The sequence below is a fragment of the Microchirus variegatus genome (genome assembly GCF_963457635.1).
Source record: "Microchirus variegatus genome assembly, chromosome: 3".
Taxonomy (NCBI): domain Eukaryota; kingdom Metazoa; phylum Chordata; class Actinopteri; order Pleuronectiformes; family Soleidae; genus Microchirus; species Microchirus variegatus.
In genome coordinates this window covers 29695753-29767841 of record NC_139804.1, presented here as the reverse complement: position 1 = coordinate 29767841, position 72089 = coordinate 29695753, and the positions used below count along the sequence as shown (strand labels likewise).

General features: G+C 41.8%; 3 protein-coding genes across 4 annotated transcripts; 1 reads left to right on the top strand and 2 right to left on the bottom strand.

The window, feature by feature from the left end:
• Positions 1-4207: 4207 nt before the first annotated feature.
• Positions 4208-17878, bottom strand: egln2 (egl-9 family hypoxia-inducible factor 2). 2 transcript variants are annotated; one of them, XM_083886742.1, is made up of 7 exons: positions 17621-17878; positions 16132-16995; positions 15508-15987; positions 7947-8066; positions 7656-7792; positions 6227-6294; positions 4208-6147 (listed from the first exon to the last, which is right to left on the bottom strand). In XM_083886742.1, the coding sequence occupies exons 2-7, from the start codon at positions 16774-16776 to the stop codon at positions 6095-6097; spliced, it is 1503 nt and encodes a 500-aa protein (XP_083742868.1). In that variant the 5' UTR covers positions 16777-16995; positions 17621-17878; the 3' UTR covers positions 4208-6094. The 2 variants fall into 2 exon arrangements, with proteins under 2 accessions (XP_083742868.1, XP_083742867.1); XM_083886741.1 differs by having other exon boundaries at positions 4210-6147; positions 15508-16995; positions 17621-17876.
• A 9307-nt stretch (positions 17879-27185) lies between these two features.
• Positions 27186-31371, top strand: tmem160 (transmembrane protein 160). Its single transcript, XM_083886745.1, has 4 exons — positions 27186-27456; positions 28046-28070; positions 28310-28402; positions 29887-31371. The coding sequence occupies exons 1-4, from the start codon at positions 27232-27234 to the stop codon at positions 30171-30173; spliced, it is 630 nt and encodes a 209-aa protein (XP_083742871.1). The 5' UTR covers positions 27186-27231; the 3' UTR covers positions 30174-31371.
• A 6397-nt stretch (positions 31372-37768) lies between these two features.
• npas1 (neuronal PAS domain protein 1) lies at positions 37769-65082 on the bottom strand (the record flags this gene model as incomplete). The annotated part of the gene is made up of 11 exons (XM_083886739.1): positions 37769-38838; positions 40153-40265; positions 41555-41702; positions 41967-42073; positions 42165-42361; positions 43515-43630; positions 43774-43948; positions 50155-50244; positions 53118-53185; positions 63364-63602; positions 64988-65082. 11 exons carry the CDS (start codon positions 65080-65082, stop codon positions 37769-37771), a joined length of 2418 nt encoding a protein of 805 aa, XP_083742865.1.
• Positions 65083-72089: the final 7007 nt, after the last annotated feature.

Sequence of the window (72089 nt, the reverse complement as noted above, 5' to 3'; positions counted from 1 at the left end):
AAACATTGTTTTATTTATTTCAAAGTGGGTCACATTTTATGGGTCAAATAGGTTTTGCGGCTTCAGTGAAATTGAGAATAAGTCACTCTTTCTTCTGTATTGTCCCTCATTATGATGGAAAAAATACTTTAGTGAATGAAATGTCCTTTCAAAATGTGTTGTAGACACTGACTCTCTTTGCAGTAAATGTATGAGCGAACTCTTCTCGTCACCAGAGGGCAGCGTCGTACCACTGACCTCAGAGTCGTTTGAAAGACAATACAGAACTCAAATGAGCTTTGGGTTTTGGCTGCTTGTTGTTGGTGTTCTGTGTAAAATGTAAAATATATCGTTTAAGTACTGGCACCAAAACTCTGCTGCTGTATTTCCTTTTAATGGTTTTTACTCCAATTGGTTTCTACTATACTCAACAAATATATAAACGCACAAACTTGAAATGGTGAACAAATATAGAATAGTCATGACATTTGCTCAGATTCTTGATGCATTTGTTTAAGGAACGATTTGTTTTGTTCAAACTCAGTAGTCCAGTGTCACTTGGCCACTCCTATTGACTACAATCTCAGATTGAGTATTTCAACTCACCAGAGTCATGGAGCATGGCAGAGTGGTGGTCAATATGTGTGACCAGTACACAGACACTCCTTATGGTCTGGTCAATAAAAGGGCACACCAAAATGTGGACTTTTGTCACTTGTTAATATGCCACAGATGTCACATATCATGCTGTGGCAACACAACTGAATGTGCATCATTCCACAATCATTCCAGGCCACGATCGACAATCAGGTGAATTGGAATCGTCCAGTTTATTAAGGTTTATCTCAGTGAGTGACATTTGTGACCTTTGACCCCATGTTGACTGATACATTATGTGTTCACATATGTGATTTTGTCAGCACTTGAATTTGTAAGAGTTTGCCTTTAATTAAAAACAATAAATGCAAGATTTGTGTCCTTTTTGCACGACACAAGAAATAAGCCCAACCTTGTTAAAAAAGGAACTTTAACTTGAGTACATTATTCGATCGGTACTTTTACTTGTACTTAAGTAGAATGTGATAAAAAAAAAAAATAGTGGTACTTTTACTTGAGTATAATATTTCAGTAATATTTCCACCTCTGCTCCATGATATTACACTTGATTTTACCACTATTCACCAAACTTCACTGTAGAACTAAAATGATTAATCAGTCAATGTCAAATTGATAATATAATGTACGTTGATGAATTAATTTAGCTCCTGAAAGAATTAGAGAGTAAACTTTAATCTTTGGTTTAATGGAGTAACTTATTAGACAAGGTCAAATATAACGTTATTGTAAGGTTTGGCCTTGCTGTGTAAAATGACAAGTTCAGATCATGCAAATACAATTTGAAACAGGGCACATCATTCTCTGGCATAAACACTGGTCCTCCTTACAGGACCATTAGTCCTTGTGGAAACAAAAAACCTGGTCCTAATGAGGCAGAACCTCATTTATGAGGGACTGCTTAAGTTAAAGGTTAAGGTTAGGGATAAGGCTTTGTTGAGGCCGTCCAAATCTGCAGTCAGTGCAGTGTCCTCTGTGTGCGCGTGTGTGTGTGTTAAGGATGACAATGATGGATGATCGTGCTCCGATGAGGGATTTTACTAACAACATGGGTTGTCTGTGTGTGTGTGTGTGTGTGTGTGTGTGTGTGTGTGTGTAGCATGTGTGTGAACATGCTAATGAACACCATCTGTGTTTCAGCACCTGCGTCTGTGTGTTGTATGGAGTTGGTTTGTGTTGGAGGAGTGTGCGTTGTGTTGTGCGGAGCTGGGGGAGTGTGTCGTGTCGTCATGAGGGCGACCGCAGCGAGGGTCAGGCTGACACGTGCTTGGATCTTCTCCGTCGTGCGTGTGACTGTGTTTGTATTAAACAAAGTGATTTTTTTTTATGTCGTCGTCGTCTGTGACGCACTGGGCCCAAGATTCCGTTTATCCACCGTTTCAGTTCTTATTTGTGTGAAAAGTGGTGACATGCAGTGTGTGTGTGTGTGTGTGTGTGAAGAGAGAGGCAATGAAGGGAAAATGTCAAGGGTGCATTTGTGTTAGGTTAATATGACCTTTGTGTTTTCATTTCTGTCTCTAGTGCAGGTCCTTCTCTATAGCATTTCTTATCCAAACAACATTGATTTGAAAAGTACCAATGTTCCGTGAGATTTTTAGGGTCAGGTGGGGAATAACCCACAAAATACCCAGGAATCACTTTGTCACTTTGTTTAAACAGGAGATCTATGGGCTCTTTGAGCTCCTCTTTAGTGTGATTTGATCGCGTTATTGTAGCTTGTCCTTTAAAATCACTAGAACCTCCAGTATAGTTGATTTGGATGGCGCTGAAATGCTGGTCTACAGGAAAAAAAAAGGGCTTATATTTCCTCTATTTTAAAAATTTCCACCTGACCTTCATCCAACTAAATCATATAAATATGGAGAATTTGTCATCTACTCACTCCCCCAAAACAATAGGCTGGTTAACCAGCAGCCATAGCTTCGCATTAAAAAGTGTTAAAACTCTTTAATATCCTGATATTTTAACCAATATAATATCTATATATGCTCCATCAGCTATGATCTGTAATTTGGATAGCCTTGAGATGCTGGTCGACAGGAAAAAAAAGGGCTTATATTTCCCCTATTTTTACAATTTCCACCTGACCTACATCCAACAAAATCATGTAAATATGGAAAATTCCCTGTCATTTACCCACTGGTGTGTGTTTTTCTCCCCAAAACAATCTGCTGGTTAACCAGCAGCCATAGCTTCGCATTAAAAAAAAGTGTTAAAACTCTTAATATCCTGATATTTTAACCAATATAATGGCTATATATGCTCCGTCAGCTATGATCTGTCATTTGAACAGGCCTTAAATGCTGGTCTACAGGAAACGGGTTACAGGAAATTTTCCACCTGACCTTCATCCGATTAAATCACATGAATATGGAACATTTGACTCACTGGTGTGTGTTTTTCCCCCCAACAAAACAATCTGCTGGTGAACCAGCAGCCATAAACACCCATGCACTTGAATAAAAAGTGTGTTAAAACACTTAATACCCTGATATTTAAACCAATGCTATTAATGTGAGTGAAGTTATACTATTGACATGTTTGTAATATTATCAGTGTTGTAATGAAACAAAGTACAAATACTTTGTTGTTGTACTTAAGTACAAAACTCACGTGTCTGTTATTTATATTTCAAGCCACTTTTACTCCACTACATTTCCTCTTACTATCTTTGTTACTCGTTACTACCAAATAAAATCAGAAGAAGAAGAGTTGGTATTATGGTCTGTATTTATAAAGAGCTTTTCTAGTCTTTAGAAAAGAAGCTTTACTCTACAATTCTTACCTATTCACACACTGCAACATTGTTTAGTGTCTTGCGAACACATGCGGAAATCGAACCCACCATCTTCCAGTTGAATGACAACCTGTCATTCCACTGAGCCACCATGACTCAATCCTAACTTTATTTAAATTATTTACTTCTAAAACGTAGGGACATTTTATACCAGAAAATGACTTTTGACACTGAAGTACAGTAAATGTCATGTACTTTAAGACTTTTACTTGAGTAAATATTATAGAAAAGGGACTTCAACTTCTACCAAAGTCATTCTCTGGTAACATACTTGTACTTTTACTCACGTATCCCCTTTTAGGTACTTTATACAAGACTGATTATACATCATTTCTTAAGAAAGCAATAATCCTGATTATTATACTGCACCACGTAACAGTAATTGTAGATTAATATCCACCAAGAAGGTGACTCTTCCTCACTAGACTCCAATATTTACCAACACAGTCTGACGACGCGTCTGAACCCAGAGGTGGAAAAAGTACTAAAATATTGTACTCAAGTAAAAGTACCAATACTTTGATGAAATGTTACTCAAGTAGAAGTAAAAGTAGTCATCTGAAAATGTACTCAAGTAGAAGTAAAAAGTAGTTAATTTGAAATGTACTTTAAGTAGAAGTTACTTAGTTACTTTTAAATTGTACTTAAAAAATACAAAATACACAAAAAAGTATTCAATACAGTAACTTGAGTAAATGTATTTCCTTACTTTCCACCTCTGTCTAAACCCCTGAATACAACATCACCACAACATCTGCTGCTCATCTTTCACGCTCACTCAAATAAACAGACCGACTTGGTTACTCACTTTTGAGTCCTTGTGCAACAAGCGACTGACGTTGATCTTTATTTTGAACCCGTGTCTGTGGCTAAATAAATCTGGGACTCTTGTTTCCCAGTGAAGTCAATTACACTTGGTGTGCAAAAACAAATGAGCTTCAATTAAATCCTCCTAATATTTTCTCTTTTAAAGCATTTACTATATCACGTTCTTCTCGTTTCTACTGCATTTGAATGAACATATTACGCACAGCATAAAAGGCATCGATCTACACTTTTAATATCATTCACACATGGTACCAATGCAAACAATAAAGTGCTTCATAAACTTCTGGAAGAGACGACACCTGTCGTGTGAACCCCTCGTCAAAGACGGCAGAATATGTTGCATACATGGAAATGTGCACATGCACATTTTCACACAACGTGAGCCAGTAACTGTTCACGAACAGTGTTTGCTTTACTCTGTGCTTACAGGTCGACCGAGGGCATTCGTCCGCTCTCGTGCCTCTAATCTTTGATATAATATCCTCTTTTATAAATAGTTTGTTCTTTCAGGCGATCTGCCGAAGCTCAAACTGAGCAGCAGAATTGGGAAAAAAGGTGATTGAAGTGACTTTTGAACGTGGTTACGGTTGTTGACACCAGACAAAGCTGGTCGTAGGTCAGAGGACGTGGGAGACTGTTTTTTTGAAATGATAGAAAAGCAAACTCAAATAACAACCCGAGATATTAAGACCTTGAAGAAGAGCAGAAGAACACACACACTGGGTGCCACTCCTGTCACTTTATCAGGTGAACTGTGTGTACCTAATAAAGTGGCCGGTGAGAGTGTACCATTCCCATTATGTTAACAAATGGACAGTCAAACTGAAGCTCCATACAGACATAAGAGGCGCACACACACACAAACACACAAAAAACACTCATCAAACCCTGTTTTGCCTCTCGTCTCAAGTGTGAGTCGAGTTTGTGTAAAACAGAAATTGCTAGAAAAGCTTTGTGTATTACAAAAAGTTTAGTCTCGACAGTCTCACACTCACAGACACACACACACTGCCTCGAAGGAAAAAAACTTAAACTCTCATGCTTTATTCTAAGGATTTCTGTGGCACGAACATTGTTGAGGCAGTAGTTTTTCTTTTTTGCAGATATCGTAATAAAGTCCTGGTACTATACTTCAGTGTGCTATAAGGACTAAAACCTAAGTGTGGAGTTCTCCTCATGCAGATTATTTAGAAATTGTAATTACATCAGTGTGATCTTTAGGATTAGAGTTCAAGCCAGGATTGACCAAATGAGAGGCACGGGGCAACTTTCGGGAGAATTATTTGTGGGCTTTGTCTTCTCCGTGTCCCTGTCTATTCATCGACACTCACACACAAACACTATGAGATAAAGAAAACATATCACAGTCAAAAGGAATTGTGGAATTTCAGAGGCATTGATTCCCTCTACTCTCACCCACCGTGTCCACTGATTTATCATTTGTGTATGAAGTCAAACTAGGATTTCTAAACACGTCACATCACTGATAAGTGAAACAGGCAAAACCACAACAAAATAATATTCAGGAGTCCGTGATGATTTATTTTTTTTCTCATAGTTCTTCATTCATGTTTGTGTTGTTTTGTGTGTTTTTTTGCCACGAAGGGTCATCTTGATCTCACCTTTGTCACACAATCCAGTCCCCGTTGTGCTCTATATTTGCCACGTCGTTAATCGGCAGGTCGGTCACGTGGGCTGGAAAACATTGCGTCGCTTCCGCTGTGACGAGACTTTTAACAGCTGACAATAAACGCGTGACACGGCGCTGCAGAGATGAAGAGATTTACAGCGTCTCCCTTTATGACCATGACGTCCACTCGCAGTTCAAAGAAGGCACATAACATTTTTTTAGAGTGCTCTGCGCTGATTCTACGTTTATGTCTTGCCGTTTTGACTGACAGGCACTTGAACACCTTTCTGTCCTGCTGCTGCAAGCGAGAGACAAAGAACATATTAGGCACATATGACATTGAGTTGACATGATGGTACAGGTGTAATGAAGCTTACCCAGCTGGTACTTCTCTTTAGCCTCTGTTCTCTCTTTAGCATCAAAGTACCAGACTGTGATGGCAAAGCTGAATGACGCAAAAAAGCAGGAAACAAACAAAGAACATTGTCCAGGGTCAAATATTGACTTGCAAAGTCCAAAAGGAACTAGCAACTGTGGGGATTCAGACACACAACATGCACTTTGAAACCAACAATGACTAATCAATTTTCCATCAATCCATTTTTATTCTGCGGAAATGACGCTTGAATGATACGGGGGTGAGTAATTATCATCAGGCAGAGAAGACAGATTACAGCCTGCATGCGTACACATGAACAACACAGTGTAGTCAGTGTCTCCTGTGGGGGCTGCGTTTTGTTTATTCCCGTCTCTGTCGTCTATGCTTCTCCAGCACGAGTCGTGCTATCGAACCCCCCCCCCCCACCCCCCAGGAAACACATATTTCCTTCCTCCGGCCACACCTCACCCCCAGCAGTCATAGTGCAGATAGTGTTGTGTGCGCAGGTGTCTCTTTATGTACAGACCAGGGTCGTTTCATATGAGCATCAAAGAAACATTTATTAAAAAAATAAAGGAAGGAGGAAAAAGGCAGAGAGAGCTTTTTAACCAAGACATTTCAAGGCCGCACTCCTGTATCTTCCGTCATGTCTAAGCAATCAAAACCTGGCAGCTACTGAGATGACCAGGCACGCTGAATAAAATCAACACATTAAAGCTGAGGTGTGTAATGTTTAAATATTAATGTTACATTCAAACCACCATGAGTTCAATCGGTGCGTATTAAGATGACTCTCTCGGTTTCTCATCATAGTAGAGCGGTTGGAAGCTTTTTTCATGATTAAAACCAGATTTCTGATTGTTTCAGCTTCTTAAATGTGAATATTTTCTTAGTTTTTTGCTCCACATAACAAAGAAATCATTAAAACTGAATCATTTTGGTTTGTGGACAAAACAAGATTCAAGAACATCGTCACAATTAATCGAGAAAACAATCGATAACGAAAATAATCGTTAGTTGCAGCTCTACATCATAGCGCTGTTTTGTTTTCTGGCTAGCGACAGAAATTATACATTCAGACAGAGACGATCATTTATGAGCACAGCATTTCCCTTACAGCAGCGTCACTACATGCGTCTGTGAACATCCTCTCTCTTTACCAGACGGATTGAGGAGCTTTGTTGGAACGATGGAGGGTAAGAGTTTATTTCAGAGTGGACAAAGACCAGTTTGACCTACTTATTTGACGCGAGTAACAAAAGATGCACAGATTGCAGCCACATCACTCTGATGTCCGTTCCATAGAAAGTCAAAAGTCAACATTCGTGCCATTGCTTTGTTAAAATAAACAAAAAGCGACTTTTGTGACACTACTGTTACTACTTAATTTTTTAGGTTTGTATTTTTCATCATGTTTCTTGACTTACCGAGTGGAGTAGGCCGGCTTGACTTCATGCGGATTCCTGCGGTCAGACCAGAAGATCAGCAGTCGGTCAAACAGAGGTTCGATGTTGGCGACCACATTTCTGCCCTCAGGGAAAATCTGCAACAACCCTCCTTGTTTCTACAAATTTAAACAACACAGTCTTTATAATGGAGCGTAATACAGTCAGTGAGGCACACAATTGCATACTTTTTTGGGGTTTTTCTTTTAAGACGACACCACACAGTTTTGGTCAGCATGATTCAGATTTAGAAACGGTAGATCATAAATGTACCTCGACGTCCCAGTTCTTGTTGAGATAGTAGATGCATGTGATGCAGCGTCCATCACCATTAGGATTGTCAACATGGCGGACATATCCTGCCCCGTTACCTGGGTAACAAGCAACCATGGCCTAAAAAAAACCAACAGAATAAAACAGGATCATTTATTGTGTGAACAATGAGTTTTGTTGTGGATGATTTGACAAACAGATGAACCCACTACAACTCAAAGGCAACAGTTCAACGAACTAGAGGGAATAAATCAATTATTAGTGGGATGAGCCAAAGGAAACCAATCAGCATTCAGACCAGGTCTACATTTCATTGTTTGTTATGCTGTCTCTTATCATTTGGTTTCCACATTGCCTCACAGTGAACTTTCTGTATGGGTAGAACACCTTCATATTTAGCAGAAGAGGAGAGTCATATAATATATTTTTCACAGCTGCAAAACAACCTGCAGGTACAGTAGTATCCATGTTCAAACAATGGCCCCCACACTGGTATTTCCCCTGCATGACATCTGTGTGTTGGGGGATGTGAAGCATTAGAAGTGGAGTCTGAATCACAGGAAGATGCTCAGGTTTCAGGCTGCATTATTTAACTGCCTTCACTGGCTACGCTGTTCAGACCTGGTATTAACATCTGTCCTGAGTGAGTGATCTGATTACAGTTAACTGTTCACACCTGACATTACAACATGCAATGTTTTTGAATGGGATCTGAAGAGGCATTCAGGACACAGTGGGTTAAGAACACGTCTGAATGGGACCTTTCAGGTGTCGTCTTTTTTTGTAGAGCAAGAAAAACCTACAGAGGTTTCACGTACTGACAGACACCAGATGCTGCTGACATATACAGATTCTAGGTAGTGATAGAAGGAAGGGAGTACTAGACTGAAGAAGGAAGATACTGTCACTCTTTTTGACTTATAATGCAGTGCACGGGAAGCAAAAGTTACAATATCAGTGAGTGCATCACTTCAGATCAGTTCCGGGACACTCGTTCATGACTAACAGGCTCTGCACTGCTGCAGCATCGATTTAAGTTGCCTGACACTATCATTTACACTCTCATACGACACTGTGAGCCTTAACGCTGTGGAAATCAAAAGAGTGCTCGCATAGATTTCCAAGACGCATGCGTGCGTCATTGTGTTGTTTATGATGCCTTCGATAAAAGTGAACATTTGTTTGCCCTGTATTTGTCTCCTCACTCACAGCCAAGTGAGTAAGTAAGGGTGTGGGTGTGTGTGTGTGTGTGTGTGTGTGTGTGTGTGTGTGTGTGTGTGTGTGTGTGTGTGTGTGTGTGTGTGTGTGTGTGTGTGTGTGTGTGTGTGTGCGCGACTGACCAACACTTTCAGTCAGAGTTCATTAAGCACTGGACCTTTTGCTCTGGCTGCCAAGTGACGCGACAAACAGACAAGCTACATCATAATGAGCGCATCTAACGCAACAAAAACACTATGACCGACCGCACACACGTCATTATTTCATCACTTCATGGGTGTTTGGTAAAAGTACTTTATATTACAGCAACAATGTTTTTAAAGGTTTACATCGTAGTTGGTCATGCATGTAGACCGTGACGCCACAAGATTTTCCTGCTGCTCGTGTCGTCACATTATTCGCAGATATGTGCTCCAAAAAGGAAACGGAGGAGATTTGTATGAAGAAATGTATAAAAGGCTGCTGGTAAATTTTACTGGTGATTGAATGGACTTGACCTTGGCATGTTTGATCTCTATGGTCTACACAGAATGGTCCAAAGAAGAGAAAATATGTCGTCTGCAGCAGTTCTCAGTGCGAAAAATACCTTGTTGATGCCATAGGTCAGAGGAGAATTACCCGACTGGTTTGAGATGATAAAAAGGCACCCTTGAAGCATCAGAAGACCACAAGGCGATACGTCTGCCACTTTATTAGGTGTTCTGTGTGCCTAATAAAGTGTTGTATACCCACTCTCTTATAGGGACTGCTGCTGCCATGGTGATTTATCACCATAATATTAGACAATGTGAAATATGTGGACAGTTATTTATTTGACTGTTGACGCTCCTGTGTGTTACTGTTGTCACCATAACACGGCTGCTTCTACCTATGCTGCTTCAGTCATGACATGCAGTCCTGTGCAAAGGTCTTAGTGCGTCACCAGCTTTGTTTTCATGCATGTGAAATTCTGTGACATTTGCATTTGAATTGCAATGATGCGACTGAAGGTTGGTCTTGTATATTAGCAAAGTGATGCTCAAGCATGTCTTCATCCTGGTATAATGGACCCTTTTCAGTGCAGATAGTTCTCGACATGAAATAGTACACAAGGTTTAGCAATAACATGAATTCAAGTTCCACTAGAGTCAAAGCCAGAGTCCTGCAATTGTAATAAAAAAGTATAAGGGTAGGTCACACTAAAGCCCGCATTGTACTTCTACACCTGCGTAATGCATTTTCAAATTGCGTAACCACGGAGACCTCGAGCCCTCATAGTTCTCACGGTGTCGGATACGCACTGCAATTTCCCGCCCGATCAGTAGGGGTCGCTACGCAAGGTTGTTGTTGCTTCTGGCTACAGTGAGCAAGGGCGTCTGAGAGAGAAAGACTGTTGTTGCTGCAGCTGAATAACATTGAAACACAGATACTTTTGATACAAAAATGGAGACGTGAAAGACTGAGGAGACGCATCCGGAGGTGGTATGTACGTCCACTAAATGTACCGAGACTGATGGCAGGCGAATATAACAGTCTTATAGGACCGATGAGGGACATGGACGAAGAAACCCACTTCAGGAACTTCCGAATGCTGGCTGGCAAATGTGATGAACTTCTATGCCGTGTGCTACCTCATATTAATCATCAGGGCACCCACCGCATGCCCGTTGATGCCGCCCGGAGACTAGCGGAGGACCAATCGCAGCCCTTGTCATCTCCGTTGTCCTTTAATGGCGTGACGGACACTTAAAAAATATTCCATGCAGTCAGAGACGATGGAGAGGCTCTCTGACAGGCTCTCCGGCGACATAGATGGCTCTCCGTAACCGACGTAGAGCACTTCACACAGGAGTATAAATTGGGCTACTTGACGCTTTAACCTTTTGGATGGCAAACAAACAAATTACTGTCAGAATTTACTGAATTATAACAACTCTCATGAAAAGATGAAGCTCCTATACTATATAATGAACGATGGTGCTATACTATACTATGGTGTAGTGTGGTCTTCTGTAGTGAGTATATCGTCAAGTGTGATGGTCAGTGTTGATTCAGTTGCCACTTACTGATCAATTTTTGGGAAACTCAGGAAATGGTCAGTGACTTTGGTTTGGTGGCACTGTGGAGCCCTGACACCATGTTTTCTGTATTTTCTGGGTGTGATGCAATAAAGTGAAATCATGACATCATTATAGCGGTGGCATAAGAATTATAAAACACATCACCCTCTGCGCAATGCTGGAAAGTACCCAGGTGACCGAAAAACAAAACACTGATAGTGAGAAACAGAAAAAGACGTGTGGAGCCAAAAGCAGCACTGTCGACTTATTTCACAACAGTTTGAATGCCATTAAGTACAGCTTTAATGAGAAGGGATATATATAACACAAGTATTTTCCCAGCAAACAGCTTCTTCTCTCAAACCAGTAACAGCATCAATAAACGCAAAGTAACAACAATTTGCTTGTATTACACCACAAAAGACAGCTCAATCCCAGCCTGCAGCATAAACCCCACACAAACAGAGCGTGACACAGCATGTCGATACTATCTGTCATTTCTGCCCATCTCTCTCCTTCATCTACCCTGAGATCTGTGCCCACAGTCGGGTAAATTGGCACCAAACTCCGGCAATGGCATCAACGCCTTAATGGCAGCACTGGGCAGATACCTGGGCTGTCAAGGTGATGGCCGCTCATTTTGGGTATGAGGGGTGTGCGTCTCTGAGAAGATGAATGTGTGGTGAAGAGATGAGGGCGGAAAACGCTAAACAAATACTGGCATTAGGAGGAGTGAGGAGCAAATGAATGAATGTGTGTGTGTGTGTGTGCGGGAAGCAGCAGGTATTAAAACACAGATGGGGATGATGCTGTATTGGGCTGGGGCAATATGGCCAAAAAGGTTATCACAATAAAAAAAAATTCAATCAGCCAACGAGACCACAGCTGAGTCATCGTAAGCACAATAAATATCAGGTGAACATTTTGGATGCAGAATAACAGTTCCTTTGTGCTGTGAAGTGAGTCATAATGTTTCTGTATTCTGTAGCCAAAAGGATCAACCTCATGAGGGCGAGGCTATAGAGGATCAATATAAACGTGAACGGTGTCCTCGCCGTTATGTGGTGGAATCAGTTTTACGTCGTCTATTTCATTTCAGCTTCAAATGTATTCCAACACGACTGATGTTTGCCTTCCGCGGGGGTTGGGAGACAGTTAACTCACTAACTGTCAAGCAGCTCTGCCGTCTTACTCCATTTCCACAGCTGATTACTCAGCAGCAGCCTGGATGACACAGGGTGCGTTATACATCAGGATCAGTCATTAAGTGAAGGAGACTAAAGCCTGAATTATTATACAATGCATCGTCACCGCTGTCCTTTCCTGGCCTTCTTGTCATCGGCCATCATTTGGCTGGATTTACCTCGAGTTTACTGCTTCTCAGTGATGGTTTTCTGGATTTAAGACTGAATCTGACAATCTGCATTGTCCATAGTTTCATTATGCGGTAAATCTGATAGTCATTAGTATGCGAGTATACACATAAAGGGTTATGGACGTTATAATTATAGTCTGGTTTTTTGTAGATCTTGACATGAATGCTTATTATGATACAGAAACAGGAAATGTGTTATTACCCATTATTACCAAAAAGACGATGAGGTAGTTAGGGCCATACCATCCAGTAATTTCAGCATCACATAAATTAAAAGCAATACAGAAATAACAGCACTTCTGTTTTCTCATTTTATTGTCTTTTATTGTCTGTCAATCTATGCAGTTCCTGCAGAGCCGGAGCTCTGCTGTATCGTCTGTGCTACTACATGACGTCTGCCTGCTGCCTGCATGGTGGCACTGCTGCGCTCTATGCGGGCCATGTGAGGACACGCTGCTGCGGCACACATTCTCTTCATGAAAAAGCTGCTGCTGCTGCTGCTGCATCGGCCTTTCTCATGCTTACTCAACACAGTCCTCCCACTCTTTGCTCCCTATCCCTGATTTCCGTTAAACTCCTACACTCTTTTGCTTCTCTTCTTAAACAAGACTTTCCCCATAAAACACCTTGCACCATATTGACAGAATAACAATGCGTCTTGTTAATCTATAATCCATATATGCTCCATCCTGTAATGTCTCAAATGCTGCTGACTAACGGGAGCCAGAGAGCAGAAATATTAACCACCGTTGGTACAGCATTATTTTTGGGTACTGCCAGCCTCTCCTGTCGTTCTCCACCTCTCTTAAACACAATACACAGCTCGACACTGTATGGGCCTGTTACCAAGGCAACTGCTGGGAAATATTTTGTCCAAGTAGTTAAAAAGGGGGTTGATAAGACAAAGGAAAAAAGACCGCAAGGAAAAGGAGATTGGCATAAATGTTTGGAAGAAAATGAAAGAATACGGCAAAGACAAAAGGTTTGGGGGATAATCGTCACGAAACGGAAAAGTCACAGTGACCTATCAAGCGTCACACACCTCAGTGCTATATCTATCATTAAGCCGCCTCCTACCCTCCCTCCTCCTCCTCAGGAACATCCAGCCAGAACATTTTGTACTGTGCAACCCTGAACTTTACTTAAATGTGCCAAGAGCAAATCAAGTGATCTGCCAAGGCAACGGTCACCATGTGGTCATCTAACATTTTTACCCGAGGACCCATCGGTTAGTCATTGCAAGGTCAAATATGAGACAATGATTTACGACGCAGGCTACAGCGAGTTATCTAAATTATCTATAAACTCACTTCCTTCCTGGATTTCTATTTATATGCATTTCTCTTCACTCATACTCACTCCCCAGTGAAAACAATACTAGAATATTATTTAAAATTCACTTCATTATAGTCATTTATAATGAAGGGTTTAGCTGCAATGAAATTAAATCAATAGATTTACCTTGGGAGACATTTTTGTTTTGTGCACAGCGAAATTTAAAAGACAGAGGTTCCTTCTACACTACATTTTTAAAAGAAAATGAGCTATATTGTGAAAATATAAAAAATGAGAAATTATTAGATTCACCAGGACATAAGTCACGTAATTTCCTCGACTGTTTTTCAGTTTGTTTAGGCTTTGGCACGACTTTGACCAAACAGCAGCGTTGGCAGCTTGTGCCCAAGATAGCAAAGTCAGACTCAGCTAGCCCCTGTTTAAACACTGCCTAAAGCTTATGTAAAGGAAGAGACTGATAAAGAGGGCAAAGTGCTATGAGTGCTGTTACCCAGACGGGGTGAACAAGGCTATGGGGTAAATACATTACAAAAAAAAACGAGGGTTTTATCAAGGAGAAACACGCATATAGGGAAATATCTAAGAAAATCCTGACGTGTGTTCATTTAAGAGAATATAAATAGGCCACCCTCTGCCATCCTCATTTAGACTGCAATAATAAAAGTGCTGGTAACATCTTTCACCATTATTCTTATTTTATTTTTTAAGCTTTTTTTCGGGAAATTTGCACTTTGGTCCTGACAAATGTTTTCAAACCATCCTAATCTTAAAATCCTGACAGAACGAGGCATCTGTGGAAAAACTGCAGACTTTGCCTGTAATGGTTCAAATCGATTGTAACGGCAGACTATCGATGTACATATCTGTGTTGATAGAATAATATTTGAAACAAAACTAACGTCTCATCACATGGATTTCTGAGGGACTACTTTCTCAGCACTATACTTCCGGCAGTGGAATCACTCCGCCGCTGCCGGAAGTATGACACGCTGCTGCTGAGACATAAATCCTCCAAATTGCAAGGTTGGTTTTATTTCAAACATTCTATCAACACAGATATGTACATCGATAGTCTGCCGTTACAATCGATATATATTTTATAATATTATATATTTCTTTTACTGGTGGGTATGAAGTGGTATGACAGCTGGCACAGAGGTGCAAATTGTGGCAGGCCCAGACACATGGTCAGGGTCAGAAGCAAGGTTCAGCACAAGGCCAATTCTTAGAGAACTTGTGTGTGCCAGAAACAGACCAGACCTTATCGTGACATCCTAACCTTGATACTCTATTGATGAGGTGTGTGTGTGTGTATTTGCTAGCTTACATGTTGGCAGTAGCAAAGCAAAAATGGAGCAGACCATACATATTATACATTATATTATCCCAATAAATAATTTCAAAAAAGTTCAATATCAATAACGGTCCTGATAAATGTCACAAAGATTTTTTTCGTAAAACATGTTTTGAATGTGTTGAACAAACACATATATATATATATATATATATATATATATATATATATATATATATATATATATATATATATATATATATATGTTATGTTATTTTTTTATTATCTTTCTTTTCATGCTTTCTCTCTTTTTTCTGGCTGTGCCTCCTCTTACTGTACCTTGGTGCGTCCATTGATGACCCTGTTGCCCAGCTGTCCGTTGGCAGCACTGTGCATGATGGCCTCGTCGATGTGAGACATCAGATCCCTGATGCCCTCGCAGCCAGGCTCGTGTCCCTCCACCCAGGCGATCTGGTCACCGCGGATGCTGTTCGAGGGAATGTTCTTCTGGTTCACCAGCTGCCCGCACCGAAATTTCCCACTGCGGCTCAGAATCTCCACCTCCCCCAGGATCTTGTCCCCCAGCTGAGGGCCCATGAAGTTGTCCTTCACGCAGATGCCATAGTGTTTCATGCATGGGATGATGTACTGCTGAGATAAACTCTCTGCTGACCAGCCGATCCCTACAGGACATGGTGCACTAGGGATGATGTTAGCCTCCACAGGAGGACCCTGGCTGGATGCAGCTGACGTGTCTGAGGAGACCACCTTAGGTCCGTTGTGCTGGTTAGTGCGAGGGACCGGTGGGGTAAAGGGAGACTGGGGAGTGACACAGGGCACATGATTGGTAGTCTTTTGTTTGCAGCTGGAACTGATGCTGCTGCTGCAGGTGACAGTGGTTGAGAGTGGGGTAACCACTCCTGCCCCATTAGGGGCCTCTGAGGATTTTTGAGGTACACTAACCTGTGTCAACTTTCTCCTCTTTGAGTGAGAGTCTGTAGAAACAAAAGCCGGGTTCACAGAACCTCCTAATGCTGGTGACCCTGTGTTTAGCCTAGTCTCGGTCACCCAGTTCTCTCCACCTCTCCGTTTCTGCTGTTGCACTTGCCTGCCCTTCAAGTCGCCATTGACCCTCCTCGTCACTGAAGGGCACTTCTCAGGACATTTCCTGTCCCCCGCACAGACTCTGCTAATGACGGGGTACGTGGCGTCACCGGTTACACACGCAGCACCCTTCATCTGCGCCGGGTCACCGTTCGGTGTGTGAGCCAGCGCACCCGCGTGACAGCCCTCCACCGTGGCTGATGGTGACACCACGCCTCCGCTGAAGAGCGGCACGCCGGTTTTGGACATCTTCGTCCGGGTCGTGATTCCTGGCGAGTCGGTCTGAGAGGCCAGACCCGCGAGTAACTCCGCGGCCGTTGGACTCCCGACCGGCGCCGCGCACACGCCGTTAAGCCCCATGCCCGCCCGGTACGTGTGCTGAATCTCTGCCGGTAGACAGGTGAGCCGCTGACCGCTCGTCCCTCCTTCTTGTGAAGCTGAAGCAGCGACGGATTGCAGGGAAGAGCTTGGGTTTAAAGTGTCAGTGCGTCCCAAGCTCTCCATTTCATCTCGTCGTGTGCTGGATGCGCACGTAGCTCACGTCCTCGCTTCATTTTCTGGCTTTCTCAGAAACGGCAGAGCGCTTCCACTTGCACACACAGCAGAGAAGTTTCATGTCCTAAATTCCGCGTCTGACTTCACGCCACCACCGTCATTCAACACTCTCAGGCTGCGTGTTCACTTGTACCACTTTAATGGACATTTTGACGTTGCGTAAAATATCTGTGGAGAGTAAAACGATACACTTTAGTCCTATTAATAAACACAGAGGAGGACAAATAAAAGCAGTTTAAACAAGTCTTTGTTGTTGTTCTTAAAGTCTACGCTGGATTTATGTTTATACTATGACCTGAAAACATTCATTTTCTTTCCTAAGTAAAAGAAAACAATGTCCATGTACTATAACATATTCAACCATTATAGTTATCAAAAGCTATTGGACTACAATTTAATTTAAAATCAAGTTCATCTTTTTAATATTTATTGCAGCTAAATATTTGATTTGTATTCCCTTATAATAAAGGAAGATACTTAGGAAGCAAACTCGCACTTACTGACCGGCTTATTCAAACTAAACAGAGATACCATATTTATTTTAAAATAGCACTTGTATGCAATTTAAAGATATTCTTGACTGTAAAAGAAACGACAATTAAATTACTTATAGAGGTCAGTTATTCAACTTAGCAGCCTCAGGATACTGTTTGGGTCATACAAATACGCGAATGTATAAATGTATTTGAAGCCAACGCTTTGACGCGGTTAAATACATTGATAACGTTCCAAACGAGTGTGAAAAGCAGAGTAAAAACGTCCCTCGAAAGCCCCAGCGTGGTACAATGCTCACCTACATCCCACAGCAAAGCAGATCCTCGGTGAGCGTACGTGACAGGCGGAGAGTACGCATGTTATTTCCGGGTATGTCTTGCCCGTGGCGCGTGTGTGTAACAGAGAATATTCTGGTCGGTTATAAATAATAATGATGATGATATTGTCCACGGGGGTGACGACGACCCGGCGTCAACCCGACACTACAGGGCAGACGGAGAGCCTGAGAGCCATACGAGGTCTCCTCAGTCACCGAGAAACAAACTCTTTCATCGCTATGTCGAACGAGCAGAGAGCCTCCTTTCTCCCACTCTCTACCCGCTACTCCTCCTCCTCCTCCTCCCTCTCTCGAGCTCATACCACGTGATCAGTACTACGCCCGACCCTACACACATTTACATACACAAGTACTATGGACTGGTTTGAAGCAGGTGTGGGAAAACACGTTGTAGTTTATTTATTTAATTTCATTCACTTATTTAAAAATGTTTAACAACACAAAATTGTCCAAGTCTCGTGTGAACGAGAGCAGAAAGAATAATAATAATCGTATTTACTCTGCCCCTTTATTCCAATTAAAGGGGAAATAAGTAGTTTATAGTGCCATCTAGAGGAGAGGCTGAAATTTACAACAAAGACCTGCTGCTCTGCTCACCCCCTCCCTTCCCTGAGCGCTACGGTATCCGCAGCTGGTCAAATGTCGTCCTCGTCGTCTTTCTCCGTGTCAGCAGATGAGGTTCGTGAGGTGAGGGAGAGGGCGAGCTACCGCGGCCGTAGAAGACGAAGCGGAGAGAGAGGAGGCGGGACTTCTGCTACAATTAAAGAGACGCTTGTTTTGTTCTCTCGCGTTTGTCCTTACAGGCTCCGGTAGAAACATGGCGTCTCGCTGCTAACAGTGGCTATGCAACCGCGGTCATGTTATTTAACATGACTTTTTGAAACACTACGAAAATTAAACAAAAACTATTATACAGCGACTAGACAATGCAGGAGCACATAATATGTATAAAAAGTGGATTTTGGGTTATATAAATCCATAAATACTACATATTGTACCTTTAATCAATTTACATAGTATATAAAATAATTACAATATATTGTATATAAATATATATCCATCAATCCATTATCTACCGCTTTATCCTCCACAGGAGGGACGCGGGGTACACCCTGGTCAGTCCATCACAGGGCCACATATAGAGACAAACAACCATTCACTCACACTCTCACACCTTCGGTCAATTTAGAGTGAATAATTGACCTAATCCCCATGTTGCATGTTTTTGTACTGTGGGAGGAAGCTGGAGAACCTGGAGAGAACCCACGCACACACAGGGAGAACATGCAAACTCCTTGCAGAAAGACCCTTGTTCCAACCCGGGCTCCAACCCAGGGAACCCAGGTCTTCTTTCTGCAAAGGCGAGAATGCTAACCACTACTTCACACATACTGGCAACAAATGAATGTAATGTTTTATGTTTCTTTGTTCAGATTGTTCAATAAACATTCCATCAGTTTAGTCCTGTATGTTTTTTTGTTTGTTTGTTTTTAAAGATCTCTGTTCCTTTTAAGTTACTAGTGCAGTGCCCATGCAAAATATCATACTGTTGTTTGTTTTTAGTAATTGTTGGTTTACAATTACACAGCAAAAGTTCAGCAACATTTTTATGTATGGTAGGAAGCAAATACTGATACTGCCACATTCGTCATCCGAGTACCAGGTACTATCGCTAATGGAAAAACAAAAATCGGTATGAATAGATTTCTGTCTAACCAAATACGCATATGTCCTCTGTTGTCCATTGTGTTGTGACCACTGTGTTTTGTCGTTGCACCGGTACAACGTCACACTATGTATCTCGCTATGTATACCATCAGACAGCACACACGCCTACAAAGTGAAGGCACTGTTCTCAGTCGGAACGCAAGCCTGACCGAGGGCTTTACTTTCTAAACTGTACCGTACCAAACTGAAACATGGCTTAAAAGGTTCTAGCTAATAAATTTTAGCGTGTCCGCCGCAAATCATAGTGTAACAGTCCTCAATTTTGCGCATCAGTGCGCATCTTGTTGCAAAGTGTCAAGTTCTTGGCTACTGTTCGATCTCATCATGCCAGCATCGTACAGTGGAAATGACAACAAACGCACCTGTAGTATCACTCACGCTCACCGTACTTCATTCATACAGTCGTCTTGAATTAGCAACCTATCAGCCAATCAGAACATTGCATTTCTTGTTGCTGGGTAAAGTCTGAAAATGGGTTTCCGCTGCAAGAAGTCATTCCACGAGGGCGTATGAATGCTGTGAATGCGTGCACAGGTTTCCAGTGAAAGTGCACAGTCAAGTAATCCCTTCAATGATGTCACTTCATTTATTATAATAGCTACTAATTAAAGTGTAAGTTTGAAGTGTAAAGGTCAAACTTAACGGTCAAACTTAACGTTTGACTGTTTTCTTTCCCCAAGGCACCAAAATCTGCTACAAACACAACACACAAGCTAAATAATAAGCTAAAATGCAAGTGTATGCACACACAGACAATGACCAATGCCTTTTAGTATTGTGAACCTATGTTTTGTTAGCAAAAGGAAGTAAAGTAATGCCAGGGGATAGGATATAGGATTAGTGCCTCACCCAGAGGGATTAGGAACAGAAGGTGATGACAAAAGCCTGGCATATCGTATCCATTCTCTGCTTCCACCGCAGCTGTATCTCAACCTATAGATGGACCTGGGCAGTGCTGAAGCACTCGCATATGAGCCACTGTGTATGGAAGTATGCCATTAATGGAATTACAGATAGGAACACAATGACAGGCACGTTTATAAAGTCGTTAACCTCAATACGTTTTAGTGCACAGTCAAAATGGCAGCACAGTGGCCCACTGGTGGATTGTTGAGGTATTGCATGTGGGTCTCAAGCAAGGGATGTCAAATTCGCCCATTTACCAAATTCACTGAAACATATACTCGTGTTAAACTTTATTGCAAATCTAAATGACTGTTACACTCAAAAAAAAAATCAGTTCACACAATGTAGATTAAGCATCACACGACACGCTGCACACAGGAAGTGATTTTTTGTTTTCTGTCAAGACAGAGGCAATGGCACTGTTAGTGAGATGACTGTAAACAGGTTGGAGCACGAGTGAAAACACAAAGGAATAGTGAATTCCACTGCTCAAAAAACGGTTTCACAAGTTTGACGGAATAAATACTTCTTGCCCCTATGACGTATCATAACTCACAAACACTCCCTCAGTCTGATCTGACACTTGTGCTTTACAGAGCACACAACTACTGTGATATTGTTTTTGTTCATGAAGACCAAACACAAATATGTACAATCACAACTATTTTAATCAGTATTGAGATTGTAATTATGTATTGATTACTGGGACAAATAAAATGTTTTCTTCAATGCTTTAATGCAGTGTTCTCACTAATGTAAACATCTTTTTAGGGACCTCAACTTTTGGAGAAGTTAACCTCTTGCATGATAACCTTAAAGGAATATTTCCACATTTGTATTGGATGATATTTTTGTTGCCACTCTATTAAGGTCTCGTAATCATTGAGAAAGACTGTTTTTTTTTACATTAATCTATCGAGATATAATTAATTTCTCAGTAAACGAGCTTCCTAATGTCGTTTCAACCATATTTGCTGAACTTTAACCAACTGCCTTTCAATTTTAACAGTTGACTTCTCAGCCAAATCACAGTGAGTAAGCAAATTAACAGTTCTATCAGAACTTTGAACAAGTCCTTTAATCATTCTCAAAGATAATAGTAGTGTTAGTGAAGCTGCAACTGGTATTGATTGTTTCATATACCATTATTGAGTGATTGAACTCAGTTGCCATGGTCAAATTTTAAAATATAGGCCTAAATTCACATTGTAGGAAGTTTGCATGTCTTTAGCTGGAAAGATCATTGTTGATGTCATACACCTTTGAGTAAATTAATCATTTCTTCATGAAGATTGAATTTGATTACAGAGTTACCCAGACTAAAGAAGAGCTTATGAAATATGTAACACAACAAAAATATATTGTTTGGCCTCAACGAATAAGGAACTGAGGTATAGAGACCTCGTCTCTGTAATCAGGACACTGGCCACTTAAAGACAATGGATAAGGCTGCAATCATCACCATACTCTTCTGCCAGTGGGAGACTCAAAGGTCATTTTATAACCAGTGTATTGATAATCTAATCTAAAACAAGCAGATCAAAGATCTACGGTGCTCATTCCGCGTTTTATTGTTGCCGACATTGAGATGTGACACGTATTTATTGATGCTAGAGTGGAAGAGCAAGACGTGGCCAGGAAGTTTGGTTTCACCCTGAGAGAGCTTTTCCACCAGCACACAGTTGGCCAAAGGTTGACCTTGCTCAGGAGTAGTGTGTTAAGAAGGACAAAGGAAATTCTTGACACTAAATGTTTGCACGGGTTCATTTTCAAGTCATGCGGCCTACATGGTGTTGGGCAAAGAAGACCAGAAATAGCAGTCCCTTCCGAGTTCTGCCACTGCCAAACAACCGTAAGTCCGACCTAATCCTGTTACAATGATACCATTGTTTTCGTGATTGTGAGAGATGAAGGATGATTCATTACAAGAAATATGCACCAAGTTCCCGCATTGCCTGAGGTACGGTCAAAATATTAAAGGTTTGGCACAGAACTTAACACTAACTTAATTACTTATAAACACACACATGTTGAAACCATTAGCTTCAACAATATTAAAAACAAATCACCTCAAAAATAAATCAAGGCTTCCATTTACCAGGAGATCAAAAGGAAAGCCATTTCTTAATTAAAGGAAAATAACCTTGGAACTACACATTCAAACACCTGCTGAATTCAATAACACCGGCAGCTTCGTATCCTGTAGTGTTGGTACATCATAATAATTCCCGTCAAGAAAACTTTAGAATTACATGGGAAATTTAAAAACAGCACTTCATTTTGATGCATTTCATTTTTGCATTCTTGTGCATTTGTTTAACTTCTTTGAATGACTTATTTGACTTCTCTATATATTAATGTCAGCACATCATTGATTTGTTACCCAGTTGACACTTGTATACATGTGTTTGTCCCAATGACTGAAAAACAATGACTAGGGCTCCCAATGCAGCTGACTGAAATCCCTTAGACTGCAACCAGTGCAGCTCTGCACGTACACATCTCCTCCTTCTCCCTGTCTGTCTCTCTCTTTAGATCCTTTCCACTGACACCACAGGAGTCAAGCAAGGGGAACAACAAAGAGTCAACAGCTCGTGGAGGCCTTAAGTAGCCTTTTGCTGACAAACGAAACAAAAAATGGCAACATTAATGTTTCCATGTATACATTTGATTCTTAAAATGTGAATGAAATCTGTGCAATAAAAACAGACAACATGAGATACAACTGTTTATATCAAAACAGCTTGCCTATGACCTGCATGGTCATGTCTCCCTTTTGTAAACAAAAGGCATTTACATTTTTCAAAAAGGGGTGGGCTTCATTATACAGACTTGCACAATGAGCGATAAGTTACAAAGTAAGGAGTAAGAGAGTTTGCTAGGTGCACCTGAAGCTGGGGACACAGTCAGCACCAGTCAGCACTAGTTGGGGCAGTAGGCATGGCTAGTAAGTGTGTGAGAGACAGTCAAAAGGACAAGGAGTGATAGAGGTGACACTGGAAATGTATGGGAATTTGGAAATGAACTGTACCAATAGCCTTCCTTAATACAGTGCCAAAAATATAATGGGAATTTCTGTCTTCAGAAACCCTTTTCTGCTTTAGTTTGGTATAATATTGGCTGTGGATAGCACTTACCTTTGTGTTTGTGTGTGTTAGTATACAGTACAAACAGTCTACCATTGTTATTGTGGATAGTAGCGTGAGAGCGACCTGCGCATCACTTCAAAGACCTCACTGATGCACACAGACACCGACCCCTGCGAAGCTTTCCGTACTTCTGCACTAAATCAGGTGACAGGCGTGGTCTTATAACCAAAAAGCAGCGCCTGTCACCTGATTTAGTGCGAGATAAAGAAGACAAAGGGACCCTCAGGAAGAGGACGTCCACTCACCCTCACTGAGGAGACATGGGAGCACAGAGCTCTCCCTCATAAACACACATCTGTGCCAAGGCAGAGTATGCATCACTCATTCCATTGAAACTGCAGGTCAGGAAGTTTTGGGAGGGGATTTCTCATCTTCACAAGAGTTAGAAAACAGTAGCTGAGCAGGTGTGATGTTCAGCTGTTTTGGTCCCCACTAAAGTTGTAGCGTGCACACCCTTGGTGCCCAAATTGACAAGTATCATACGCACACTAGCCAGACTGAACAGCGCACTGCACGTTTAAACATAAACATGATTTGCAGTCTGCAAAATATTTTGTCTGTACTGTTGGTGAGTTCAGTTTGTTATATGAACATTATTCCTGAGTCTCAGTGACATATTAGGAGGATTTTATGGCCAGTTGCTTTAGATTTATTACACAATGCACCTTTAATAATGAAAAAAGCTTCAAACCGATTATCGATTTTTAAAATAGTTGCCGATTAATTTCGATTTATCGATTCAGCTCTAACTGTTTCTAAAGGAGTGACTCCAGCAAAGGTGGAATCCACGATTTAACCAACACCATTCTAGCATGACTACATGTTAGCTTTTCGTGCTAAGCTGAAGCTACTGCCAACTCATACTAACCACATTAACTGCTGATTTGGGGCGACACAATGACTGAACTCGAAATCTCTTGCCAACACTGGTGTGGAAATATCTTGCGTAACTCACAGGGACAATAAAACACAAACGCAAATCATAAACACAATCGTTTGTGTTTTTTGATTAGCGTTTGTGTTTTGCACCTCAAGGCCACCGTAATAAAGACCCAACTACAAAAACAACTCCGTCAACACAGGCAAATCTTCATTTGGAGCAAAAAAAATCAACTCATGCTAACTAGGGGGGTCATACTACTGTATAACATGGTCATGTTGTGAAAGTGTTATCAAATCAATCTTTATTGTAATTATCTTATTGCACACAGTATGTTGATACAGTAGGCGGCTTCAGATTACGAAATACTAAAAAATAAAAAAATCAACAACAACAAGGCAGTGGCTCGGTGTAACTCCCATAAACATCCACAATGAACAACCAACTAAATACAAAATACATACGTTTAAAACTACAAAACACACACACTAGCGCACGCACGCACGTACACACACAAACTGAAATTACCTGCAGTTCCAGAGTACACCGCTGGGGAATGACGTCTCCTCTCCTCATCCCAAAAAAAAGCTTCAGTCCGCTTGTGTTTAAACGGAATTTTGTTGAACATTAAACGATTTCCGCGACACATAAACATACATTTGTCTTCTATCGACGCCACGACACGCCGCATGGAGACAAAAGCCTACAAAAACGCCGCGGTCACCTGCCTACAGGTGTTCCACATCATTTGATTACACTGTGCTACCTCAACACCAACCCGGTCGCCCCCACTCCCCGCAGCACTTGCGTCCCACTTGGGTACAATACCCATTCATTTTTTTTTACTGGTCAACGTTTCATTATATGGCTGATTATGTACAAAATGTCTCTTTTCTTTAAGCTAAGTGACAGTGACAATTACCTATTATCGCATAGTTCTGTGTCCACATTTGAAATTGTAATGATAACATTATATGATGAAATAACCCAAGACATCCTGTTGAAAAAGTTACATGATGTTTGCCATACTGAGTCATGGAGGAAGCCAAATAACTTTAAGAGGACCTTCAGAGAAAAGTAGTTAAGATGTTTTCTTATTATCATTATTATTATTATTATTATTATTATTATTAATATAATGTTTAGGGTCTAAAAATTCAAATCAGTACTTTTTGTCTGTGAAATCTGATTAAGAAGTGGAAAATTGGTCAGGGTGAGAAAAAACAACAACAAAAAGCAATGTTAGCTTAAGTGCAGGCCTCTCTCTGTTGTTGTTGTTTTGCAGAAAACATTCTTGAACACTTGTCCAGTTGCCAGAAAAAAATACACCAGCAGCCATTTACGTTTACAGCACACTCAACAGCGGCGAGATAAGACCCAGAATTTGTGGAATAATGCAACACGTTCTCTAATGAGATCATAACTGAACCATATGATCATAACCATAAACACCATGAGTCAGTGTGGAGGTGAATCTCTGATGTTTTGGACATGTTGAGTCAAAAAATACTGGAAAACAATTTGTATTAATCAGCCCAGAAGCTGCATGTGGGACACACACACACGCACGCACACACAAGTGATCCAAAACATGAGGTCAGCCAAGTCGACCGTTTACTGGTTACCGCAGACACTCCCTACCTTTAATGTTCAAATGAAAACTTTCCTCTTCAATAAAACATACAATACAATACAATAAAACATAATCACCTAGGGCTGGTTCAAGTGAACTCTGAACCATCGCTTAGTTATGCTGTCAGGAGTGGACTCACACTTTATCATCAAAATAACTTTGTTTTCTCTCCCTCCCACTAGTTGTCTCTTCTATTCCCATTTCTCTCATGTTTACAGGTGTCCCTGATTCCAGAGCTTCAACATCATCATCCCTCCATCCATCTACCCCTTCATCCTCCACATGACGGCCGCAGGGAGTGCTGGTGCCATAAAAACAAACAACAAACAACCATCCATTTCGTGTCCAATTTGCCAAATGAGCATGTTTTTTTTGTTTTTTTTAAACTAGCGAACCCAGAGAAAACACACACACACACACACACACACACACAACAGACACATTTTTTAGACAAACCTTGTGGCCCGGCTTCAACACCACAGCTCACATATTATAACGTTTACAATATATTATATTGCTACTCATTACTGCTAAGGTTAATATTATACTCAGCTGTCCTTCATCAATGGCTTGTCCTTCTCTGAGGGTCACCAACCCCAGATGTTGTCGGGAAAAGAAGTATGAAGACGGTAGTCATGATGATAACTGTCATTGGTGTTATTAATTTTCTAAATGCTCCTGGTTTTATATATATACATATATATATATGTATATATACATACTCTCCTTTCTTTGTAAATGTGATGTTTTGTTTGTAATTTGCTGAAATTGTTTCTGTTATGTATCAATAAAATGGACTTGGCTTGACTCAAATGTGCAGCTCATACAGATTAACAATACTTAATACTTAATATTATAATCTTATTTACTTAATATCAATGCATTACTACACCGCACTAACACCATTTACAATACAAATGTGAAGGTGCTTTAAATATTTGCACTACTTTGGCGCCATCGTGTGGCGTTCGTCTGTAATTACAATGTATCGTTTGATGCGGAAGTGAATTGACAATAAACGCAAACGTCCAACAACACACACACAAAAATATAAATAACGATCAACTGCGGTTCGCAATTCAAACTAATACATATTTGACTGTCACGCAACCGTGTCTGGTTGTCCTAATTCGCATGGTGGCGCTGTTTTTACTTGTGCCTAATACAACAACCCTTCACGCTGTTTCCGGGTTGTCGTTGACTAGTGTGAGAGTTCACAGGTCACGCCGAGGTCGTGTTGTGTTGTGTTTTTTTTTTAGCCTGGATCAGTGATGTGATGGCTTTCCTGACGCTGTTCATGAGGAGGCAGTTGCCGCAGTCCGCGTCCTACTTCGCCCGCATAGTAGTGGGGCTGGTCCGGCAACCCGGAGCCCCGGCGCGGAGGCTGCACGGCACGGCTCGGCTGCGGCAAGGCGAGAAGGGACCGTGGGGGAAGAGCCGGGTCCCGGAGCTGCAGCAGCACCAGCACCACTTCACAGACCTGGATAAAGCGGACGCTTTGGTAGAAAAGACATCTATTTTTAAACAAAACATTGAATGTGACATTTTGCTTTTACTTTCGTTTAGAAGAACTAAACATGTTGTACATTATGAACGGAAAAGATCAGTGTGTTTGAGTCGTAATCTACAGTAATATCCGCTTAAAGCAGGGGTCTCACAGTCAAATGACCTGGGGGCCAATGCGCATCTATTGTGGTCAAGAGGGGAAAACAACTGTTCACAACATTGGATCATGATATCACACTATACTTAATAATACTATTTATGTTGTGTAAAATTAATGTATTAATATCAAAAACAGACATTTATTTTAAATTACATAAATAATAGTGTGGACAACTGTAATTCAAATTCGTACCAGGAGCCATTTCGGGGGCCACTGCCTCGGGCATGGCTCGGGCCCAAGTGTATTTATATATGTAATTGAATGTTGTATATGATGCATTTAATAATGGGATAATTATGACCAAATGCGTCTTATTATTACTGTTATGTGCCTCAGCTACACACTGTGTTTAAAACACGCTGAGGCCCCAGGCTGCCAGTTTGTGACCCATGACTTAAAGGCTTTTGCTGTGATTGTTTTGCAGATGCTGAGAAAGTCACATGAAACAGGTAACGTGGACATTTTCACTGTACTTAAATGTGGCCTAAAGCAACAAGTAGACAAATTCTATCTATCTATCTATCTATCTATCTATCTATCTATCTATCTATCTATCTATCTATCTATCTATCTATCTATCTAAGTACTTGTAAACTGTGATTCATGTTGGTTCTCTGCACAGAATGTCAAACATTTGAAGCTTTACTGTGTCCGCTGTTCATTTCTGGCTTCTCTGAACATGTTGCAGGATTCCTCTCGTGGTTCAGGAATGGTCTGCTGGCAACCGGGGTGGGAGTCATCGCCTTTGTCCAGAGCGAAGTCGGCCGAGAAGCCGCATACGGTAACAGATTTTCCACTCGAGGAAAAATACATTGTAATAATAATAATTATGATGATATTTCACATAATTTCACAATAAAAGTGTCTGTTTTGATATGGAATGATACAACGTTCACATTATAAATGTAATCATGATGCAAATTGAATATAGTCATTAAGAAATGACTCATAATTTGACATTAAGTGGAGGGCCACATGAAATTGACTTGGGGGCTGCATGTGGATCGATGATCTTCACTCCTGAGGACTTGTGGATGTGCAACACAAGTTAAATAACAACATTTCTTAAAACTAGAGCGCACGTGTCAAACTCAAGGCCCGGGGGCCAGATGTGGCCCCGCCATGTCATTTTATGTGACCCGCGAGTGATTAAGTGGTCTTAAAAATCTGTGTTAAAATAGGTCTATGCTGCTTTAAGGCGTGCGTTGACCATAAACTACATTTACCGCCACTAGTTCGCAGTGTATCATTGTATACGCATCATGCGACGAGTGAAATTGAGATTGAGACTGTGATCGCAGCAGAATGTGTTCACAAAAGCCACAACCAAAAACGACGTGGCAGTGAAAGCTAGTTTTATTGTGGCTGAAGAAATGGTTCAAAGTCTTTTTCTGAGGGTGTGTTTTTGAAGCAGTGCATGCTGAAGGTGTGTGAGCAGGTCTGACTTTTAACACTGTTAGTTTGTCAAGAAACGCCATCGTGGACCAGGTTACATCTGTAATGCATCATATTTGTATTTGAGTTATTTAGCAATATGTTACGGAGTAGTTACCTTTAGTTTACATTATATTTGGTTACGTTTATTCTGTATGACAGTTGCATCTGGCCCTTTGAGAGTAACCATTATGCTGATGTGGCCCTCAGTGAAAATGAGTTTGACACCCCTGAAGTAGAGCATCAAATTAGTCTGTATTTTGGTCTGAAAAGTTCCCACAAGACATAATATTTCTTGATTTATGAGCATGTTGTCCTGTTGAGTAATGTCCTCATGAGTTAGTTCACAGGTTTGGACACAGGTATGTCACATTTAGAAACATCAGAAAACTAAAAACTATATGGTTTTACTTTACTTCCGATTTGTCTTTGTTCAAACCTGCTATAGCGGAGGGGAACAGTCTCTTCCTAGTTAAAAAAGGAAGTGATAACCTTAATATCTAGTCATGTCAGTGTGAAATGCCAGTTTGGAAGGTCCAATTCTTCATTAGATCACTTAGAATTAATATCTATTGCCTTTGATTTCACGTGGAGAGACCGTAAAACTGTAAAAACAGCAGCTTTCATTGATCATGTATTTCTAAGGCAACAAATCTAAATGCTGTTCGACTCGTGCACAGCCCTGTATGTTCTCTCCGTATTGTGTCATTGTCACAGCTTTCATAAACATTTATATTTCCTAATTGTTTCTCTCTATCTTTTAATTACGCCTACACAAATAAACGCCGGTGGAAAACTAATTGGATCCGTCTCTCCTCTTTGTTTCCACAGCCTTCTTCCTCCTGGGAGGCGTGTGCGTGTCATTCGGCGGCGCCTCGTACCTCGCCAGCCTCTTTGCCCTGCGGAGGATCATGATGATGTCTGTGCCGGTGCTGCTGCTGCACGGCGCCGTGGTGAGCAGCGTCGCCCTCTTCTGGCTCTGCGCAGTATCTCTGTACATTGGCCGCCTGGAGGTGGAGATCATCCACGAGGAGGACGAGGAGGAGGAGGAGTGCAGGGAGTGTCGAGAGAGGCGCGAGGACGGCGGCGGCGGCGGCGGCAAGGGCGCCAAGAAGTAGTGATGATGAAGAAAGACTTTTGGATCCTTTGTACAACTGATCTGAGAAAATTCTGATGATTTGATAACTTCTGATGAAATGATGCTGTTTTTTTGTATAGACATTCTAATCATATATATATAGAGAGAGATATTCAGAGCTGCTTCACTTGAGTCCTCAGTCTGTCTCTCCAAATATTCAGCGTCGTCACATTCACAGGCAGAAAGACTCACTGTGAACATCATATTTTTGTTTACTCGCTTTTCTCAGGCCACAGTTTTGTCAGAATTAACTGCCATACTTGAAGTTTCCATAAAGTCTTGGACTAAAAAGGAGCTTCCTGTGTGAGGTGGAGGTAAACGCAGATGCTGTAATGCATGTTGTTTTTTATTGCAAATTAACAAAGGGCTTAGAATGAACTTGAACAGAGGTTTTTCCAAAAAAAAACAAAAAAAAAAACCCTGTGAAGTATTTTTCCAAAAAAAAAAAAAAAAAAAAGAAATTGTGAAGACAATAGCACTTTTGTCATGTTTGTGTGTTTGTTATTACAGTAACTTTCCCCACATTACTTCCGAGTCTTACTGTATTTGCTCGGTATTGTTATTCTAAATAACTACAGTACATACACTTCTGTTCAAAAGTTTGCGGTCACTTATAGAATTTTTGTGTGTTTTCCATTAAAAGTCACACTTTTATTCATCAAAAGAGTTGCAAAATGAATAGAAAATATAGTTTAGATGTTGACAAGATGATAAATAATGATTGAATAACAATCATGATGGACCCAGCAAAAGTGTTTTCAGCTGTGCTAACATCATTGCACAAAGGTTTTCAAGGGTTTTCTAATCATCCAATAACCTTCTAACACGATTAGCAAACACAATGTACCATTAGAACACTGGAAATGGGCCTTTATACACTTATGTACATGTTCTATTAAAAAAGTGTTTGCAGCTAGAATAGTCGTTTACCACATTAACAATGTATAGGGTGTATTTCTGATTCATTTAATGTTATATTCATTGAAAAAAGTGCTTTTCCTTCAAAAATAAGGACATTTCTTAAGTGAGCCCAAACTTTTGAACGGTAGTGTACATGCAGACACTTTTCTGATCTGTTATTGCTGTTTTAATGACTTTAAAGAATACTTGATGTGATGGAAAATTGGTTTTGTGTGTGGAAACAGAGATCACTATCATTTACTTTTGTCTCTTATACTTTAGCGTATGTACAGTTAATAAAAGCCAATCTGTGCTGACTGGAAACTTCAGCTCACTTGTTTTCTTTCTAACTAAACTAACAGGGGGAAAGAAAGACAAAATCACATTCAGTAATTCACATCTACGTTTACACTTCATGGATAAATGAGAGTCTCAAATTAAGCTCACCCAGATCACAAAGGAAGAGACGAGGAACTCCTTCTGTAATCTGATAATCTCTGTGAGCCTGATCAATGTGCTGTGCTCCCAAAATCTAGATGTGAAAAATCTGCGTTTTGGCGACCCTAAAACATATTTTTTCACACTTTGGTTAGATTTCATATCAGGGATGGGAATCGGTATCGCTCCGATACTGGTCAAAACACTGGATCAGATATCTGACAGATAAAAATGTAGAATCTCATACAGAGCTCGTAATCGATTAATCTGTCGATTATTTTCTCGTTTGCTCCATAAAAGGTCAGAAAACGTTAAAAAAACATTGATCAGTGTTTGTCAAACCTGGAAATAACGATGTTCTCGAATGTCTTGTTTTTGTCCACAAACCAAAATGATTCAGTTTTAATGATTTCTTTGTTATGTGGAGCAAAGAAACAAAGAAAATATTCACATTTAAGAAGCTAAAACAATCAGAAATCTTGTTTTAATCATGAAAAAAAGCTTCAAACCGATGAATCGATTATCAAAATAGTTAGCGATTAATTAATGGTTTCAGCTCTAATCTGATACAATCCAAAAAACCCTACATCACATTGCTTCACTATGTAAATTCTAATCAGCAAAACACATTTCAGCTGAGTCATGTTTGTGCCATGTGTTACTTCTTTTTTGGGGAGAATAATTATTTGTGACTCTTTGAAATGACTCGGCACAAAAACGTGTCGTCAACAAGCTTCATACGTTCATTAATGCTCTAAAACGAGTCGTTGATATCGGTATGGTCTCGTTCCCTAATTTGTATTATTGTTTTATGTCAGTTATTAGTTTGCTTGTAAAGCACTTTTTAACTTTGTATTGTATATCGGGTAACACTTTAGATTAGGGAACACATATTCACCATTAACTAGGTGCTTACTAACATGCATATAAGTCGCATACTAGCCCTTTATTAGTAAATATTAAGCACGTATTAACACCTTATGTAGAAAACTCTTAATTCATGTCGTCATAGAGGTAGAATAGTTATGTAGAATAAGGTGTTAATATGTGCTTAATGATTACTAATAAAGGGCTAGTACGCGACTTATATATATTAATAAGCACCTAGTTAAAGGTGCATTATGTAATAAATCTAAAGCAACAGGCCATAAAATCCTCCTAATATGTCACAGAGACTCAGGAATAATGTTCATATAACAAACTGAACTCACCAACAACAACAGTACAGCCTAAATATTTGCATTAAATAATATATTTTGCAGACTGAAAATCATGTTTATGTTTCGAAATCACGTTTTGGCATGTGGCGCCACCTACCGCCGTCTACCAATCATTGCAGTCAGTAGAGTCTCAGCTGCCGAGCAACCACGGGTTGCCAGTTACGTCAGAAAACGAAACCTAAAAGACCTCTGTATTTTGAATTTGAATGTAGTAACTGTTTTTGGCCACATTCTCACATATGGCACCTTTAATAGTGAATATGTGTTCCTTGATCTCAAGTTTTCATATATATCATGTATTCAGAAATACTGTTTTATATATTTTTATTTGAACTATACTGCTTAAAGCTTACAACAGTTAAAGTCAGTCACCACATGAAGATTTTAAATGAATTGACTCAAGTGTCTTCACGTTTATCCTTCAAGAACAGACGAGATTTGACGTCACTCACCGCGAGGAACGCAGACTCTTTCCTGGACCTGGAATATAAAGACATAAAAAAAGAAGAGAAATCAGTTTATAGTTTATTTTTTTTACAGTTTCATTTATAGAGAGCAGAGGCCTCTCCACCTGGAACCCGACGCCTCATATAAGATGTCATATATATATATATATATATTTTTTTTTTAAGGGTTATGCAAACAAGGCCCAGCATAGTGCAGAAACGCTGTCAGAGTCAGTGGTCGTTTCCTCCGCTGCAGGAGTCAAAGGATGTACAAACTGCTCACGCACACATGCTGTACATGCATAATTTTTATAATGAGCTGCTTATCTGCAAGTATGTGAATATGTGGAAGTGAACAGAGCAGCGTGGGGTTGTGTGTGTGTGTGTGTGTGTGTGTGTGTGTGTGTGTGTGTGTGTGTGTGTGTGTGTGTGTGTGTGTGTGTTGGTGATGGAGGGAGGGGGGGGGGGCTTTGTCTGTGATAACTATCAGTGACTGGGTTAGGGCGAAGGTCTGTGATATCTCACAGCCATCGACACACCGTGTTGCTGTTGAGACTCACCTCAGAGTCATCCTCCTCCTCCTCCTCCTCCTCCTCCTCCTCCTCCTCCTCGTCGTCTTGGCTGATTCCCGGGGTGTTTCAGTGCACTTTGTGTTTCACATGCAGGGTGTGTCTGAACGGCTGCTGCAGTGTGACCAGCAACCCCACCTCCTCCCCTCGGACCCCCCCCCCCTCTCCCTCTCCCTCTCTCTCTCTCAGATCCTCTTCTAGCCTTTTTCGCCCTCGAATCTTTCTGGACTCCTCCTCACGTCCACTCCTCCTCCTCCTCCCCGGCTGCATTTGACTGCACAGGTCTGCTTGGCATGCAGGAGGCTCCTGAGGCCTGGCGCGTCTAAAGGGCAGGGCGCCCAGAGGCAGGAGACGCACCCTCACTGACAAACACCATCTACCCCCCCCCACCACCACCCCCACCACCAGACCCCTGCAGCTCCTGGAATCATAACACCAGCACACAGACTCCCATAGTCCAGGTCTAACCTCATACATCTCCCAAACCTCATCTTCACTCCTCGTACACTCTCAGCCCTGAAAGTAGGAGCCGTAACCTCTGCTTATTTTTGAGCACAGATTGCTCATCTGCTCTCAGGTGTTAAATGCCACGTGTATGGATCAAAGGATCTGCTTTGAGAAGTGCATTAAGTTTGCTTTGGCCTTCTCTGGTTCTGACAGAAGGGGGAGAGAGGAGATTTAGGAAACGGTGACAAAGACCAAAATATCTATAGCTGTTGATGCCAGGTGGAAGCTGTCTGGAGTGTCTTTCCTCCATCCCTCACTCTATTATTCCAATTTTTTTTTTCTCACTCTTTCAAATGCATTTACATGTGCTACGATATTTCCCCCGGGAGCGCGGCGCCAATGCAGAGGCTAAGATAAGCCATCAAAGTCAGTGACAGAGAGGGCGCCACGGGTGACTCACTGACAGCCTGAGTGGAAGACAGAGTCAGTCCACGAAAGCACACCATCACACGTCGGTTATCGGTGCAAATTGTACCAGATATTTTCCGATACTTCCTACTACTTTGCCGTGTGCGTGGACAAATAAGGCGACGGGGGGGGAAGGAAAAGCAGCAGTGATTGTGCAGCTCGCACCGATACAGTACACGCAGGCTGCTTTTTTTTTTTTTGCACGTACAATGGCGTTTTCTCCCCGACAACTGCTCTTGTTTAGTATGCGCTTCCTTTGGTCTTGAGGAGGAATGATCCTCACTCTAATGAACTAGGGCCTGCCACTTGAATGTAAAACAGGATTTAACCCGTCTTCAATGTCAGAGCCCCTCCCTGGGGCTGCTTCAGACAACACACACACAAATTCATGGACAAGCGCACACACACACCGTGATGTAGCCTGCATATAGTTTTTCATAAGTAAGTACACACTCTGTGCATCTCTGTGTTCATTTCAGTCCAATTTACGGCGTCGTCTTTGAAATCCGACACGCTCTCATCTCACCTGCTGCACACTTTTCATTAAGGATTAATAAGAACTGTGTGTGTGTGTGTGTGTGTGTGTGTGTGTGTGTGTGTGTGTGTGTACGTGTGATAATGCGTAACGTCTGCCACTGCCCGTTTGTTTGTTGCCTCTTGGCTGTTTTTGTGCGTTTTTTGCCATTCACATCTGTTAAAATGCCTGAAATATCGAGCTCACACGTGTTAAACTCAAACACTGTCATAACTAAATAAATAAATAAATAAGATAAATGAATTTGCAACAAGAAGAAGAAGCAGAAGAAGAAACAACAAAGCTGTGAGTTGTGCTCCTCTATTGGAATATTTTTAATGTTATCATCATCATCTGTATCACTGTTTTTTCTCTTTTTTTTTTTTTTTTTTACATGTGTTGGTTTTATTCGATGAGCAGGCGGAATATTCACAATGATGGGAGTATAACATTAGATTCACAGTGATGGCCAACGGGTTAGCTATTAAAACAAACAAAAACACACACACACTCTCTCCCTCACACACACACACACACACACACTCATTTATACTCTATAGCATTAAAACACCCGAGAATGTGTGCGCTCACACGTGTTTGTGTGTGGCAGCGACGGTTGAGGGTGTGCAGTGCATGTTGGGAGCTGAAGAAATGTATTTTTATTTATTTTTTATTATTCTTTTATTTCCCGTGAAACATCTGAGCCCTCAGATCAAACAGTCAATCCTAACTTCTTCTCTTTTTTTGGACAGATTATATAAATTCAAGTGTATTTGAAGGATTTCATTCAAAGTGCTACAGGATGATGTGACTTTTATTTAGTCTTTATATCAGATTTTTTTTTCTTCCTCCCCCATAATTCTTAGTAAGTCTTAATTTTGGTAAAAAGGGGGTCACATTTCTTTTTCTTTTTCTTTTAATGTGAAATATTGCATTGTGAAAATAAAATGGAGTAGAATGGGAGGTGAAATATTCTGAGCACTAATTTATTGACTTTATCTTTTCCTATAAAAGTGTTACAGTCCTGAGATGATGAATCGATCAGCAAAAAAAACATGAAATTTAAAGTGTTTATATTTCCACTTTTTTCAAATTATTATTATCATTTGACTGAATAAATGAAATCAATAGCATAATTCTGGTAATTTTTATTGACCTCTGATGGTCATCTTTTTTAATGACCACATGTGGTCTGCTATTATTACTATTATTATTATTATTATTATTTGACCTGCCTTTTTAAATGAGTGTTTTCCCCTCTAAGATATTATTAGTGACCACTCTTGCATTGTTTTTCTGTTTTAACAGGATCACACAGTGAGCGTTAAGTGATGAAGTGCTTCGAGTTCACACCAGAACAAATTCTGGTAAGTGCTCAGGGAAAAAAACGCAGAGGTTTTAAATGACAATAAAACACTTTTTGTCCAGCACCGTCCCCCGTCCCTCCCTCCTAAACATTTTACACAGATAACTTTTAGACAATAACAACAAAAAAACAAACAAAAAAATATATGACATTGTGCATCCAGTAAAACTATGTTATTTTGTCTGTCTAGACACATTTTTCACACTGCTCATCCATCGGTTTTATCTGGTTCCAAAACAAAAAAGGAAAAATCAATAAAAAACGAAAGAGAAAATATGGCTTTCATACACAAACACAATCGTATCATCATACAGAGTATACTATATTTAATATTTAGTTCAACAAATGAGCTTCCTGTAATCAAACGACAGAAATAGCGTCTGGTCTGCATTGCATTTTCTTCCTTTACATACTGTATATAATGGAATGTTTGGGACGACATTATTCCTATTTTTGTCCCAAAGGTGTGCTTTAAGTATGGCTGACTGATGAATACTTGTTTTTTTTTATTATCATTATTATTATTATTATTATTATTGTTCATATTTTGACTCTTAATACAAAAACAAACAAACCAAAAAAAACACTCGAGGGCTTTTCTCAATCTATTTTATGGTAAAACCCTACGATCAAATTCTCACCTGGATCTCAGTGTAAGAGACGATGTGTGTGTGATACTGCGATAATCAAAAGTTTTAATTCAAAAAAAGTCACTTTCATTCCTACAGACGTGTGTCCATATAATCTGTCTACTGTCCTCAGAGTTAATTGGGTTAATTAGTGTGTGAGTGTGAGCTGAGGGTCTTTATGGTTTTTGTCTCTATATACAATTATGGCTTCTCTGAGTGGAAGAGACACAAAAATCAACACGGTCATCTAGAGAAATAACACGGAGCAGAGTTCATTATTGTTGGAAAGAAGCAGAGTCTTCAGGGACGACCAGTCAAAAGTTTCCATGTCCCATTTTTCATTGCAAATCACTGTCACTCGTCCACAGTGGACAGACACATAATAACTCCCTGTGGCAGCAACTTGTCACACACTTTAGATCTCAGTTATTCAACTCATTGTCCAATTAGTAACGTCCTCAGAGGCCTAAATATCCTGCCACTTCTGTCCGTCTTGGCCTTTTCAACGTCTCTCTCTTTCTGTTCTGTCACCCCCCCCCCCCAGCTCCATCCTTCATATTCATCTTCCCCTCACACCCTCAGTCCTCCTCAGAGCCCGCAGCCCCCCTCAGTCCGTTCATACAGAAGGGCAGGCTGGAGGAGAACGGGCTGTCAGACGGGGAGAAACCACTGAAAGGTGGCAGGCCGGCCAGCCGCTGCAGGTGGGGAAAGAAGGCGGGCGGGGGTCCCTTGTGGTGGTCTGAGCGTAGCTGCAGGCCATCACCGTGTCCTGCGCCGTGGTGGTGTGACGGAGGCAGCTCAGGTGGAGCGTAGCGGATAGTGCTTGGGGCGTAAAGGCTCTGAGGGCCCTGTGGGCCCAGGGCAAGGGGGTGAAAGAGGACCCGACCTGCAGCGCCGCCTGCAGCCAGTCTCTGGAGCAGCTCAAAGTCAGGGCCGCAACCTGCGCCGCCGCCACGACTGACCACTGCTCTCTCCTCGCGGGGCAGCGGGGAGGACACAGACATGGTGGGGGACAAGGCAGGGGACGGAGGAGTGAACAAACCTTTAGGTGGGGCTTCACTGCTGGAGGAGGAGTCAGGGATGGGGGTGGTGGGGCTGTCGCCGTTGAGGCTGCTGGAGGGCGTGTGCGCATGTGACGGTTGGTGTTGGGCAACGGAGGTTTGTGTGTGTGACCCCCAGCGGCCCCCGGCGCTCAGGGAGTCATGTTCAGTCTTGATGTTGGGGCTGCCGGACAGAGGAGACGGGGTCACGGCGCTCTTTAGCTGCTGTATCACAGCGCGGCCGTTGTAGCCCCTGCCTCCTCGTTCTCCTCGAGTCGTCGCGTTGTCTTCTCCTCGGTTCTGTTTGCCTCCTCCTGCGCCGTCTTCCTGTTTGAGTCTGTCCCCGTCATCTATCCCCTGCTCCCACTGAGCGTCGTCGTCCTCCTCCCCCTCGCTGTCGCTCGCCAGGTCTGAGGAGGCAGACACGCTCTCCTCAGCGTGACGCAGGTCCTCCAGTCTGCGGCGGGTTTCGGGGGGAGCGCCCTCGGGCTCGGACCTCAGAAGGCGCTTCCTCCTGTCTTCTGACTGAATGGCGGCGGGAGTGAATTTCTCTCTGCCTTTAGTGTCAGGTTCGCCCTTCCTGGCTGAGCCTTTCACTGACTGGGAACCTGTGGGAAGAGGAAGATTGTATGATATCCTGTGTGTGAGAGTGGGCTTCATGGGAAACAGAGTTTATCAATGTTTCCCATGAGTGTCGGATTCAAGCACTTGTGAGAGTGGAGGGCCCTGTGATGGACTGGTGACCTGTCCAGGGTGAACCCCGCCTTTTGCCCTATGTCAGCTGGGATTGGCACCAGTGCCCAACGCAAGAGTCATGTGGAGGGTAAAGTGGTAGAAGATGGATGAATGAATGAATGAATGAATGGATGAAAATTCAAGCACTTTTATTCAACAAAAGAGTTGCAAAATGAATAGAAAATATTGTCAAGACATTGACAAGATTATAAATAATGATTTTTCTTCAAAATCATTTTGCCCTTTCGTCAAATAACCAGCAAAACTGTTGCACAAGGGTTTTCTAATCATCCAATAGCCTTCTAACGCGATGAGCAAACACAATGTACCATTAGAACACTGGAAATGGGCCTCTATACACCTATGTACATATTCCATTAAAAACCAGACGTTTGCAGCTAGAATAGTCGTTTACCACATTAACAATGTATCGAGTGTATTTATGATTCGTTTAATGTTATATTCATTGGAAAAAAAAGAGCTTTTCCTTCAAAAAGAAGGACATTTCTAAGTGACTCAAAACTTTTGAACGGTCATGTATTAAACTATGTCAAGTCAATTTTGGGAAAATTAAGGCCCTTAAAAAGTATTAAAATTCTTAATCGCGATAATATGAGGTATTCAATTTTGTCCATAGAGTTCGACTTCAAAAAGTACGCATGAATGTGTTTATTTTCCTCCTCACGTTTATTAAAAACAACATGCTCGCCCTGCAAGATTGGCACGGGGACAACGTGACGTCGCAACAGCAAACACGCTCCTCCTCGCACGAAATAAACTCCAAAATTGTTCAGACATGGGAAAATCTAAGTTTATTACAAACTAAAGCTGTTTTGTAAGTTTAATACGTGTAAAAAGAAATAAACTTCAGGGTTCCTGAATATACCCTGTATAATACATACAGTACGTAATCAAACAACATTAAAACAGACTGTATTGTGCTTTTTAAATTATAATAAATCAAATGACAACACGTTTATTAGGTACATATGTTAATTCAATGAATTTCGGCATGCGTATATCGTCAAGATGACCCGAGGATGAGGAAGAAAGGTGATTTGAGTGACTTTGACAGTGGCACTGTTGTTGATCTGACTATTTCAGAGACTATGGATCTATTGGAACTTATTTTATTTCATATTTAGTGAGATTTCGGTTGTGTGTCGAACGTGTGTGTATCGTCCTACCTCGCGTCTGTGCGGAGGTGACGGTGGGTGAGGAGCTAACCCGAAGTCTCTCTGCTCTCATGCCCTCCGGTAGCTGCAGCAGATCCAGCGGAGTGTCGGGCAACTCTGTTGGACTGCACGATGGGAACGATGGACGAAAAAGGAGAGGTGGAGGGACAGAGAGAGAGACAAAAAAATGATCGTCTGCCACTTACAGCCTTTAAAAAACATTAGCGCCGCTGATTTCGAATACTTAAGAGACACAAACAAAATATAATCAGCCTAATAACAACCTCCAATAGCCACAGCGCCTCACCAACCCTTCTGACCTCAATCTAACACACACACGCACACACACTTCTCCAAACAATGGCCCTGACAGCACGTACAGTACACAAGCACTGACACACACACACACACACACACACACACACACAGGCAGACCCCACCCTTAAAGACACACACACACACTGCGGCCCACTCAGCAGCACCCACCTATACACACAGTTAAGCCCAGACAAGGAGGAGGCAACTGGAGAAGTTAATGAGCTCTTGTAATTACAGCACTAATTAACTAAAACACTATTCAGCCCCAAAATTCTGACATCCATTTGTTGTAATTATATAGCTTCAGACCAATTAGCATTGAAATGCAGCCTACTCCTCTTGTTTTTGTCTGACTGCTCTGCCGCTTTACACACTTTTGTTATTGTGTGTGTGTGTGTGTGTGTGTGTGTGTGTGTGTGTGTGTGTGTGTGTGTGTGTGTGTGTGTGTGTGTGTGTGTGTGTGTGTGTGTGTGTGTGTCTTCTGGGTAAATTTGCATCAGTTTCTAAGTGAATGTGTGTGTGTGTGTGTGTACAACAGGGAAATAAAAGCCTTTTTTTTTTTTCACCCTGCAGTTGTTTAAAAAAAAAAGAAAAAAAAGAAATAGTGATACTACATGAAGACAAAAAAAAATTACTTAGCCGTACATAAATTATTAAAATAATTCTGTTTATGATTTTTAAGGTATAATAAAATAATTATTATAATTAGTATAATAATTACAAGTAACAGCACAAAGTGAGATACACTTCTACATCTACACTGATGGGCTAAATAAAAACTCAAAAATCTAGAAACTAGAAAATCTGATGATCACTAATCTTAAAATTTGGAGTATTTATATGAAAATTTAAACAAGTATTAACTTTAATAGACCCCGGTAATGGGCTTGACTTTGATGTCACCGTCCTGTATTAAGTATCCTCATCAGTTTTCTCGCACGTTGAATGGTGTGAAACATCCAATAATCCTCCTGCGTTTCATCACCCATGCCTTCAAAGGGTTCCGTGTTCACAGTGATGTGCCGGCACATATATATATATATATTTTTTTTATATATATATATATATATGAGCTGGTGTCTGCGCTCGCACTGACCTGAGGACAAAGTTGACCCAGATGACGTTGCGTTCGTGCGGGGCTTTGTGGTTGATGGAGACGGTGGCTGTGGACTGGATCCACAGGTAGCCTCCTCTCCTCTGGAGCCAGCGATAGTAACCTGTCACCACCTGGCCTTTCCTCAGCACTGAAAGGAGAGGAGAGGAGAGGAGAGGAGAGGAGAGGGAGAGGAGAGGAGAGGAGAGGAGAGGAGAGGGAGAGGAGAGGAGAGGAGAGGAGAGGAAGAGAGAGAGGAGAGGTTATCAAGTCTGTCAGTTCATGATGATGACAGCAGAGGGCGCCTATCACAACAGGACTGCTCTTCAAACCCCCCCCCCCCCCCCCCAGTAAAATAAAGTTGGAATGAAACCCTCTTCAATTTTTCACACGTGTGTCTACTGTTGTGACTTACAGTCCTCGTGGCTCTGCCGTAGGTTTTCCAGGTCTTCTACGTGGATAAAGCGGTAACAGGTGTGTCCCACCACCTCTGCTGGGGTCAGATCCATATACTCTGAGATCCTGTGAAGAGAGGAAAAAGGTGCTCGAGCAATTTCTCTAGACGCTCCAATAACATTATCCACACAAACACACACACACACACAACTCCCACCTGTTCTCACAGTACGTGACCTGCAGGTCCATGTTCACTCGGAAGACAAACATGTTGCTCTCCATGCGGACTTCGTTCAGCGTGGAGGGCGGGAGCGTGTGCGCCAGGGCGACCAAACCCATGGGTCGACGCACTGAGCGCCCGGAGCCTGGCATGAGCGCGGGACGGCAGCGGATTCTTCCCGTCACATGGATTACCTGATACACACAAGACAACATTATGAGACAGCTTGTAAGACATTTACACAAACATATTGTAAGGCAGGGTTCAGCGAGTAAATGTGGTCGAGGGTCAAATTTTAATGTACACTACCGTTCAAAAGTTTTGGGTCACCTATACAATGTTTTTGTGTTTTCCATTAAAAGTCACACTTTTATTCATCAAAAGAGTTGCAAAATGAATAGAAAATATAGTCAAGACATTGACAAGATTAGAAATAATGATTTTTATTCAAAACAATACTTTTGCCCTTTTGTCAAAGAACCAGCCAAACTGTTTTCAGCTGTGCTAACATCATTGCACAAGGGTTTTCAAGGGTTTTCTAATCACCCAATAGCCTTCTAATGCGATTAGCAAACTGCAAAATGTACATATTCCATTAAAAACCAGACGTTTGCAGCTAGAATAGTCGTTTACCACATTAACAATGTGTAGAGTGTATTTCTGATTCATTTAATGTTATATTCATTGAAAAAAGTGCTTTTTCCTTCAAAAATAAGGACATTTCTATGTGAGCCCAAACGTTTGAGTATTGGGGCCAAAATCAGGAAAAGGTTCCTTAAAAAATCTTCAGTCAGTGGACAATAATGTGGACGTTGTCTTTAATCGGCAGCTTGTTACGACACTTGTTACTGTGCATCATTTCAATTTGAAGAATTACTCATCCTTCTTTGAGTGTAACACATTTGCGGTAGTTATTTTACGTGACATTTACTCCCCAAACCAGGCGGTTACCATGACAACAGCAGTGTTTATATTTAGTTTTTTCAAACCAAACATTTAGTTTAGATTAACCGACTTATATTATAGCAACAGAATCTATTTAAATCGCTTAATATGTTTTCAAAATAAAAGCTCTGAACTTTTTTGTGAAGATAAGCAAATCATTTAATATCAGATTTTTTTTTTAATATAATCTGCCAGGCGCCAGATATTGATACTGGTTTATATGCCAATTGCTGAGCGCTGTAAGGTATAGAATGTGGTAGCAGTGATGTGAAGCTGTCCTATGTGTAATTAGTTCATGGCCATAAAACACACAGAAAACGACCACAAGTGTCTGTTTATTGTTTTTAACTAACAAGGAGGTGAGTGCTTACGTGTGTGTATTTTCAAATCATGAAACACTACCTTGTATCCAGAAGACTTGACATGCAGGCCTCTTTTGGTGAGTGTGGATTTCATGCGGATGAAGAAACCACGATCGGGGGATTCGTCGGCGGGAGTGTGGGGACTGGACGGAGCTGCTGAGATTTAAAGAAGAGGAGGGAAAAAAACACAAAAAAGTCAGACATTTATCTATTCATATTTGGTTTGTGCCGTTTCTTTTTCCTCCTCTCTCTCTCTCTCTCTCTCTCTCTCTCTAAATTGACAGGATCATCATCATCACCTGGCTCAGGAGTACCAGCCAGGGACGAGGTGGACGCGGAGCTGGAAGCGCTCTCTGGAGCCACGTGGCAGCCGGCCTCGGCCCTCAGATGCGGCCTGATTCCAAGTCGCTCTGCCATCTCGACGTGGTCCGCGGGGTGGATGTAGTCAAACACGCTGCTGCCGGTCAGCTCCACCTGAGGAAAAACACACACACTAATGAAAAACACAAGTCCAGAGCACAAATACCTGCACATGAATGAGCACACGCACGCACACACACACACACACACAGAAAAAAAATCAATAGGCGTTATGACAGGAAAATGAAAGCGCTGCTCTGGGTTACAACTCAACAAGGAGTGTGAAGGTTGTAAGACATTTCCACACCCACACACGGGCACATACATTTAAGTCCAGTCTCCGAGGACTGAGTGACTACAGTATTACACAAATAAAACCAGGGGAGATAGAAATCAATTGCATTTGCTGATTAAAAACAGGTGAACTCCAAGTATCTCCAAAGGTCACATTACTATTCTTTCTCTCCCCCACCACCACCCATGTCCCTCTCTGCTCCTTCATTCAGTTACAGTCTCTTTCTCTCTCAGCCGGCATAAAGAGCAAGTGCAACAGCTCTATATGATCCTATCATCATAATGCATCATGGTCGCATCTCTAATCATTTAAAGGTTATAATGGCGCTGCTCTTGCATGGCATCCATAAAAGCAGCACAATCGGAGCACGGGTGATTCCATCTGAAGCGGCATAAATGAACGTGTGTGTGTGTGTGTGTGTGAGACAGCGAGAGGGAGAGAGAGAGAGAGCATGTGCATGCATGCTTACACACATGTATGCAGCTTCTATTACATCTGTGAGAGTGTGTGTGTGTGTGTGTGTGTGTGTGTGTGTGTGTGTGTGTGTGTGTGTGTGTGTGTGTGTGTGTGTGTGTGTGTGTGTGTGTGTGTGTGTGTGTGTGTGTGTGTGTGTGTGTGCCAATACCATTCCATCTGATAAAGCCATGGCTGCAGCAGCCTCACACCCTTGTCTGTAGGACACAGCCATTTATTACCGGATTAGAGCCATTTACTGCAGGCTTTATGGGAGCTTCAGCAGGCCCTCAAGGACATCACAGTCCGGGGAGATGTAGAGAGGGAAGGTGGGAGCGAAGGTAGGAACGAGAGTCAAGCGCGGGGGAAAAAATGTAAAGATGGAGGAAACCCCCATCGGGTCAGGAGTGGGGAAAAAAAGGGAGGAGAGAGATTCTTCATCCCAGACATGCTGGGCTTTATCTCTTGGTGGATGCCCAAATTTTTTTCTTCTGCCACCTGTTAATACATATTTGATCAAATATTTACATCTGATAGGCACCATATGGTGCAATTTTCCCACATTACAGGAAAAATGTGCTGCCATCAGACTTTGCAAACAAGTGGAAAACAATATAACCTTCACCTGGTCGAGAGTTTGAAACCAATAAATACCATCCACAGCATGTTAGACACGCCCCTTCACTGTCCACTTTGAAAACCCATTTTTACTCTTTGGCTTTCGACCCAGTAGTTTTATTGTATGACCTGTTTGTGTTGTTTTTAAATTTTCTACAGTTTTATTGTTTGTTCTTAGGTCTATTAGGTCAGTCTATTAGGTTGTTTTTCAAGTGCTTTATAAATAAAGTTGGATTGGAAATACAGAGAATGAGAGAAGGGAAAAAAAAGTTTATTTACTGTATAATTAAGAGACAACATGATATACAGCAACATCACAAAACTGCAGAAACCTCAGGACCAAGTGTACGTTTCCAACACACGTTTTCCTATATGCTGAGCATCTGTTAATGAGTCTTGTAAATGTAAATGTAAAACTTTAATAATGTTTAAAAACTAAGAATTATCTTCATTAAGGTGGTGGATATTTCTGCCTACCTCTGCCTGCCTATCTGTCAACACAACCATCAACGGTTAAGGTGTCTGTCTTTCATAAATAGAAAACCCTGTGCAAAGGGGAATTCTTGTCATTTCTTAAACAAGGACTAAATTTACCTCTGCTCAGACCCTGCACTGTACCATCCATCTGACAGCGACACAATCCCCCGGCCCTGTGGCATTGGAAAACAAGGTAGAGAGACAAACAGGTCCTTACGGGGCTTTAGCGGGGCTTAAGACCTATCCGAATAATATCACTCCATCACTGGCAAGAGGGAGGGATTGGAAAAAAAGATCAGACAGAAAGGAGAAGATGAGAAAAAGAAGGAGCGATTGAGAGGATGAGTCAGGCTCAGACATAAAAACAGGTATAGAATGTGGCACGGAGGGAGCGAGGAGAGACTGAGATCATTCAAATCTGTGTGTGTGTGTGTGTGTGAGAGCGAGTGTGAGTGTGTGTGTGCGTGCGCGAACAACACACCTCTGTTTCTCTGTGTATGTGACTAGACTGTCTGTTTTTTTGTCTCCGTGTGTCATTGTGTGTCATTGTTTGTGTGAGAAGGTGTCTGTCAGTGCATCTCCATGAACCTGTTTGTGTGTGTGTGTGTGTGTGTGTGTGTGTGTGTGTGTGTGTGTGTGTGCAGACATTCACGTACATGTATGTTGGTGTGGTGGGGATTGGGGGGGGGGGGGGGGGTTGTTGGTGGGGCAGTGAGCAGAGGAAGGAGAGACATGATATAAATAATAGCAGGGGGCTTTAATATGTATGAGGCATCCGGGCAGTGGTCCACAACACACTCTCAGCCCTCAGCCCTCACTGACTGATGGGAGAGGAGAGAGGCGGGGAGGTGGGGAAGGGGGGGGAGGGTTGGCGGGGGCTGCATACTAACCATTCCCAGATCAATTCTCTCCTCCCTCAATCTACCATCCTTCCTCCCTTCTCTTTACCCCATTTATCCCTTTCCTTTCTCCTCCCAGCCCCTACTTTTACTTCTGCATCCTTTCCACCTCTCCTCCTCCGCCCAATTCTTCATTTTCTCCAAGCCTTTGTCTACACTTCCACTATTCCATCCATCCTTCTTCAGGAACCCACCCTCCCACCCCCACCCCAATAAAAAAAATCTGTAATGCGGCGTTCCCAGGTTTATCCCCATGCTTCTGGACTGGAGACCTGAGAAGAAAAATGATAGTTGCAGGCCCCGGGGAGTGGGCGGCAGGCTGTGCCCTTGGTCAAGGTGTCTGACCTGGGTTAAGCCGGCTAAGCAACCCCCCCGTCTGGGGAGCAGCCCAGGGTGTAAGCCAGAGCAGTGGGGTCAGACGGGGGGACAGGAGGCGGCAGGACGGGGGCAGTCCACAGGGGCGACATGCCCTCTAAACAAACCACCAGTTACACTTTTCCACTCAGAACATCATTTGTTTGTCTGTCCTTCCTCTCTCCCCTGTGTCCGCCTCCACTCTCACATACAAAGTATAGTCAAGTGTTTTTGTGTCCTCTCCATCCCACCTTTCCTTTCTCTCTTTTTTATTTGTTACCCTCTCTCGTCGTTTGTTTCCATAAACACACACACTTTCTCGCTCATATATTCCCTAAATCACTCTATCTGCTCTTTTTGACTGTCTCTCTTTCTCATCATAAACACCCCCCCTCCCCTCCACATCCACACCCACTCTCATCCGTTTGGGAAGGTAAACGTGGTGTTGTATGTTCAAGGTTTTCCACGTAATCTTTGATCATAAATAATTTCATTAGAATGCTGATGGTTTGGGCCCTGTTTGAGTAGATGTGATGGGTTAGGCCATCTGCTCAGCTGATAAGAACAGCTCTGTTTTATTAGCATCTCCACCAAAGCCTCAGCTGCCTTGTTTACCTAGGCAATCCCAAGGCGAATTTCATTCCTACTGCACATTTAAACTCTATTTACACACTCTCTCGTCTTAACCACTGTCTCTCTTTCTCTCCCCTCCATTGCTCTGCTTTATTTTCTTTCCCTCTTACAATTGTCTGTCTGGTTCTCTTCATTTCTCCCTGTATCACCCTTTTATTCCGTCTTGTAGCTTCACCCAACTCTATCTTCCTCTTTGTCCTTGTATTTTTTTTTAAACAGTATGTGTGCGAGTGTGCGCATGTGTGTCTTCAGTGAAAACCCAAGGTGCTCCTCTCTTTATCTTGCACAAATATTGAATTCATGTCATCCTAAAGAATAGGTCGGGATCTTTTTCAAGTCTGTCATACACAACACAAACGCCATAGGTTACTGACGACTGTATTCATTCATCCACTTCACATTAGCTGTAAATTACCAAGGCGTATTAGGGCCAAGTATGAAATAACAAAAATGGGGGCAAAAATGGCAGATTTAAGAGATGTTAAGTGGTAAATCTACGAGAAAATAAAGTTGCAGATTCATGAGATTAAAAGTAACAAATCTACGAGAAAATACAGTAACAGATTTATGAGATTAAAAGTAGCAAATCTATGAGAAAATAAAGTCGCCGATTTATGAGATTAAATGTGGCCAATCTATAAGAAAATAAAGATTCATGAGATTAAAAGTAGAAAATAAAGATGCAGATTTATGACGAGATTAAAAGTAGCAAATCTACGAGAATAAAGTTGTAGATTTATGAGATTGAAAGTGGCAGATCTACGAGAAAGTCACAGATTTATGAGATTAAAAGTAGCACATCTAACAGAATAAAGTTGCAGATCTATGAGATTAAAAGTAGCAAATCTACGAGAAAAAAGTCACAGATTTATGAGATTAAATGTGGCCAAGTTATAAGAAAATAAAGTTGCAAATTTATGAGATTAAAAGTAGCCAATCTACGAGAAAATAAAGTCGCAGATTTATGAGATTTTTTTGTTTTTGTCAAGCAACCTCAACACACCACAGACCAAAACTTGGTAACTTCCAAAACTAGTTAAGTGCTGGTTTTAACTAACATCTGTGGCAGTTACAACCTGTGTGACAATATGACTCTGCAAATTCAAAAGGTTCTCATATAATTCTTTCAGTGATTAAAAGTCAAACGGTTGTAGAGTGGTTACTTCAGAGTGAAGGACTCCACACCGTGTGGCTATTATCTCTGACGACTGTCAAGACATGAAAAGTAAGAAAAGATTGGATCTCCAAGGGAAATGGACAAACTATTATCATTTTATTTTGAAGTCAAAGATAAGCGTGTGCCGCTGGTTTGTGGGGAAGTGATTGCAGGGATTAAAAAGGCTAATCTCAAGCATCATTACAGCTGGAATCATGCAGCTAAACAAGGTGAGGAAAGGAGACAGGAGACAGTTTGGGTAAATGTAATGCTCTTCTGCTGAGATCAGGGTAGTTTTTACTCACACCACATTCTGACACTGAATGGTTTAGTTGTCAGTAAACTTACAGCTAAGAACCGACAACCTCTTTCAGAAGGAGAATTTGTGAAAAGTCCCTGCTGCTGAAGCTAGAAAAATAAAAAGTGGTCCAAAGTTTTCGTTTTTCTTGAACACTGTTGCAGAGCAGATAAGTGAAATGGCACATATCTCTTCTCTTCTCTGTTAGGCACTTAATTAAATCACAGACATAACACTGCTAAAGCCCAGGACTTAGTTTGAGCAAAGCGAACTGTGAGCATCGCCGTCGTCATTATACCTCGCAAAGGCCTAACATTGCACACCTTCAAAGAGTTCAGCTCTATCCAAAAAGGGCCTTTGATATCATCATATCTGAGGCTAATTCATTCCACTGACCGCCTGCTTTTAAATGTACATTTTGACATTCATATCAAACTAAGACAGAGAGTAATGTAGTGGGTGGACAGTGACACCCCAATCACATCAAATTACCACATAAAAAAAGCTAAATTAGTTCTGTTCCCTCTCTCTCTCCCTCCCTCCCTCCCTCCCTCCCTCGCTGTACTATTCTTCTTACTTTAAAACATTCTCTCTTATCACACCTCTCCTCTCTTCCTCCCCCTCTCTTTCTCTCTCCAGCTGTCTCTATCTATCTTCCCATCCCCCTTGGTGTTTTTCCCCCTCCCTACAATCAATGTGGCTTTTAAGATGCCTATCGATTTGTTCCCCCAGACAGGCCCAGTGCGCTGGGGCGACACTTTGATTGCTGGACCAGTAATTACTGTTATTATTTATGCATCTGGGCAAAATGGCAGGACTTAACATTCACAGTACAAGAGGCCACAGGCAATCAACAGAGGTGAGCACCTGGAGAGGGAGAGAGGGAGAGAGGGCGGGGGGGGGACAGAGAGAGAGGTAGAGAGGGAGTAGCATTGGCCCCGAGAGAGTTGCACTCGAGAGAAGAGCGAGCGTGAGGAGCGCAGTCAAAGATATTCGGACACACAAACACACACACACACACACTCATGGGAGGGTATATGAGAGTGTAGGCACATGAGTGCAAATGCACTTGTATACAAAGGATTATTCTTGTGTGTGCGTGTGTGCGTGTGTGCACGTGCGATGGTGCCGTCTTACCTGTGAGAGTCCCAGGTAGATAGAAACTGTCTCTGAGATGTAGAGGAAGCGTCCCTCCTGACTGACCACAAACACAAAGCCATCCAGAGACTGTACACATAAAAAAAAAAAAACACACACATCACACAACAGCAGCCAACACACACACACACACACACAAAAAGGCAAACAGAAACAAGACAGACAAATTAGAGCAATTAGTGTGTATCGAACAAATTACAATGAGCAAGAGAACAAACAACCTGTCACCCCTCTGCCTCTTTTCCCAATTTAAAAAAAGTGCACGCACTCACACGTACGTGCACACACACATTCACACACACACACAAAAACACCTAAGCAAATAGAGCTAAGAAGCTTGCGAAAACCGAGCTTAGAGACCAGGGGTGTTTCAATCAGCTGCAATAAACTTGTAGTACTGGCCCACACACACACACACGGACGTGAACATTACACACACACGTGAACACACACACACACACACACACACACACACACACACACACACACACACACACACACACACACACACTCAGACACCAGTAAAGACACAGACAGAACCAGAGTCATCACAGTCTGCAATGACTCTAATGAGAAGTGAAAGGTATACAGCCAGGCCATTAGACAGGACTACTTCGGAGAATAATATTAATCGTCATAACAAGCATCCAGGAATGAGGCGTGCGCACACACATGCACACATGCGCACACATGCGCACACACACACAAACCTGTGCCACTTTGCTCTAGAAGAATGATTGCTATTTTGGCGGCCCAGTGCTTAAAGTGGCACTGGTAATTTATGCAACCGACACATCCAGTATGCAAATGCACGGCCTGGGTGTGAGGCGTCGTGTGTCGTGGCGAGGAGGAACCAGCCGCCTGAATGTCGGAGAACTAAAGTGCAATTATCAGGCTATTACAGCGGAAGGACGGCAGGGAGGGGGAGAATCATACAGTTTTTCTGGAGCGTTAATTTGATTTCTATCAGCGCCGTTCCCCGAGCTTCCCTTCCTCTTTAAAATGCCAGAGGAGAGCAGACATATGTAACGGTTCTTTGTTTTACCACAACCCTCTCACATCTAAACTCTTAGCCTCTATTCCCTCACCCCTTTTCTGTCTCTCTCCAACTGTTCCCACTCCTCTACTTGTTTCCAACTTAATCCCTCCAACTTTTTCTTTATCCCTCTCTCCAGTGGTTGCTCTCCCCTGCCCTCCACCTCCTCCCAGTCTAAAGTACAATCCGTGGTGTTACCTTTTTCCACACTTCCTCTCACTCTTTGTCTCTACATCTCGCATTTCGTCATCCCTGCAGCCCTGCAGCCCCAGAATCCCCCCCTCAGGCTCCATTCATCCGTCAGTGAAAAAGGGAGGCATTCTTTGGCAGCCAACAATATTGTCCAAGCATCTGAGGGTTATGAGACGTGCGAGTGTGTGTCCATGTGTTTGGAGTTCGCTTAGAAATTGAAGTCCCACATTGAAGGAGCGAGGACTTGAGCCGGACACCACATATGATCGCACACAGAGCCAACACACACTGATTTACAGCTGAGGCCACCGGTTTTGATCAAATGAAGTCGTCAAAAGTTTGTGACACACAAATGTGTCCATACATTAAATCCTCAGGAGTGTAGATGGAGGCAACTGGACTTCTTCTTCAGAGCTTCTGAAGGAAAAAGTCCTCTTCAGGAAATGAAGAAAGTTCAATTGTCTTTCTATTTATACTCCCGAGGATACAATGAGTGAGATATTTTCCATTATGCAACAGGGCCACATTATAATATGTGCTTATATATGGAATCTAATTTGATATTTTTTATTCATTATTCAACAAAATTTGTTTTACCTGACACAGGCATTTGGAACTTAAGTTTAAGTTTAAGGTTATGTGTTGCTTCGTCTGCTTTCTTACTTCCCTTTCTGTTGTTATGTGCTGGGGAAGAGGTAATGTTACTTTTTTATGTCTGTTGAACTGTGATCATTGCCGTTTGGACTGGAATTATGCGACTGACAGTCGGCCGGGCTGATTATCGGCGCCGATATTCGGCATTTTGACATATTGGCATCTGCCTGTATTGAAAATGTATGTTAACTTTATAAGACATGCGACTGAGCCTGGGAGCTTCCTGCACGCTGTCAGAAATATAAAACAAAGATTTCTATTGTCTAGGATACAACAACAAAAAAAATGAGCATGTTGCAAATCTGAAAAGCTGTTTAATAAACATACGCTCAAAGGCAATTAAATGTTAAAGTTAAATGTTGGTGTTTGCATTATTCAAAATTTTGACGCCAATATTTTCACTTTTACTGCAAATGAACATCGGCACCAAATATCATTTATCAGCCTCCTTGACTACTAATAATCTGTATCGGCCTTGAAAAAACCATATTGGTCCATCTCTATCTTATACTGTATATCAACAAGATCTCAATGAGTTAAACTCATGTGTCTTCAAAAAACTTTTTCACAGCAGATATTTATCTACATGAATCAGTAGGACAAATACACAGGTTTTAACACTAACATTAATTAGTAACCAGAACTGTGCTCTTGTTCAAGTCTAACCCTAAGGGAAGGTCACATTAAATATTTGACACGTCCTCCTGAACAGAAGAATAGAAGCTGTTTTTGTGTGTGTGTGTGTGTGTGTGTTCCTAAAATAATTGTCATTTTAAAACTGCATACATGTTCCCCAGATGTTCTGGATTTTGCCTTGTCCACATTCTGTCAGGCATGTTTCATTTTCATTCATTGTCATATGCCCGGGATAACAGAGGCTTTGGGATAAACAGAGAAAACAGAATTTCCCACATAACATACACCACTGAAATGCAGATGCAATCTCTCCTCACAAACTCACCCCCGGAATTGTGTGGAAACAACAAAACACAAGCGCACACATAGCAGTTTCATGATATATTTACAAAGGAAGAGCTGGGCTGTGTGTCGAGGTCATTACCTGCAGGAGGTGAGCCCCGAGGTGCTGCTCAAATATGTCAGTGGCTAGCGAATGAGATGATCGTCTGACTGTTGAGTTAGAGAGAGAAAACACACGCATCAGATAATGAAGGACATCACAGTAACAGAAACTCTTTATTTAGACTATAAAGGAGATTTTTTTTTATTATTTCATCCATGAGAATAGCAAATAATGTCAACAAACTTCCATGTTTAAAAGGTTTCAACATCAACGGTCAGATTATAAAGCCAAGACAGGACAGTGACAGGATCACTGCCAGTGAAATACATTATCATTTACATTATAATATGATTATCATTATATTATGTCTGGAACAGATTTCAAATAAGTCTCTGTCAGAGTAGCAGGGCTCGTGGAAGCCCTTCATCTCCACTCAACGTAGATGAAATCTATCTCAACAAATGTGTACTTGTTGTTCCCATCACTCTCTCCCTCTAATGATCAAATCAATGACAGAAATAAAAAGCAAAAACATTGGTTTTGACTTGTTTCATGGCATGAAAACTGATTTACAACTATGTGATATGAGGAATTACACAAAGCGATCGGTAAATAACAGAATTTGAACCAAAATGCATTGTGAAACTTGAACCAATCAAGTGTCGAGCGCTCTTGTGCCTCAGAAACAACAACAACCACCACCGAGCATACGGACGGACACACAACACACACACACTCACAGTGTCCGCATCGCCACTCTTAATGCATCCCAAACACAAGCTATCAGGGCTGCTTCAGTGCCAAAGTGGTGCTGTTTACCAAGGCAATTACAATCCAAATAGAGTTGGAGGTGGTTTGGGGAGGGGGGGGGGGGTAGGTACGAGAGGAGCAGGGAGGGGGTACGAGTGGGGAAAATGAGAAAACTCTACGGAAGGCAAGAGTGATCACTTTCTCCGAAGCGAGCGCCGGGCACAAGAGGCTGCGGTGACGTGGAAGATTAATTTAGTAATCAGCCGTATTTACTGTTTAATGTCAAAAAGCGTAGGTGATGTGATGTGTGCACCTGCAAGTGTGTGATTGGAAAAGAAGCGTGCACCTTATGTGAGAGCACTAATCTCAAGTCCAACAGAGTGGCTTTTGAATACTGTGTCCACTATCCAGCAGTGTGTGTGTGTGTGTGTGTGTGTGTGTGTGTGCGTGGTTTGTGCGAGAACATAGGATGTGTGCGAGGCTGCATGCGTGACTTTAAGGATCCTTGGATAGCCGCGCGTGTGTGTGTGTGTGTGTTGCTGCAAGGCAGAGGGAAATCAATACGCGTTATGACAGGAAAATGAAAGCACTGCTCTGGGTTACAAGTGAACACAGAGGGAGGGTCGGGGAACACACACACACACACACACTGCCCAGCTGCCTGTCTGTGATGTGGGGTTCAGTGAATAGAAGAGGGAGGCATTCCATTAGAGCAACAGACACACACACATACACACACACACACACACAGAGACCCACACTTTAGGAATACACACAGCAATGAATTCTCATGTACGGACTACACAGTGGCAACATGCCCCCCGATTAAACAACACAAACTCTCTCTCCCTGCACTCACACACACATAAATACAGAGTTGCCGGACAAAGCCACAGTGGCATTGTGAGATTGGGGTCCCCCTGTGTGACAGAGTGTGAATATAAATAAGGCAAGTCCATTCAGGGGCTATGAAAGGGGGTCTGGTGCTGGGACCCTTCAGCCGAGCCGGTCGCTGGCTGCCTGAAAGGGGGATGGGGAGTCCATCGCACGCTCTCCCTGCCTGCCGGCCTGCCTGTCAGGCACCGTCGCAGGGCGGGAGGGATGGAGCTGCATCACTGGGGAGTCTGGAGGAAGCGACCCCCATCATGACCATATGAGAATGAATGAAAGTACACACAGAGACACGCACGCGCTGATGTTATTTTGCGATTACTGCACGAGTGGAAAGCAACGCATGGAGTGTGCGTGTGTGTGTGTGTCCCAGATCCCTGGAGGAGGTGAAGGTGACGGTGGGTGATCAGTAATGCTGAGTAGTGTCAGGAGGGGCGAAGGATGTGACATGACGGATGAGTCTATGCACACATACTCACCTAGACCCCACCAATACACAGAGGACCATTTATTAAAGATTGCCAGGGTACAATAGTGTGGCCAGGAAACCAAAACACACTGGTGTGTGTGTCTTGTGGTGTTGGTATCTCACCCTGAGAACAAAGATCCTTCTGTGATGGAGCTATGAACCCCTTGCTTCAGTGTGTGTGTCTGTGTGTGTGTGTGTGTGTCTTTGCATTATGAGGATCTGTCTGGAGAATTAATTCAGAATTAGCTTTCAAACACACATATAACACTTTCACAAACTACGGGAAGGAACCCGCGGAGCAAAAAGGCTGCTCGGTGCACCAATGTGGATCACAACCAAACATCCAAATTATTTCTTCCTCACACTTTCACCAGAAAATGTATTTAAAATCCATTTTAAGTAGAGATAGACCGATATGGTTTTTTAGGGCCGATACTGATTATTAGGAGTCAAGGAGGCCGATATTCATTTGCAGTAAAAGTGAACATTTTGGCTTTTTTTAATCCTAATTCAAAAGAAGATGTGTTGTCACTTCCCCCGTGTGCTTCATTGCATATACAGACATGACTGAACAAGTAAGATCCCACTTACAGATCTCTTTGATGTGCTTTTCACAGAAGTTCTGTCATTTACAGACACAGAGAGAGTTTTTTAGAGGTCGAATAAAGATGTTTTTCAAATACACTGTGTTTTACCCACACAGCGGTGCATTCTGGCCTCCCATGACTCATTTAAGCAGAAACAGCAGGACACATTCTTCCCAGAAAAATACTCCACAAGTCCTTTTATTCAATCATTTGAAAACTGAAGCATCGAGGTCTTCTAGAAATGGTTAAAAAACTGTTTGTTTTGGATACTTTGGTTCAAAAATCAAACGGAAATGAAATTGGATGGACGCAACGTTAAAGTGCGTGCTCGCAGTTTCAATTTACATCAATGCAGAACAATGCGGTTTAAAAATAGGCACATTATGTTTTAGGTGATCAAAAGTAAGTGGAGTCACCACGTGCTTCTTGGGTGTCATTCAATTGTTGTTCAGAACACATTTTTCCACATTATTTATACTCTGGACTCCAACTGCACATAAATCTACTGCACCGGGCATTGAAGCACGGGCAAAAATAGACGAGTACCTATTTTTAGACTGTGTTTACTATAGTTTTACCTCCAAATAGTGGATCAAATTCTATATACTGTTCACTTTCACGGTCTCTTTGTTTTTGTTTTATAGCCACGTTTCCAGACATCAGCAATCGACCATGTCATGTTATCAAAGTAAAAGTGGACTCAGGTGAGTATGTGTACATACAATAGTACATGTAACATGTCCGTGTTGAGGCCAAGATGCAGACCTGAGCCTGTGTGGCTGCACCAGAGAACTTTTACTGCTCCTTTATGTCACACTCCCATTTCATTAGCTTCCCTGGAGTTTGCCGCTGCAAGGTTTAATTTCATTGTGGGAATAGGAGACAGAATGGGACGGGGCACGATTGGACACGTTAATTATAGTCTGACTCGCAGGGTCAATTCCCAGGGTCTCCCCGTGCACTCCATGAGAAGAAAAGATAGAAATTTCATTTGAATGATTTTCATTATACCTCTATCTAATACATAATTTAGTCCCACTTCAGTTCAAGAGTAATGGCTACACATACGTGAACACGCACCCAAATATTCCCCATCCTATGTGCAGAAACTCACACACATACACCGTCTTCCTGTCCACCCCCCCACAGTGTCAGCCTTTTTTTTTAATCCAGGTTAAGATGTTGCCATGGGAACCAAACAGATATAGACGCAGTGAACCTCACGTTCACTCTCTCTTCTCTTGTCCTGTCTCAGTTTGCATTTCAAGTGCGGCCACAAGGACAGGTGAGGCGACACGCAGTGCAGTGCAGCGCGAGAGAACTCGGGTTATGCACTTAAAACAGTCTGAAAGTATACTGTAAAATAACAGGCACGCTCGAGCACACTTGGTTTACTCCATGTTCACCCTCTTGTAGAAGGGGAGGGCCCATGAAGCTACTTTTAAAAAGGAAATGTCATTTTTAGTGAGTGACCACACTTGATTTGGGACAGCGCAGAGCAGTTGGACACAGTACAGTACGCCGGTGAGAATACTGTGTGCTCTTCTTCTCCCATCTCTCTCTCTCTCTCGCTCTCTCTCAAGTTTGGCTCTGCCATCGGTTTCACACTTTGACGACAACAACAACAGCTGGATCACCTGCTTGCTTACATCCAAATGTGACGTTTCAGCTGTTCAGACACGGAGAGCCAAAGAGAGAGAGAGTGTAATCGCAGTGTCCTTCTCTGACGCAATTATCTGCTCACGCTGACATCCATCCCTCCCCCCATCCTTCCATGTCTCTCCCCTATCTCTCACTGTCTCTCCTCCATCACTCCCTCACTCCTCTTGCGGTCGAACATAATTTGAGTGCAATTAACTTGCCTTAAAAGCCCCGGCCGCTTTAAACGCTAAAGGGGAGGCAGACGCAGGGAGAACATGAGGAGGTGAGGGGGTGGGGAGGAGAGAGAGAGGCAAGGGAGATGTTGGCAATGAAAGAGAGGAGGAGAGAGAGAGACGAGGGGTTCGAGTGAAGGCAGAAAGAAAGTCAATGTCACCAGTGGTGAGGAGGAGAGAGGTGTGTTTGACCTCACTAACACAGACAGTAAAACACTTGAGCTGGCCCTGTTGCTGGCAGTCAGTTGTCATTGTACTGTACCACATAAAAGACTGAGGAGGAGAGGAGCACAGCTGCTGCACTGCACCTGCTACAGGCTGAGGTGTTACACCGTTATGCTGCCAAGCCTTTGAATCAAAGGGCCAAACAATATTGAATCTTTCCAGAATAAAGTTGTTATATTATGCGAATAAAGTCGTAATATTAAGAAAGTCGTTATATTATGGGAATAAAGTCGTAATATTAAGAAAGTCATAATATTAAGAAAGTTGTTATATTATGGGAATAAAGTTGTAATAATACGAGAATAAAGTTGTAATATTATGAGAATGAAGTCGTAATATTAATAAAGTCACAATATTATGAGAATAAAGTCATTATATTAAGAAAGTCGTTATATTATGAGAATAAAGTTGTAATATAGGAATAAAGTTGTAATATTAAGAAAGTTGTGATATAACAAAAATAAAGTCACAATATTATGTGAATAAAGTCGGAATAATTACGAGAATAACGCCATAATATTATGAGAATAAAGTCACAATATTAGGAAAGTCGTGATATTACGAGAATAAAGTTAGAATATTACGAGAATTAAGTCCTAATATTACGAGAATAAAGTTGTAATATTACATTAATAAAGTTGCAATATTATGAGAATAAAGTTCTGATATAATGAGATTCTTTATCATCATTAACTAATATATTGTAGTTATTGTAGTTGACCACTAGCAGCCTCACCACCGCCAGAGGGTGAAGCAAATGCAGAAGTGACCTAAACCTGGATTCTCTTAAGTGGCCATCAGGGGGCGACTTCACAAACAGCAGTTCACAAACCAGTGGTTTGGTTTTGAAGAGCTAATAAAACATTGGTCAGAAGTCTTGTTTTTGCTGATCTACATTGGTTTTCTCACATCAGTGCATCGTGACACCACTGATGTTTCAGGTCCTTCAAACACATCAGTGACGTCAGCTGGAGAGTAGTATCCAACTGCCTTATCATCATATTAAGTGTGTCTGTGACTTGGCATAGCTGTGTGTTTTCACAGGAAATGAAAACAGATATAAATACACTTAATGTGGATGTCCAGTAATAGTCATCAGAACGTGTAGAAATGATAGCCAAGGCCACGATAATAAAGATCATAATACAGCAGAACTATCCTTTAAAAATGCAGAGAAAATGAGAAAGAAAAACTGTCCCCCAAAGCAAAATTTACTCAATATAGGGAGGTTTTGAAATATAAATGATTTCAAATAAAAGAGTTCAGTCCTTGAATGGTGCTGTGCAAATAAGCGCATACACACACACCCACAGAAACACACACACGTACCAAATGGGAATGACCATCATGGGTCATTTTACTTTTCCTTCTTTCCGCCTTTCCTTTCCATCCTTCCATAATCTGTCTGTCTGTCTGTCTCTCGCTCTTCAACCCCCCTCTCTCCAGCTTTCTCAATCTCTCTCTCTCTCTCTGTGAAGGTCATGCAATTGATTTTCCTCTGTCTATTCATTTTTCAAGACTGGCTTTGAAACGTGGGAAGCAGACAAAAGCCACACCAGCCCCTCCCTCCCTACATCCCTCTCCTTCTCCTCTGCTCTGCTCTCATCCACCTTCTCTCCATTCTCCGCCGTCCCTCGCCCGTCCAAACACCCTCAGAGGAAGTGTGGAGGAATGCAAAACCCTAACCCACCCTCCTCCTCCTCCTCCTCCACCTCCATCCACACTCCTCTTCCACCTCAGTCCACCTCTGCTTTTTTCCCCTCCCCTTTTATTCCTTCTGCTTCCCTTCCCCTCCTCTCCCATCCTCCTCTTCCTTTCAGCTGGATCTCTGACCACATTCCACTAACGGAATTAAAGTCATGCATCACACTTAAAACCCTGCCAAAGCATTGTGGGTAGACTTGTTCAAACTGATGTCCAAATTAGCATCACATTTTCAGCCCAGGCCCCGCCGAGTCTTTGTGAACTGCTTGTAAAAAGCAAATCTCCAAATATTTAATAAAACTTACACACATTAGATCTCCGAGGATAATTCAGACTCTTGTAGCATCCATAGCTGCCACCTGTTGCCATTCTTTGTGTTTGTCTAATGCTCTCAACCATTTTTCTGTGACCTTCGCGCTTCCGTGGCAGACTTTCATATATTTACAGTTATGGTTCCACGGTGCTTCTCATTCTGGACGTGAGCAAAGCAGCAAAAACCTCGAAAGCATCCATCTTTCCTAGCACACTTTTCGAGTCGCTCACAGGACAGGCGCAGCTACTTAAGCGCCTACTTTTCCAAAGAGCAGGATATTTTTCTATCAAGGCCAAGGGGAAAATGTGGAACACTAAGAGAAAACAACTCACTGCGTGTCGAGCTTTAGTCAAGGTCACAGCGTTTTGAGAGCATTCCTCTGTTTGTAAATCAAACAGAAACATAATACACTACACATATATATGTATATATATGAGTGTGTATGTGTGAGATCTGACAGCTTAATGAGATTAATCTGCTGCAGTTTGTAAAACGGCCTTCATTTGAAAACAGCAGAAACTTGTCAGACCTTCAGTGATGTCGGCCAAATCTGAAAAACAGCAGCACGGAGGCCACATGAACACTAAAGCCTATTATTTTACATACTTTGATATAAATTATACACTATTATAAATAGAAATACTCACATAGTGCCTAAACAAGTAAAGCATTCAGTCCATATTTTAGTCGTCACTTCATCACTCACTTGTCTAATCGGCGTGAAGTTCAATGTCCCAAACCCTTCTCCCCCTCCGAGCTGTTACTGCTGATTTAACCCCTAATCAACCAAAATATCCCAAAAATATCATATTTTTCAACATATTTGTAAAAATAAAAGTAGTATTAGTTTATTTAGTTCTTACAATACAAGTACAATAATAATTTCCCTCAAAGGTTACTAACCTGGAATAGGATTTACAAATATAACAAATATAACTCCTCACAGATTTCTGATTTGAACAACAGATAAATAAAAAAAGAACATTATTTCTCTAATAGTTTAACAACAACATAATATAAGGTAAGTCAAGTATTCATCCAAAGCAGTCAACGTTGTAATTATTAATTATTCACAGCAGACAACGTTGGACATGAAGCAGTATGTCAAATAAGCTTTTTAACTCTTCTAACTTCTCTTTAATTCATAAATGTACATTTTAAAACTAAGCCCTGTTAAATAATATGAAGACCAAGCTGAAATTACTAAGTAAGTAAAATGATATGTAATCACATCATAATTATATCTTCTTTTTGTATTGTTAGCTTGTTTGTTTTATTTATTATTTTTCTGCATTTGTGTTTGTCTTACAATTATCCAGGCTCCGTGTCGTTATAATTAAAAGTTTCCACAAAAAAACAAGCTCTGCCGCTGATGCACAAAGACCTAACCCTCGAAGGACACACTGTGACACATTTCGACAACATCTGTACAACAAATCCACACTTGGAAGGATCCAGACCCTGGATTGAGACACAGCTTGTGTCAGATTATCAGGCCACGCCCCCTCACTGCTCCACACTCTCCTCCTCTCCCACACTCAGGTCTCAGCCCACTTCTTGGCGCTTGGCAAAAATCAGAACTTAGCCAGAGTTAACTGTAGAAGAGTGGGTTCAGTTTTTTTTTGTTTTTTTTTTTTAAATGAAGGCCAGATTGATATAATGTGAAGATTCCCGAGGGCCAACGGTCCCTTCATACTTTTTTAAACAGTAAAAGTTACATATAAATGCACTGTTTTATAATCATTGTATTTTCATTGTCACAATTGTCATTTTTAAAAGAATGAAAATCTGGCGTCAGATAACGCATCTCTTTACCAGACGAGCTAATCAGGATGACATGATAAATCTGAAGCTGACTGAGGAGCCATTTTGGACATGCCTGGTGTAAACCATGAGTTAATATTGTGATAAAGCTAGTAATACAAGACATAAAACATGGTTTTTGGCTCACATTTGCTGACTTTCAAATTAGATATGAACAGCAAATGAACACACACACATAATTGTACTGTAGCTGCATCATTTCCCCCTCAGTAATAGTAGCAATTAGACGAGCTGTATAATTACACTGTCCTCGTTATATAGTTAATTTCTGTAATTACAAATCGCACCAATAGTTTTCTCCCTCTTTGTGTAACATCCAATCCACCCCCCAACACACACACATACACACTTATCCTATGTAAAATCCTCATATGTCTGTACGCACATGTATGTTTACAGGTTTGTGAGGTGTGTTCACAAACACAGCAGCAATAATTACAGTTGTTAATAGAGGACGAGATGTTTGTGTGTTTGTGGTGTCTCTGTGGGAGGGTGTGTGTGGGCAGATCAGACTGCTGAAGATTGCTTTCGACTGAAAGAGTGAGATGTGAGTCGAAACACGACTTTTAAAGCGTTTTTTTTTTGTGTCCATTGGCAACGCGGCACGCATGGCCATATCTATCTCTGCAGTTCAGTTTTCATTGTAAGCAGAGCTGCAGGAATCAGCAGCGAAATGATCCGTCCCTGCCGTGTTTAACGGTGCAAACCTGCACACTGCAGTTGATAAATTTTAAATGTGAATGCCTAAAACAACACAGCCCACTATATACAGTATATACTGTATATTGTATCACTGTATGACACATCTTCAGTATAAAATGTTTTAAACAAATAGGGTTATGCTTTCACCTGTGTTTTCTCTGTGCAAGAAATTATAAGGTTTGGTTTTCTACTCCTGGAGTGCTTTCTCGAGTCGGAATTAACGTTTGTTTGTTTTATGTATATTTTAGTATTTAAATGCCGTCATATGTTAATTTAATTACTCGTTTTGTCTCGTTTCCAGCTCTGCATGCTGCCAAGAATTAAAATGTGATGACAAAACTGCACTACAAATTCTTTTTGGGCTAAAAACAATCACATTTCGGTGAATATTTATGTATATAAATACAGAACATTAACACCTGCTGGTTTCTTCAAACTCACAGATAAAGTGCACAAGGACATGACCTCAGTGCCCTTAAAACATCAGAGGCCCTATTTCCTATTAACTGTGTGTTCAGAGCAAAAGCACAAAACATTTTTTCTAGGTTCTTTAAATGCATACATATGGTGGGGGCAGACTGATGCAAAGAGGCATCCATACAAGATTACAGTGTTTCATTTTGAGTGAAAAATTTGCATGCGTCCCAAGGCTCAATGTATTAGCTTCATAAAAGTACAGAGACGAGGGCAGGTAAGGGAAAGAACCAGAGTTTCTCGTGTGTTTTCTGAAAGCTGAACACACAAACACCCACAGATGTGGTTGGTGCAACAACACAGCTGGTGAATTGTTTGAGTCATTAAACACAAATGGTCGGGCAGTGAAATTTGTGCAGGAAAAAATGCGGAGAGAATTTGATTTGTTTTCTGTCTGAACGCACTTAAATAGTTGGTCAGTTATGATACATTCTCTCAAATACACACAGTATTGTTTCTCGTCAGGCCTCACCTTTGCTGCAGTTGCTGTCGCCCTCCATCAGGGGGCTCCAGGGCGGGTCCCCCTGGCTGATAAAGGTGCGCATGTGCAGGTAGCTGATGGTGAGCCGGATGACTGAGGCTTTATCCAGCTGGCTGGTGATGGCCCCAGGTAGAGGCAACATCTTGGCCAGCTCAAAGAACTCAAAGTTCTCCTTCCCTCTGCGCGAACGAGCCGCATTGCGAGACTTCTCTTTACGAAGGTTTTGCAGACTGTGGGTGGAGTCCAGGGCGGGCGGGGGGTGGGAAGGTGGGGGATAGAAGGGACAGACACAAATATACGAAGAAATAAATACAAGTAGTGAGAGAAAATAGCCTAAATCAGCACTGTGTAAAAAGATCAGAAACTGGCCACCTGTTGTGCTTGGATTTTAATGACCAGAGCATCAATCTAAATAACCCATTTTTATAAGCACATATGACTGTAATCACTGCTGCAATTCAAGTGAAGCAATCTCCATTCTTACCCCATCTCTTGGCCTGGTAATTACAGACAAACGCCCCTCTTCTATCTGGCAGAACAGTCTTAATAATGCCATTTTCTCAAAAATCCATATGTGAATGAACACACACACTTTCCCTCCAACCCCTTGTTCTTTGCCTCTCTCTCTCTCTCATCTGGTCCTGCACTGGTGAGCCGGAGCCATGATTGAGGGATCAATAGGAGAGGGAGGGGCAGAGTGACAGAGGGGGGCTGGGGCTCAGGTAGCCTGTCTCTCTGATTGGGTATTGACTCTCCTCAATGAGGCCTGAGTGGTGGAATTATGTTGTCACAGCCACTTCATCCAAAGAAAGACCACAAGTATTATGTGTGTGTGAGTGTGTGTGTGGACTTGTATTTGTTACCTCTTTAGGACCATTTCTGTTATAAACACTGCCCTTTTCATGGATTAAAGCTTAGTCCTAATGAGGCAGAACCTCATTTCCGAGGTCCTGGTTAAGGTTAGAGGAAGTTGTGGTTATTTTAAGGTCAGGGGTTAGACATTAAACTGGTTTTGGTTATGGTCAAGTATAAAGCGTCGGTTGGAAAGTTAAAATAGGTAAGTCAGTCCTCACAAGAATAGCTGTGTGTGTGTGTATGAGTGTGAAAGCAAGAAAGAAAACAACAAAGAAAATTGCTGTTGTTTTCACAAGTTTATACCACACAGCTGCTGTGACATTGCAGACATGTGTGCACACTGTGTGTGTGTATGTTTGTGGTGTGGTCTCAGACCACTGCTAGCCTCTGTAACATCTCATTATTATACTGCCTCAACCCCCGGCCACCAAGAACAATCGATACGCACACATTGATTCTGCTTAGTTTTTTATATCCGCCTGTAAATGACCCGCCTCCATTAATAATTCCAGCCAAATTTAGTTAATCTCCCAGTAAAGGGAGGAGATTCAGAGCGCTGACAGGATTGGCAGGTGAGCAACACAACAGGTTATATGTCGCACCTCGTGGATTGGGTTTCATTGATGGGGAAATTCTTCAGGCTGTCAGTGTGTGCGTGCGAGGCTGTTAACGCGAGGCTTTCACTTTAAAGCCATTAATTCACGGGCATGCATGAAGGCTTATATACAGTATCAATATATATGTGCGTGTTGTGTCTCACCAGGGTAGGGTGGGAGGCTTGGCCAGCAGTCCTTGCAGAAAATCCCACTCCACGCTCACACACTTCCCTTCGCTGACGAACGGCATGGTCGCCATCCTTCTCCCCCAATCGCGTGCCGACGCTGCTGTTAACGAAGGCTCTGATTGGCTGAGGGTGAAACTGACTCAGACCTGGAGATCCGTGACAGAAAGAAACAAGAGGAGGGGCAAAAAGGTCAGGTAAGATTGATTCATTGACTAATAATAGTCATTACAGTGGGAAGCACAAGTCCAATTTTCCACGTACGAGTGAGCCTTTAATCTTTTAATTAGCGAACATGTTTTAGTCACAGTTTACTCTGTAACCTGCTTCTCAAACAAAATACTTCCAGACCCGGGGTGAGTGTGAAGAATTGCTTTCAATAAAGATTTTTGAATATGATAGACTACGACGAGCATTTAATCCTTTAACACCTAAGCCTCAAATGTCTGTCTGGAAAAGGGACAGAAAATGTCCTGAGTAAGTAAGTAAGAGTAACTTTCAATATCTGGCAGTTACTCAAAACAAGTTGTACATAAACGCCAGATTTTGCTTGTTAAATCTGAAATTTGAACAGTACAAAACATATTTAAATGTGGAAAAACAGGCCAAAAATATGGAAACATATGTCCAGGTGTTTTTTTCCAACTCTCTTCTCTCTGATGACAAAGACACTGATTCACCAGCTTCCTGCAACAGTGTGAGTAAAGTGACCGTAATAACCAAGAAGTTCATAAAATTTTCATAAAACGTGTGGTTTTACAAACCAAATTTTACCGATAGCATAAACCAACGCGTAGTTTACAGTAATTTAAAGTGTGGTTGTGCAAATGTATCGGCGTTGTCAAAGGGTTAAATGTAAAGTAAGTAGATCGCTTCCGAGCAAGAAGGAGAACCTATGGTTGCCTTCAGTTAGCCTTAAAATTCAAGAGGTGTTTAGGTTGCTCGTGAAAAAGAAAAAGACAGATGATTTAAATATCAAGAAAGTATCAAAAGAAAGAAAGAAAGAAAGAAAGAAAGAAAGAATCGAGGTTGAGAGGAAGTAATTAGTTACCCCATGTGCTTCTACATGTAAAGGTCAGCAGCTGTTCCCAAAGTAAGAGACATAAGACAAAACTCTGAGTCTCTGTGATGTCACACAATCATCTCTAAATATGAAACACCCTGTGCACCACCATCTCAAACATTACCCTGCTGTTGTGGAAGTTGCCAATATTCTTCTCCGTCTTCAAACGGAGTCCCTCTCCTCCTCACCGGATTACCAACCTCCTCCCTCCTCCCTCCTCCTTCTCCCCTCTGTGCTGTGTTGACATTTAAAGGGCTAGCGTGGCCCCGAGCACCACAGTGTCATGCCCTTGGGCCTGAGATGCCCCCTTCCCCTCTCTCTCTTTCTCTCTGTGTCTCGCTCTCTGGCCCGGCTGGGTCAGCATAATCGAGTCATGTAGAGCTTTGCAGAGCGGACTAGTAGAGACGGATAATGTCTCGAGATTGACCATAGCTATTCTGACCTTGGCTAAGAGGGATCAGTAGATGCTCGACAGGTCTAAAACCCGCCAACATTAGCCATATATACATGAAACCTTCTTGGACCTGCAGTTGCAAAGGCACAAGAGTCAATAAGCGATTCAACCATGAGAAACGCGAAGGTGCCAAGTCCGTGCATCTTGGGTAGTTTTATTGTGAATTAAGCCATAAAGCTTATATATCGTGATGTTTTCAAGTGCTAAAATGGACCTCGTTTAGAAAAGACTTTACTTCTCAATATCTCCTTCAACCAAACTCTGTTTATTACAACTTGTGCATTAACGGTGATTAAAAAGTAAAGTCAGACTAAGGCTCTGGCAGCAGCTCTGTGAGGCTGTATTTAAAGGCTCTCCACGCCGATTCTGTTCTGTGCAGAGAGTTCTGTAGGCATTCAGTCACACACTACCGGGCAAAAGTTTGGGGTCACTTAGAAATGTCCTTATTTTTAAAGGAAAAGCACTTTTTTGTACATATGTATATAACATTAAACGAATCAGAAATACACTCTATACATTGTTAATGTGGTAAACGATTATTCTAGCTGCAAACGTCTGGTTTTTAACAGAGTATGTACATAGGTCAAGGTCAAGGTGTATAGAGGCCCATTTCCAGCAACCATCCCTCCAGTGTTCTAATGGTACATTGTGTTTGCTAATCGTGTTAGAAGGCTATTGAATGATTAGAAAACCCTTGTGCAATTATGTTAGCACAGCTGAAAACAGTTTTGCTGGTTCTTTGACGAAAGCAAAATTATAATTTTGAATAAAAATCATTATTTCTAATCTTGCCAATGTCTTGACAATATTTTCTATTCATTTTGCAACTCTTTTGATGAATAAAACTGTGACTTTTAATGGAAAACACACAAAAAAATTGTAAAGGTAGTGTATATACGTTCCCCAAGTTCCATTCATAAAAAAAATAAGAAATTGCAGTGGTTAGGCATACATGTGGAACTACATTCTCATTGTATGTACAATGTTCAGTGAGATGGAGATTGTGGACCTCAGTACGAACAAGGGCATATCTGTGTGGAGTCTGCATGTTCTCCACTTTCCTCCCAAAGTCCAAAAACATGCAGAGGTTAATCGGAAGCTCTAAATCGACCGTATGTGTAAGAGTGAATGGTTGCCCGTCACTATATGTTGGCCCTGTGATCCTCACGTGGAGGATAAAGCGGCAGATGAATGAATTAATTAATGAAACGATGGATTGGCCTTTGGGCAAACAAGGTTTATCATTCTGGTTTTAAAAAACGCTCATAATACTTGGTACACATAGTACTAACAATTAAATTGTCACCAAATGTAATACATAACTATCAATACAGACTGATGTGAAACGTAATTTTATTCTGATGACGTTTTTGCCCACATTGCCTAGCCCTAATAAATGTATGCTATACATAATGTATAAGTGTACTATAACCATGGGAGCTAAAATAAATGTCAAGGATGGACAAAATTTAAAAATGACATTAGTATGTAAGTAATTACAGAGCATGAATGTCTTTTAGAATTTCAATAGTTAGATGGGATTCAAAGAGCGAATGTTAAACCTGATATTAAAGCTAAAGTGCGACGCTTCTATCGCACCCTGAGGACTTCCGAGTCATTCCTGTCTCTCTGCCCCTCCTTTGCTCTCACACATTTAGTTACCTTCTGCCATGCAAGACATTACATTTGTCTTTCTACGGCGCTTCAGTAAGCTGTGTTTTATATCTGTCATTTATCATGGGTGTTACTTGTCCACACTTCATTCAGGAAACTTGGGAGTAGATCAAAATTAAAAGAGACAAACTCACAGGACGACAGTTTAAATGTAGCTGATATTTGTTTCTTTTTAAAAGTTACGCACTATATCTTTAAGTTAAAAGTTGTTTAATATGCAAATCACTGCTTTAACCTCCTCGCAGGGAAATTCTATGGGCAGAACATTTTCTCGCAGGCTTTAAATTTACAGCGAAGACTTATATCCAACTATAGGAAACCTATTATGTATTTTCCCACCTGCAGCAATAACAGTACCCCGTTTCAGAGAGTCTGATGCAGAGGAGACAGGGTCGAGCCTAGGGCAGCGCACCGCTGTCTAATAGCTTTACCTTTGTCACCTTTCCTAGCTCACCTGGATAAATGCACTACATGCTAAATTAGTCTGCGTAAAAACAGCAGAGCAAGATCAAAAGGAGACACAAACACTCACACATGCCCATGTTTCCCAGCCCATCCCCTTATCTGTATGTTTATCTCTTAATTGACCCTATCTGCACTTATCTAATCCTTCCCTCCATTTCACTCTATCCTTCAATCTCCCTCTGCATCTCACTCTATCTGGGCAGACACGGGGACAAAATGGACAGAGGCCTCCATAGTAATTATTCACTCAGCCACATAACCTTGTCGCAGGTTGGGGCGGCCTATTAATGCACTCGCCCAAATGGGCCCCTGCCACTTTGACTGCTAATGCTTCCTGCAGTCGGGATGTCGGCGGTATCATCTAGACATGATACTAAATATAATAAATGGACATTGTCTCCCTGTTTGTTTGCTGAGGACAATATGTCAACATTTTCATGTGACGTTAATGGTCTCAAGCGCTAGTTTTGGGTCTTCTTCAACAGAAGATGATGTCAAACGTGTGATTTAGAGGTTTAGATTACTCGATTACAAAAATTCCTCGAGGCAAATACTCTGCCTCGAATATTAATTGAATTCCAATCTCCCGCGTTATGCGGCCTGTTCAGCGCAGGGATCATTGTTACACACGGACCGCACAACGCACATCCGGATTTCAGCTGGCACAATGGCGATGGAGAGTGAAAGGGTCCGTCAGAGGAAGAAAATGTCCAAAGTGTGGAGCCATTTCATGCTTAAACAAGAAGCTAACAAGGTGCAGTGTAACCACTACAAACCACAACAGCACGTCCTCAATGATTCAGCATCTGAGCCCAAAGCATCCAGTTGCTTACGCTGCCGGCACACGCCAACGTAAACATTGATGTTAGCTTATTTAATGTAGCTTACTAGGGCTGCAGCTATCGGATATTTTTGGAATCGAGTTTTCTACCGATAAATCCTCGATTAATCGAACAAAAAATAAATACAAATAATAATTTTGCGTTTCGGGTATTTCTGGCTACAAAATATCAACGTGGCACTGTGCTCAAACTGTGGAACCTGAGGTTTCAAAAACAGAAGTTCGGATTCTCATGGGTGACTCACGACTGTTTGCCACGTAAAGGAAAAGGTAAATGTGATGTCACAGGTGTTCGCGATGTGTTGCTGCAGTGCTACATATTCATAAGTGTATACGCGAGTGTGTGTTTGAGACCCCCTACCCTATAGAGCCGTGCTCTCCTGGCACCATCTCAACAGCAGCAAAGAGGGGATGGAGGGGGTGGGTGGGGGGGGGGCACTGCGGTGAGCGCTCACAGCCGCTGTTTGCCGTGCGGTTCCCCCTCTCTCTCTTTGGCTGCTTGCTTGGCTCCTGCACTGTTTATTTTCAGCAGGGACATTTAATTAGGGCCTCCAGCTGTCAGAGGTTCGTTAGCGTGCCCCTCCTCTCCCCGAGCCGCCCCTCCCCTCGGGAAGTCAGGGGCATCAGGCAAATTAACACATTTAAGTCAAAGAGCACGCAGACAGACAATAGCCTCACTGCCATGCCCGCCACCTCCCCTAGGTAGAGACATGGTTGTTTTATGCCTCATCTCCTCAACCCCTGGGGCCCAATACAGAGCCTGCATGGCCAAGACTGTGAATGTGGAGGTGGAGGCAGAGGAGAGAGCTCATTGCCCGCTGGAGACGACATGCACACAGCGATCACGCGAAGGTGGCGAGCAGGACCAGGCCTTATGATGTGTACTTTACAAGAAAAATAAAAAAATTATAGATCGGAGTCCTCTGCACTACAAATTACAAATTCGATGAACTTAGAAAATGTAGTAGACAAGGCTGTTTGCTCAAAACCTGACATTTTACTGGGCGTCCTGATAGCCGAGCGATAGAGATGCACACCCAATAAAACGTCCCTGGAGACCGTTTCACCAAGTTTGCAACATTCAAACTGTACTTGTGACCTATACGTGATCAAGCAGGAGCCCTTTAAGAGCCTGCGGTAAAAGATATCCTGGTATTTGACAGCCGTTTGTGACACATAGTGCTGCTTTTAATGCAGCACTCACAAGCCACTTTTTGAAAACAGGGAACCTGTGTTAGTGAGAGAGTATAAGGTAAGGGGAAAAACACATCAAACAGGTCACTTTCCACATAATGACATATATACCGTCTTACTACCAATTTTATCTGTCATCAGTAAAAACCTTTAAATTGTAATAAAAATAGGGCCAGTGTAGCTGAAGTTGACATGAGAATAATTCACATTTTTCTTGACCATAATAGTTTGAAAAACGACGATGATTGTGTGTGAAGTGGCACAAAGGCCCATCTGAGTCAAGATGTGTTCATAATCAATATGATCATAATCATAAAAGCCAGAGCAGGTACTATGCTAGTGGAAACACAACTTAACCCTTTGATTTTTTGCTCATTTTAACCATAAAATGTCCTGTGAGTTCAGTGCTTTTGCCTATTTTTAGTGTAAATAGTGTATTAACAATTTAAAATGAGGAAAAACAAAGTTTTATTTACACAAACAATAGTTGTACATGAACACCAGATTGTGTGTGTGTTAAATTGGGAATTTGAACAATGTAAAACTAGTTAAAACCACAATTGTTTGAGTTTTTACTGTACTATGTACAGGCGTTTTCTTTTTCCACGTGCAACTTCTCAGAAACTGTTAGCACCAACCGTCGCGCAATGAAAGTAATGCAAGACGCGCTTACGCAAACGCGTTGAGTAGAGCCGGTGGAAACACGGCATAACATATCCTTGAAATTCAAAGATTTCTCTAATGTGCTACAATCATCACCTCATTTTGAAAACCTGACAACAGTCTCCAGACTCTACCTACTTCTCAAGCTCCCACACTTCTTTAATTATCGCCAACCAAGGCTAAAAAAAAAAAGTGAAGAACACATAACAGCAATGTTAGATATTCCTGTGAATAATATTTTATCAAATAGAAGAGCGTTCGATATCATGGAAGATGTAGAAAACATGGTTTGGTGATAACATGAACAGAATATTTGATGTGGCTAGTTTTCTATCTTGCCTTTCATGTTGTTGAGTAGTTGTAAATGAGTGTCTGGAACGTCCAGGGAGATGAAGTTTGGTATTCTGGTTGGAGGGCTGAAAACTACTTATCATGCATTACGGCCCTGGTTGGACCTCAGGATTTGGAAGTCAAAAGACTTTTTAATGTACAATTTTTCACCCGCTGATCAATCGACGGCTGCTGGACATGAAGATCTCTCTCCACCCCGCCCCCCTCTCTCCCTCTCTCTCTCAGAATTCCATAATCTGACTCGCTCGGCATTCTGCTTCCGTATTGGAGCGCCGGCTGCAGTTGACCTTGATGACTCTGGATCATTCCCAACCCAAGGTTCTCGCCAACTCTCAAGGGCCTTAGCGTCAGAAACCCACCCACCCACCCACCACCC

What these genes read in the sequence shown, in the direction of transcription:
- egln2 (XM_083886741.1), bottom strand. Translation starts at nt 16,776, where the DNA reads ATGGAGAGCTTGGGACGCACTGACACTTTAAACCCAAGCTCTTCCCTG. An exon ending in TCATCAATGGACGCACCAAG is followed by an intron (nt 8,067 to 15,507) that starts GTACAGTAAGAG and finishes GGTTTTTTTTAG; the next exon opens with GCCATGGTTGCTTGTTACCC. An exon ending in AAGCCGGCCTACTCCACTCG is followed by an intron (nt 6,295 to 7,655) that starts GTAAGTCAAGAA and finishes TGCGTCATTCAG; the next exon opens with CTTTGCCATCACAGTCTGGT.
- tmem160 (XM_083886745.1), top strand. Translation starts at nt 27,232, where the DNA reads ATGGCTTTCCTGACGCTGTTCATGAGGAGGCAGTTGCCGCAGTCCGCG. An exon ending in GAGAAAGTCACATGAAACAG is followed by an intron (nt 28,071 to 28,309) that starts GTAACGTGGACA and finishes AACATGTTGCAG; the next exon opens with GATTCCTCTCGTGGTTCAGG. An exon ending in CGGCCGAGAAGCCGCATACG is followed by an intron (nt 28,403 to 29,886) that starts GTAACAGATTTT and finishes TTGTTTCCACAG; the next exon opens with CCTTCTTCCTCCTGGGAGGC.